This window comes from Nomascus leucogenys, chromosome 7b, assembly GCF_006542625.1.
Source record: "Nomascus leucogenys isolate Asia chromosome 7b, Asia_NLE_v1, whole genome shotgun sequence".
Taxonomy (NCBI): Eukaryota; Metazoa; Chordata; class Mammalia; order Primates; family Hylobatidae; genus Nomascus; species Nomascus leucogenys.
The window spans coordinates 27531312-27603400 of NC_044387.1; the positions used below are offsets into that span (position 1 = coordinate 27531312).

The 72089-nt window shown below is 40.3% G+C and overlaps 2 long non-coding RNA genes across 2 annotated transcripts; both read right to left on the bottom strand.

The window, feature by feature from the left end:
• Nucleotides 1-1671: 1671 nt before the first annotated feature.
• On the bottom strand, nt 1672-54897 carry LOC105740008. The gene is made up of 8 exons (XR_001116010.2): nt 54734-54897; nt 51279-51445; nt 50946-51143; nt 39663-39740; nt 37948-38105; nt 9321-9555; nt 5096-5237; nt 1672-2309 (listed from the first exon to the last, which is right to left on the bottom strand). It is a non-coding gene; the product is annotated as an uncharacterized LOC105740008 (long non-coding RNA).
• Nucleotides 6493-8130, bottom strand: LOC115835960. The gene is made up of 3 exons (XR_004030937.1): nt 8057-8130; nt 7432-7497; nt 6493-7332 (listed from the first exon to the last, which is right to left on the bottom strand). It is a non-coding gene; the product is annotated as an uncharacterized LOC115835960 (long non-coding RNA).
• Nucleotides 54898-72089: the final 17192 nt, after the last annotated feature.

Here is a 72089-nt window from a genome sequence, read left to right on the forward strand (position 1 = left end):
TCATTTTATACCAGAAAATAGCAGAGTCCCTGATTCTTTGCTCTAAAACCACTATAACAGGAAACTGGATCTAAAATCCTGTTTCACCCTGAATTGAGAATCCATCTGTGCACTCAGAGCACTCTTCCTCACCCCAACCTTCACCGAACAGAAAAAGGAGGCGGGCAGTCCAGTGCTTTGCACATACCCACCATAGGACCACACTACTGCTAAGGTGTTTAAACCAGGATCCTCATTTTTGCTCATTCTCAAATGGCTGCTTCTTTGGACACAACCTAGCCCATTGCATCCAAAATATTACTGAGTTTTATCAGATCCACTCTGAAGTCTGCCCGCTCTTCCCTACTCTCCTCTCCAACCATTATACTCACTCCACCTAGCACTGTCTCACCAAAGAGAAGCTCTTTCTTGCCGCTGTGCCTTTGCACACATACTGTCCCCTCTCTGATCACACATTTGTTTCACCATGTCTGTGTCCCCAACTTACATGTTTCACAATCATACCCCGGCTGGTCTAGCATCACACCATGGGAAAGGATCACAAGTAGAATATTTTTTAAATTCTCAGCTGGGCAAGGTGGCTAACATCTGTAATCCTAGCACTGTGGGAGGTTGAGGTGGGAAGATCACTTGAGCCCAGGAGTTTGAGATCAGCCTGGGCAAATAGTAAGACCCCCAACTCTACAAAACATTTAAAAACTGAGCTGGGCGTGGTAGCACATGCCTGTAGTCGCAGCTACTAAGAAGGCTGAGGCAGGAGGATTACTTAAGTCCTGAATTTTGAGGCTGCAGTGAGCTAAAATGGTGCCGCTGCACTCCTGTCCAGGTGACAGAGTAAAGACCTCATCTCTAAGAAAATAAAAAGTCAAATATAAAATAACTGGCTGGGTGTCGTGGCTCATGCTGATAATCCCAGCACTTTGGGAGGCTGAGGCAGGAGGATCACTTGAGCCTGGGAGGTCGAGGCTGCAGTGAGTCATGTTCATACTACTGCACTCCAGCCTGGGTGACAGAGTGAAACCCTATCTCAAACAAACAAACAAAAATTATCCCCAATTTAGGTCATTTGGTGGGTTGAGTGTCTTAATGGCTCCAGCACATCCATCACTTTTGCCATGTACCTTGGCAGTGCCCTCTCACTCTGAGGGGCATTCTGCCCCAACTCACTTGACTGTGGCTTTAGCCTGGTGACTGATTTTGTCTCGTGGGATGTTGGCAAACATAATTCAGGCAGAGGTTTCTGAAAGTGCTTGCACATTTCCACTTAGATTCACGTGACTCCACCACTGCTAAGAGAGCATGATCAGGCTGACCTGCTGGCTACTCACACGGCAGAGCCGACGTGCCACAGCCATCCAAGCCAAGGCTACTGTGGATCAGCCAATGGCAAACAATCCCCATACATGTGAATGAGCCCTGGCACCACCAGCAGAGCTGCCTAGCCAACTCACAGCCGACTGCAGATGAGTGCAGCGCAGAGCAGCCGAGCCCAACCCAGAGCAGATTCATGAGCTAAATCAAGGTTTGGCCAACTATGGCCATGGGCCAAGTCTGGCCCACCATCTGTTTTTGTATGACTTGTGAAAAAAACTCACAGATCATTCAACTTCGTGGTTGAAAAAAATCAAAGTATAATATTTCTTAACATATAAAAATTCCATGAAATTCCAATTTTAGTGTCCATAAATAAAGTTTTATTGGAACACAGTCACGCTCCTCCATTTGCATAGCATCTAAGGTTACTGTTGTGCTACAAGGCCAGAGTTCAGAGACTGTATGGCCTGAAACACCTAAAATATTTACTATCTGGCCCTTTTCAAAAAAAAAGATTGTCAATCCCTGAGCTAAATAAATGTTTATTGCTATGTGCCACTGAAAGTCACTGGTGGTTTGTTTTGCAGCATCACTGTAGCAAAAGTTTACTGACACATCTTCTCATCTGAACAGCCATTTCTTTACCTATTTCCCCCACAGAAAGTACTGGTGGAACAGGAGAAGCCCAAGGTCAGAACAAAGCCAGCTTCCTCCTCCTCCCCACCATGGGCACGGACCCCATGTCCTGGATTGATGGCTGGGATGATGGGCTGTAACAATGAATGCCAGCATATCAAAAAATATTAGATTCTTCAGTGGGTTCCTGTCTAGGGAGCAGACAACACCAACCACTCTGCCACAGTGACCAGTGAGGATCCAGAAGTCCCCTCATCCTGCCAACAGTGCCACAAAGCTTATGAACAAGGGTTTCCATCTATCACCAGCTGCATACTCAGAGGTCAAACTGCATAGAAGTAGAGGCATGAAGAGGAAACCTGAAAGATGAAAAGAAACTTTTAGCTCAACCTAGATAATTACATTGGAACTAAGTTTACAAGATTGGGCTAAAATTCAGTTCCCACTCTGGGGGGTCCAGTGGTGGAAATTTGAGAGAAATATTCCACCAGTTAATAAAAAAAGTTAAGTTACATTTTTTATCATCTCTGAGTGTACTGTGAGTGAATTTTGCAAATCTGATATGAATTTTTGTAAAATAAATACACAGATGAATAAATGAATGAATAAATGGGAACTCCTCATCATCCTGCCATGTACTCTTCCCACCATCCGCTGGCATTTCTAGCCAGTGAAGGCATCAATCCAGAAACAACTCATTCCTCATCTTGAAATGCCTTCCAACTTCTAGGAGCAAGCAGCAACTTCTAGGTCTAGCTCCCTCCTTCAGAAATGCCTAAACATTCGCCTACATCCCCTGGTCCCTTGGCTCAGGAATTTTGTAGGTGGTCTCAAAGCCATGGATAAATTTACATGAAACAGGCTGGCATCCTCTATGTTAGAGGAGTTTGGATCTTTCAGTAGACTCTAGCCTTAAACCTGTACCAAAAATCTTTTGAGATTATAATGAGGCAATGTTTTCCCCAAGAGGAGAAAAGGTCAGATTCCCACATCTGGAGTTTGACCTTTGTGCATGTTGTCATTTCACCCACCACAGGAAACCTTTCTAGGCTGGGCTAAAATGTGTAACTTCTCAACAGTGTGGCTGGTAGCAATCCCACCCAGCTGTGTGGAACAGGAAGTGAAAGGGCAATTAATATTCTGTTAAAACTTCAGGGGGCTGCACTGAAGCTGGCCAGATAGCAAGGCTGACTCATCACGTTAAAACCCAATGCAGTATTGTCTGCTCACTTCTGCTGACTCACTTGTCAGTCCTAAGCTATGTGTACCCAGGCAGAGCTGCCAGGTCTCACATCCGCCTTTCCAGAGTGTTACCCTTCTGCACCAGCCATGACCATTCACTCTCTGGAGAAGCATTTATGATCAGCCATGGATGATTTTAAATGTGTGAAGAACTGTTTCATGGAGGGAGATTATCAGCCTGTTTCTTACATTGTTTTACATGAAAACAACATGAACAGCAACACAACTGACACTGGAGAAGAACCATAGTTCTTTCAAGCTGGAGTGGAGCCTTAGAGATCAAGCTAGATCTCATAAGAAACATATAGATCTTTCCTATGAGAGAGTAGGAAGGAGGCTAGCACGTTGAATAAGAGCTTTGAGTCAGGCGACCTGAATTTATGTAGCCTTGGACACAGGTAGTCGAATTATAAGTAGTAGGCTAATATAGCTGTTAAGTAACTTTAAGCAAATTGCTGAGACTCTCTGAGCTTTGGTTTCCTTACCTGTAAAATGAGAAAAAATTATAGCACCCACCTCATGGGGCTATTGTGAAGAAAGGATGAAAAGAGATCAAGTATAAAAGGAATCGAGTGCTGGGCACAAAGTGCTCCATATATTGTAGCTATTAGTAAGGCTGATGAGGCAACTCATGGAAACCTCTTTCCTGGAAACAGGATAGAACCTACATGTGTTTGGCATTAGATTAGTAAAGGGTAAAAGAATATCACTGCAAGCTGGGTATTGATGTGGGTGGGGAGGACAGAGGAGGAAGAATTGCCCAGGGAATGCTGGACCTTCAGTATTTTGAAGGGCCCTGCTTTGGGGCCCAGGTGGGGAAGTGTCCACCTTTCCATCCTGGTTTTAGGTCTGCTGAAGATAGTTAGTCTTTTTTTTTTTTTTTTTTTTTTAAAAAAAAGACCCTTCTGATTATAAGTCTTTGTTTGAAGACATTGCTCAGATTTCCCTTTAAGGGCCTCATTTAAATGTACACACAAGGCAGCACAGTCCAGTTTTTTAAAAAAAGCCTGGCTAGTAATGACATACAGAAACTGATACTTACATGGATACTGTTAAGTGCACTCTTTTGAAACCACTAATTCTTATTTCACAGAAAGTGGTCCTTATGTCAAAGTCCTTAAGAGGTCCAACAGCTTGTATAACCAGCAGACCTCATGGTTAGTTAGCAGCTTTCAGGACTTGAATTCCCAGTGATAAACAAAAGAATTCTGAAGGCCACAATCCATAAATTCTCCATAAAAACATATGGAACTACTTAAAAAGGTTGGCTCAGGGCTGTTGTTTTGAAAACAAGTATCCTCAGCCAGAATCTCTACTGAGTGCTATTTACTGAATGGTCGAAGAAGGGCAAGACCCCATGGATGCTATAGCGCTGTGTTTCAGCAATCACCAACATTTTGCAGATATTGCTCTAAGCCTCCTGATATCCTGGGAAGGATGCAAGAAGTCCGTACCTTTGTATCCATTCCACCCAAGGCATTGGGGCTACTCATGGAGGAGCCTGCACACCTTAAATATCCTTCTACACATGTGATTGCAAGATCTTAGGCCTCCAAAACTCTCGTTTACTACTCTCGGAGCTTTCTGATTACAGTTCCCCCAGCAAGATTCAACTGAGTGCTCCATCCTTTGCACCTCAACAATAATCCATCAAAATTTCACTTACAGGATAGATGATTCCAAGCCAGTCTCCTATTACTGAACTGTGTTATTTGAAAGCAGCAACTTTTATCTGCTTCTCCATATCTCTAGGATTTGGCTTAGTAGGTGCTGGACAATTCTTTTATTCTTGTATTAATAAAATCTAATTAATTACAATTATAAGTCAATGAGTAAATTGATTAGGCCCTGACCTTTTGAATCAGTTAGAGCCACGACTAGAACTCAAAGTTCTGATACTCACTCTGACTTCACAAGGACTTCACTCGTACTTCACAAAGATTTCCAGTGAACCCAATCATTGCTCTTGCTGTCAGATGTCAGATTAACGTGGCCACCAAGATGTAGATATAGGATAGGTTTTGGATCCATTGGCCCTCATACTCCTAAACGTGAACATAATCAACTTACTTGGTTTTTCTATGCTGTTTAAGGATCAAGAGAGAATCTTCTAGAACTTTGTCTTGGTTCCAGAACAACACAGATTGTCTCTCTTTTTCTAAAACTAATAATGAGGCTTTTTTTCTCAGTATTAAAATGTTACTCAAGACTTTCTGTTTTAATAAAATGGGAGAGTAAGATAAATCTCACTATTAAAAAGCTAGAAATACTGAATAAAATATAAAATTTGAAATGTTTTATATTCATGCTTAAGCTCTCAAGAAAGAAAAAGAAATGCCCAGGCATCAGAAACCAAGAGATAATTGAAAACAGAACAAAGTTTTAAGATGTCAGTTCATGACGTAGCTGTGCTATGGAGGTGGAGGGGTGATTATTATTATTATTTATTAATTTTTTTTGAGATGGAGTCTCGCTCTGTCACCTAGGCTGGAGTGCAGTGGGGTGATCTTGGCTCATTGCAATCTCCACCTGCTGGGTTCAAGCGATTCTCTTGCCTCAGCCTCCCAAGTAGCTGGGATTACAGGTGCGTGCCACCATGCTCAGCTAATTTTGTTTAATTTTTTTTGTATTTTTAATAGAGACAGGATTTCACCATGTTGGCCAAGCTGGTCTCAAACTCCTGACCTCGTGATCCGTCTGCCTAAGCCTCCCAAAGTGCTGGGATTATAGGCATGAACCACTGCACCCGACCGGTGATTACTAATTCTGTTCACCCAAGGACTTGGGATTTCATGCTCATGTGGAAACATGAGGTAAGCACTGGGCCCAAGTGGACAGGAAATTGGAATTGAGAACCTTGCATAGAAGCTAGGTTCTAAATGAAAAGGTAGTCTAAGTAAAAACCCACCCATTCACATAGGTATATGTCAAGGAAATTAAAAACTTAAATGAGTAGGTTAAATAGCAGATTCGATACAGCAAGATAATTTATAAACTGGGCAACAGATTTTAGACATTACTTAATAGGCACAGAGATATAAAGATCTGGAAAATATGGAAGATTAAGGGACATGGAAGCCGGAATGAGGAGAACCAACAGATTTAATTCCAAGAATGTGAAATAGAGGAAAATAAGACAGGCAATACTTGAAGAGATAATGGTTGAAATGTTTTCATCAATGATTAAAACACTTGAATCCTGAAGTTCGAAAATTGTAATGAATTCCAGGAAGGATACATAAAGCTTAAATGTAACAAATCCAAAGCAAGCCACAATATAATGCAACTGCAGAACTTCAAAGACACACATCTCAAAATACTATAAAAATACTATAAAAGCAAAATCATCAACCTAGAATTCTATACCCAGCTGTATTTGGTTTTCTAGGGCCGCCATAACAAAATACCTCAAACTAGGTGGCTTAAATAACAGAAGCTTATTTTTGACAGTTATGGAGCCCAGAAGTCAAAGATCAAAGTGTTAGTAGGTTTGGTTTCTCCTTCACTTGAAGAGCACCCTCTTCTTGCAGTGTCTTCCTGGGGCCTTTTCTCTGTGCAAACGCATCCCAGGTGTCTCTTCTTATAAGGACAGTGATATTGGGTTAGGCCCCATCCTTATGACCTTAGTTAACCTTAATTACCTCTTTAAAGGCCCTGCCTCCAAATACAGTCACATTTGCCATTAGAGCTTCAACATACAAATTCTGGAGGAACACAATTCAGTCCATTGCATCAGCTAAGTCTCATTCAAAAGTGAAAGTAAAATAGATACATTTCCCAAATAAAAGACTAAGAAAGTTTACTGCTCATTGACAGTGATGAAATCAGCCCCTCCATAACTGGCCAAACTCTATGCTATCACTTTTAAAAATTAAGATTGAACAGACAAAAATGTTTTAATGTTCTACTCCCTTAAACAACTATCATAACCTCTTCAGAGACTTTCAACGTCATATTCCCCTACTTCTTCAAAGAATCTCCTCCTCCTTTTAAGATGTACATTTGAATCTCTTTTTGTGTGTTTATTTCAATGTTTTTCAGTACTCTTGTTTTGAAAATGTACATTTGACTCTCCTTTGAAGTTTGTTGCCTTATGAGTACTGGACCACCTCAACTTCTTTGTGGATCCCAAGGCAACTCCTAGAAGAGGTAGATGTGTGAGTCAGGGAGGGAAGAACCTTATATTCATACAGAAAAGAGAATTTATGGAATTAATTAAATCATAAAATTAATATTGACCTGAGTTGTGGTAGGTAGTCCTGGCCTTTGCCTGTTCATCTTTTTCATTTCTTCTTGCATACAGATCTTAAGTAAATGACAAAAAGCCATATTTTAAAATTTTGAATCTGTAAGTTATCTAAAACACAGACCCTTATAGAAATAAATACTAGGGATATGTTGCAAAAAGAAGAAAACTTTAACCAAAAGTATAGAAGTGGAATGCAAAATGCAAGGTGATTAAAGTAATTTGAAAAGACATGGGTAAATTTAAACAGGCATTGACAGTATAAAATAATAAAAACAATAACAACGATAATAGTTACAATGGTAATAACAATATCAGTCAGCATCCAGTCATGAAACAGCAACCTAAGTCTTTTTGACAGAGGGAATTTAATGACTTATGTGGGTCATGGAAGCACAGAGAGGTCAAACAGGAAAAAGAGTGGGCAACCCAGACACTAAAAGCAGCAGGGCTGTAGAAGCAGGGCTCAGAAGCCAGGCCACTGGGAAAGCACCAAAACCACAAAGTGAGTGACACCCAGTGGGAGCTGGAGTCAGGAAGGAGACACAGCCACCACCAGAGATGCTAGAAGAAGAAGCATCCAACCTTCCACCAATGTCTTCCACTGACAAAACTCACCTAGATAGCAGAGGACAAGGGAGCCTGGAAATGTGGTTGGCTGTAATATAGAGTAGAATAAAAGAAGGGCAGGAAATGGATCTGAAAGCAAAGGCAGCTGATTAGCACAACCATGATGACTAAGTTAGGGTTTCAAAAAAAGGATAGGATTAAATAGATAATAAAAGACAAGATAGAAAGGGGGTGATCTAGCAAATAAAAAATTAGTAAGAATTTTAAAAATTTGAGCCGGCCGGGCGTGGTGCCTCATGCCTGTAATCCCAGCACTTTGGGAGGCTGAGGCGGGCGGATCACAGAGTCAGGAGATCGAGACCATGCTGAAACCCCGTCTCTACTAAAAATACAAAAAATTAGCCGGGCGTGGTGGCGGGCACCTGTAGTCCCAGCTACTCGGGAGGCTGAGGCAGGAGAATGGCGTGAACCCAGGAGGCAGAGCTTGCAGTGAGCCGAGATCGCGCTACTGCACTCCGGCCTGGGCGACAGAGCGAGACTCCCTTTCAAAAAAAAAATTGAGCTGCACAAATTAAGAAGCTTGATTTAATTCAGAGCTTCTCACAGTTGTGCCAGACTCCCTGGAATGCCAAGAATCAGTTACAGATGTGCTGTGAGATATTAATCCCCTTGGCCCTCAGGGCAGTCTGGCAGGGCCTGGCTGCCTGGAGCCTCCAGGCTGTTAGAAGCCTTATCCAAGGCTCCTTGGAGGGAGGATGGAGCAGAGCAAGGTCTGACAGGGAACCCCACAGTCCCTGGAGATGTTGAGTGCAATGAGCAAAATGGAGCCCTCACTGCTCTGCCAGATGCACTGTGCATGGCCAAGGTGCTCTACTACCTGGAGATGTACTTCAGCAGGCACTGCAGGGCAAACCCCTGCCCTCTGAGTCCAAAGGGCTCATGGAGCTCCAGGGGAATGGATGCTCCAGGTGACTGAGGAGCAAGGAATACAACCCAAACTGCAGCATGGGGTGGAGAGATGGGGAAAGGGGACTCCTGGTAAGTGCTAATCCAGGCATTGGTCCCAAATACCTGTCTTTACATATATATATTAAATACTATTCTGTTATCCATTGCTGTGTAATAAACTACCTCAAAACACAGTGGCTTAAAACAACAATCATTTCATTATCTGTCATTATGTTCTGAGTCAGGACATTGGGCAGGACTTAGCTGAGCAGTTCTTTTGCTCCATTTGAGGTACATATACTTGGTATTATTCAGTTGGTGGCTGGGCTGGACTGGAGGAATCAAGACAGCTTTTCTCACATACCTGCTATTTTGACAGGATGGCTATATGGCTGGACTAACTAGGGCCCCTCTACCTCTGCATATAAGGTCAAGTCTTCTCCACAAGTTCTCTCCAGCAAGGTAGTCAGATTCTTATACAGCAACTCAGGCACAAAGAGGCCAAGGCAGAAGCTTCCAAGTCCTTTTAAAGAACAGGCCTGGAAACAGCACAGCATCACTCTTCCCTATTCAGTTGGCTGAAGCAGTCACAGGCCAGCCTAGATTCAAGAAAAGGGAAAGTAGACCCCACCTCTAAATGGGAAAAATATCAAAGAATTTGCAGTTGTCTTTAATCCACCATTGATGCTTTTGTCTGTTTGTGACTAATATGCACTTGAATGGCCTGCAAGCTAGAGGTAACTGTTCTAACCGTAGATTTTCACAGTAAAACTTCACTAGAATTTAAAAATACTTGGCATGTGAAATTTTATTTGGATTTGAAATTTATTTGTCCTATGTATAAGTCAGGTTTCAGACACAGAAGCAGAACTTTTCGGGGATAAGATGGCCAGACATCCAAATAGCTAGATAGAGAAAAAGACAGACGATTAATAGATGATAGATAAAGAGATAGACAAGGATTTCACCTTATGCAACTGTGGGAGCTGATTAAATAATCTTTTTTTTTTTTTTTTTTGGAGACAGAGTTTTGCTCTTGTTGCCCAGGCTAAATAGAGTGCAATGGTGCAATCTCTGCTCATTGCAACCTCTGCCTCCCAGGTTCAAGTGATTATCCTGCCTCAGCCTCCTGAGTAGCTGGGACGATAGGCGCCCACCACCATGCCTGGCTAGTTTTTTGTATTTTTAGTAAAGAGACGGGGTTTCGCCATGTTAGCCAGGCTGGTCTCGAACTCTTGACCACCTCGGTCAAGATCCACCCACCTCGGCCTCCCAAAGTGCTGAGATTACAGGCGTGAGCCACTGTGCTTTGCTGTGGTTGAACAGTTTCTATTACACTATTATTTTTGTGTCTAATGCTGGATTTGAAACCCAAAAGCAGGCAAGGTGCATATAAATAGGAGAGATTAAGGTCAAGATGTAACCTACAAGGATGGCCTGGAACCAGTGTCAGTTCTTGCTGTCTCCAGCCTTGATAAAGTGAGTGTCCTGCAGGAGACACTAATGCCCTTTGTCCCAGAGCTAAACACATAAACACACACCTGGCTCAGGAACTGGAGAAGCCAAAGGAAGATTCAAGGGAAGGTGCAGCAGTTCCAGGCCCAGATGCTACCCTAAGCAAATGAGATGAGCTGACAGATAAAGCAATACATGTGAGCCTTAAAACGCCCTTGCTCCAACCTTCCCAGCATACAAAACAGAATGACTTCTGCTTCACTTCTGCCCTCCAAATCTCATGCAAAAGTGCCTCCTGAAGCCCATCCTGACTGAAAACACATAGAGAAAGGGCTTCTGGGAGACACAGTCCAACTAGCCAAGTGGACACATTACAAAGCTACCATGCCCTATCACAAGAAATTTCAAATTACATTTTTTCAGTGAAATTAAGGAAGAACTTTAGATGCTTCCTATATAATAACAACGGTTTGAATTGTTTTTAAAATGTTGTAAAATTATTTTGGTAATTTATTTGGACAAATATTTTCATTGGGTTTTCAACAACATGAATTTGAGGAGATTAGAAAAAGTCATTATTAAAACATCTTAATCAGGAATGATCTAAGCTACTTCAAACATAAAATCTGATTAAAATAGTTATGTTCATGAAAGCAAACTCAAGTTTCTCAAGTAAAATTCTGAAAATGTTATATTTAGGCTTATAAAAATTTAACAATATCTTATCTAATACTTTGTATTTTTCCTTATAATTATATAACATTTTAAAAGGTACAATAAATATTTTAGTAAGCCCTGCAAGACATTTTCAAATCAACTCCAACTTATGCTACTGTGCTGTACAAATATTAGAATTTTCTATATATGCGATGGCATTAAAATGATTGGAACCACTTACATAAATTGACATACATGGATTTCCGTACCTAACAAAAAGAGAATGTATGTTCTGTTTAAGTGCACATTGTACATTTGCAGAAACTGACCACATTTTAGGTCACAAAACACATCTCAGCACATGGCAAAGAACTGATATCATATATACCAAGTTATCAACCATAATGCTATTAAGTTATAAATCAATAATCTTTTAAAAAGCAAAAAGAACTCTATAAATTTGGGGATTTAAAAACATGCTTTTTTCCAGGCAAGATCTTATTCAACTTCTAGTTTCAAGCTATTAGCCAAAGAAAAAGACTGGATACATTTATGGCAATAAGTTTTTGAAAATGCTTTTAGGTAAATCATTAATTAAACAGGAAATAAATGCTAACAGACATTAAAAAATATCTAGTACTGAGTTATAACTAAAACTGTAAAAATGTGTGAGGTGCAGCTATAGTTACAGTTAAAGGAAAATTTATTGCCTTAAATACATGCATTTGACATAAAGGAGTTGAAAATTAATGAGCCAAACATACAACCCAAGAAATCAGAAGGAAAAAAAAAAAACGTATCCACGATAAGCAAGTTGAATAGAGGGAAGAAAATGATAAAGATATGACTGAAAATTAATGAACTAAAGACAATGAAACAATAGGAAGTATCACAATCCTAAATTTGTTTCATTGAAAATTGACAAACTTTTAGCAAGATTTTTAATGAAACAGTAAGAATAAAAGGTTCTGTGAACAGCTACTCAGGAGGCTGAGGCGAGAGAATCACTTGAACCCAGGAGGTGGAGCTTGCAGTGAGCCGAGATTGTGCCACTGCACTCCAGCATGGGCGACAGGGTAGAACTCAGACAAAAAAAAAAAAAGGTGCTGTGAACAAAAGAAGACATAGCTACAAATATGGTTGATATTTAACAATCATAAAATAATGCTTTGAACAACTATATTACAAATTAATTAGAAAATAAGTAAAACAGGCAACTTCTTCAAAACAAATGTAGAACAAAAACTAACTCAAAAAAGAAACAGAATATCTGAATAAACTATTGAACAACCAAAGAAACTGAATCAGTAATTAAAATCTACCCATTAAAAAACACCAGCCCAAAAGTTTTTTAGGATTGTTCTACCATACGCTAAAGGAATAGATAATCCAAAAATCTTTCAGAGAATAGAAAGGAAAAACAAACAAACACATACCTTTCATAAGGCAGATATACCTTGATTCTAATAAACAGATAAAACTGAAAGGCCAATCACATTCCCAAGCAAAGACAAAAAACTTTAAATAAAATATTAGTAAATGGATTCCAGCATTGTATTTAATTACATTAACATATATTAATATATTTAAAATTATTAATAACACACAATTATAATATAATTATTTAAAAACACAATTTTATATAAAGAGAGAAAATATATACACATTTCAATACATGCAGAACAAATATTTTGTAGACTTCAATAACCTTTTCATGATTAAACTGATAGCTAACAAAAAAAGGGAACTTTCTTAAATTAATAAAGGTTATCAACCAAAACTGTACAGCAAATATTATACTGCATGATGAAATTCAGAAATACTCCTGTTTAAGTTCTGAACAAAGGAAGAATACCCATTATAATCACTTCTATTTAATTTTGTTCTAGAGGATATTAAACAGCACAATAAGACAAGGCATAAAAGGAGTAAAGGATTGGGAAGAAAGAAACAGGACTGTAATTATTCATAGATGACATGAGTTCAGCAATGCTGATGGGTTAAAATATCAACATGCATATATAAATAACATTCTTATACATCAGCCACAATTAGGAAAATGTAATTTTAAAATAGATTCCATTTACAATAGCAACAACAAAAAACAAATGCAAATAAGGACCTAGGAATAATCTAACAATAGATATACAAGACTCTATGAAGGAAAATTATAAAAATATATTTTTATTATTATGAAAATTATAAAAATATATTTTTATTATTATGAAAATTATAAAAATATATTTTTATTATTATGAAAATTATAAAAATATATTTTTATTATTATGAAAATTATAAAAATATATTTTTATTATTATGAAAATTATAAAAATATATTTAAGACTGAAAGAAAAGTGAAATAAATGAAGATATATATTTATTCATGATTTAGAAAGTTTAAAATCATAAAGATCTCAGTTATCATCAAGTTAATCTATAAATTTAATGTAATTTCAATCAAGTTTTTCACAGAACTTGACAAGTTAATTCTAATGCATATGGAAGAGAAAGAGTCAAGAATAGACAAGAAGCATTTTTGAAAGACATGAAGTATCAAGAATAGACAGGTAGACTTGAACAAATGGAAAGACATCTTCTGTTCTTGAATAATGCAATTCAATATTATAAATATGTCAGCTCTCCCTAAATTAATTTATATATTTAGGACAATCTCAATGAAAATACCAAAAAGCTTCTTCATGAAGTTAGACAAGCTAATATTATGGTTCATATAGAAAAACAAACATGTAACAATAGCCAGGACACACTCAAAAGAAAAATCAGTTTGGGGATGAGTCATATATCAGGAATTAAAACATACTATAAATTCTCTAGAATTAAAAGTGTGGTGCTAGTACAAGAATAGACAAATAGACCAGTGGAATAGAATAGAAAGCTTAGAAATGGATACAAGTTCGTCTGGAAATGTAATATGTGATAAAGGTGGGATCTCAAATGACTGGTACAAAGATGGCCTTTATTTTATTTTATTATTATTTTTTATTTTGAGACAGAGTATCACTCTGTCGCCCAGGCTGGAGTGCAGTGGCACCATCTCAGCTCACTGCAACCTCTGCCTCCCAGGTTCAAGCAATTCTTGTGGCTCCACCTCCTGAGTAGCTGGGATTACAGGCCTGCACCAGGATGCCCACCTAATTTTTGTATTTTTAGTAGAGACGGGGTTTCACCATGTTGCCCAGGCTAGTCTTGAACTCCTGGACTCAAGCAATCCTCAAACCTTGGCCTCCCAAAATTCTGAGATTACAGGTGTGAGCCACTGCATCTGGCCTCAAAGATGGACTTTATAATAATAAATGGTGCTCAAACAATTGGGCATCCACTAGGGAAAAAAGATAAAATTAGATCTGTAACTTATACCATAAACAAAAATGTGCTCCAAGAGGATTAGGAATCTAAATAGAAAACAAGGGAAGGAACCATAAAAATCCTAGAAAAAAGCATGGGAGGATTCCTTTTCAACCTAAGTAGGAGAAAGGCTTTCTAACTATAATTCAAAATCCAGAAGCAATAAAATAAAAAAAATTGACTACAAAAATGTTTTTAAAATTACATACCAAGAATAAATAGTGTCAAATGACAACGGACAAACCGGGAGAAAATATATCAAAGTGTTATGAGACAAAGGACAAAAACCTCATAGCAAGGTGGCAAAATACATGAACAGAAATGTTTTCAAAAGGTTAGAACGTTCGAATTCACTTATAATTACAGAAATAAAATCAAAACAATACTGTGATACCACATTGTACTTCTTATATCAGAAAAAAAAAAGCATGAGGATATATTCTGTCAGGAGGCTATAAGGAAATAGATAATTTCACACAATGAAAAATGGTAGAAGCTTTCTGGAGGGAATTTTGGCAAAACCTAACAAAACTACACATGCACTTACCTTTTGGGCCTGCAATCTCACTTCTAGGAATCTACCCTGCAGATACACCCCCAATCATACACACACACACACACACACACACATGCACACACACACAAATATGTCCAAGGTTAGTCATTGCAGCATTGTTTGTAATTGCAAAAAAATTGGAAACAACCAAAATTATTATACAAAGGACAGTTGTTGGATAAATGAAGTTACCTTCATACAATGGAGCACTATGAAGCAGTAAAAAAGAATATGGAAAATGTCTGTGATTTCCAGCATATACTGTTATTATTATTTTTTTATACAAAAAAGCAAAGTAAAAAAGAGTATCTATAGTGCTAACCTTTGTGTATAAAAGGAGAAAGAAAATATACACATATCTGCTCATTTGTACAAATGCAAAATAAATATAGGAAAGATAAACCAGAAGTTAATGAGATTGGTTACCTAGAGGGGGTAAGTGAGAACAGGGTGGAAAGAACAATAGGACAAGGCTGAATGGGGAAGCAATGTTTCTCTGAGAATACTTTTTTTTCATAGTTCTGATTCTTAGAACCATGGTAATGGTTCAGACACACACACACAAAAAATAAACAATTAAAAATAAACCAGGATGTGATGGGAACCTCAAATGGAAGACAAACAGTGACAAATGAACCTAACTATATCACAGATAACTAACATAGTCAAAGTGAAGAGAGTGGTGAAGAAAGAACTAATCTAAATATCTTTGGAAAAGAGTATTTTGCATGAATACTGTAAGGCTAATGACAAAAAAAAAATTGAACCCAAATTCTGTATTCTCGGCTAATGTAGGTTGATTGTTCCAAAACTAGTTTGTGTATATACTAGGATCAAAACTTAAGTAAATATAATGGGCTAGTTCCTCACTATCAGCAAAAGAAGTTACAAAGAAGAGAAAGGCTAGAATGAAACCAGTGGTGTTGGGTTGGAATCAGAGGTATAAATGTATAATTTTTAGTATGCATACTTACGGATAGATGTAGAAATAAATATGGATGTATATATATACTACTTCTGTTGACTGAGCAGGACTAGAGACAATAATGATATGGACAGGAGGCAGGGAAAATACTGGGTAGAAAAGGGTGGGGTCCCTGGCGAAGCCCCACCCTCAAGCCTGGACCCTCAGCCCAAAGTGAGAACATGCATTCCTGTTTTCCCTCTTGAATGTTGCCTTTTCCAAAACTACCCTGGCCCCACCCCCATCATGTGCCCATAAAAACCCCAGGCTCCACTGGCAACGGCAAAGGAAAGAAGAGAAAAAGCAGCTTGATGTTGAGGAGAAGCAGCTTGATTTCAGAGGGATGGCTTGATGGTGGGACCTCAGAGAAGAGTTCGGCCCAGGATGGCTGAACTCCAGGGAAAACCACCTTCCCACTCCATCCCCTTTCCAGCTCTCCATTACACTGAGAGCCACTTTCATCGGCAGCAAAATCCCCTGCATTTACCATCCTCAATTCGTTCATGTGACCTGATTCTTCCTGGACACCAAACAAGAGCTCAGGATACAGAGGGCTGTCACACTGAGCTGTTAAACACTTAAGCCATCAGCAGAGGGCAAAGCTAAAAAAGCACAATTGTAATACACACCTTCTAAGGCTCCATGGGTCACAGGTACCCCCCGCAGATGCTGCTGTGGGGCCACACGAAGTTCTGTTCCTGCCAGCGCCCAGAAGCACTCATGCCAGCCCCTGTACCCACTCACCTGCGTGCTCCCCATCCCATGAGGGATTGAGAGCTGTGGGCTCAGTTAATGAACTACCCCCTTCACAAGTCCTGTGAAGGGGTCAGGGAAGATTTCCTGTTTCAATAACACCCTATAGCAATACCATATCTGCCCAGATCTTAGCTGTAAATACCATTCCTGAATAAAAGAAATCAAGGCTACAGAATTAACTCCAGGGAAATGGTGATTCCAGAGCTAGGGCAAGGGAAATAAAAGACAACCTAGGAAAACTTGTGTTGCCAAGTGAGAATGTACTAAAAAAAAAAAATCTGGGGACATGCTGAAAAGACAGAGAAGCAACATGAAGGATCTCCCAAAGACCAGAGCTAGTTAAATTTGAGGAACAAAGTAAGTTATCATAGTATCAAATGATGACCCATGAGTTCATGCTAATGTAAACAAATAATTGAATAAATAAGTAAATGAGGGAGAAGGGACAACTTCTTTTTTTTTTTTTTTTTTTTTGAGATGGAGCGTCACTCTGTCGCCCAGGCTGGAGTGCAGTGGCGCAATCTCGGCTCACTGCAAGCTCCGCCTCCCGGGTTCACACCATTCTCCTGCCTCAGCCTCCCATGTAGCTGGGACTACAGGCGCCCACCACCATGCCTGGCTAATTTTTTGTATTTTTAGTAGAGACAGGGTTTCACCGTGTTAGCCAGGATGGTCTCAATCTCCTGACCTCGTGATCCGCCCACCTCGGCCTCCCAAAGTGCTGGGATTACATGCATGAGCCACTGCGCCCGGCCGACAACTTCTTGCAATGGATTACCAATGAATAAATTTAGAAGAAATTAGGGAAAATAAAAAATAACCATTAGGCAACAACACAGTAATAACTGTTGCAGGCAAGAACAATCAAAGGCTGCTCAAATTAGTGTGCAAAAGTATGGCAAGAAATGAAATATTTGCATAGTCTTCAAGTATCTCCCCAGAAGATATTCAGTGATTGTTAAGGGAAAAGTAGTGGCTTCATAATTGAGAAACCTGGCAGACATCACCTTAACTGAGTGATACAGGCTAACATCACCAGTAATAAGGCGTATCGACATCATGTGCCCACTGATATGATGAGCTAAGATGGGCACATCGCTTCAGTGGCATTCTTGCCAAAATGGCACAACCTCAATGTAATAATTAAAAGAAAGACCATTCCAAATTAAGGGACATTCTATAAATAACTGACCAGTTCTCTTTAGGTGTGTTAGCCATGAAATTTAAAAAAGAGAAAAGAAAGAAAAGAAAGACTCAAGGTAGGTCTAATATTGGACAAAACCAAGGAGACAATACAACCAAATGCAATGCAGGAGCCTGGATTGGATCCTAGACAAGAAAAACACTTTAATAGGAAATCTGGTGAAACTGGATAAAGATTCATAGATAAGGTGACAGTTTTATATCACTGTTAATTTCCTGGTTTTCATACTCTTACTATGGTAATGTAAAATGTTAACACTGGGGGAAACTGTTAAAGGGTATGCAGGAACTCTGATTTCTGCAACTTTCCTTTGAGTCTAAAATTATTTCTAAATAGAAAAATTTTAAAAAATAGATTTGGAAAAAAATAAAACAATGAAAAGAAATTTCTCTTTCCACGAAGCTGCCTTTCAAGACTATTATCTCACTAGAGAGGTCAAGAAAGTGAACTCTGACTCAGAATCTATCATTTTTTTTTGTTTGTGGTAATTCTCATTTTCTCCTTCCCAGTATATAGTCTTGTGGCATAGATTTGAAAATGGACAACTGCAAGGAAACATGACTTATATGAAGTGAAGTGAAAGCTACTGGTTTAATATATGCAAAAATTCCCTATTTACAAAATAAGTGATCATCTGAATATTAATGTGTCTTCATGACACTTTTCTAGGGTGAAAATGCCATCAGTTCCAAAAGTCAAAAGTCAGCATGCAGTGTGATATTAGAAATGGAAAAATGTAGTGACAGAAGTGGAAATTGGAGGGTCAGAAAAGGTATAAAAAATGTAGCCAGTGGCTGCATGACAAGCAGTCAAATGGCATTTTTGGCCAGAAGGACCACTCTCCCACTTTCTTTATGCTAGCAATATTTTTTAAAATGTTAAAAGTATTTTCGTAATTATTTTTCATGTTTCTAAAAATACATCAAATTTACCTTGGCTTTTTAAAAATCACATTTGTCAATATAATGAGCAGAAGACTATTCCTACTATTCTTTATGCATAGCTTTGTAAACTGCAGACAAAAATGAAAACACCACACCTATGTTCTTTCGTATCTGTAATATCCCACAACTTATTGTCAGTTTTACCTCCCTCTGCCCAGTGTCTAAGTCTTATTTCCCTATAGCTATACAAGCTCTTTGGAGACAAACATTATATCTGGTCCATGATGTTATTATGCACCAACACCATATACAGATTAAATGTTAAATAAGTAAAATGATGATGGCTTACTGGCACTCAAACCCCTTACACGACAAGGAGCATGCAGATGGGCAGGTGCAGAAGCTGGTGTGAGCGCTTTTGGGCTCTGGCCCCACAATAGCATCTAGGGGTGGGTGTCTGCGACTCCTGAAGTCTCAGTGAGCATGTGTTACAGTGCACTCTTTTAGCTTTGCTGTCCATGGACAGCTTAAGTGTTAAACAGCTCAGTGAACCCTCTGCCTTTTTGCAAGGGCTTTCTGTATCCTGAGCTCTTGTCCAGCATCCAGGAAAAATCAGGTCACACAAGGACTTCAAGGATGGTGAATGTGAGGGTTTTATTGATTGGTGGAGGTGGCTCTCAACAGGATGGATGGGGAGCTGGAAAGGGGATGGAGTGGGAAGATGATCTTCCCCTGGAGTTTGGCCATCCAGCAGCCGATCTCATCTCCAATCATCCCCAGCTGAACTCCTCTCAATGTTCAGATGCTCCTTCTCTTCTCTCCTTCTCTGCTGCTCTTCTGCTCTTCTGTTCATCTGCTCATGGAGCCTGGGATTTGGGGTTTATATGGGTTCAGGATGCAGAGTGTGGTGGGCCAAAAGGGAACTTTTGTGTGCAAAAATAGGAATGCCTGTTCCCATTTAGGGCCATGGGTTTCCAGGCTTGAGGGTGGGGCCTTTGCCAGGGAACCACCCTCTTCTACCCAGTATTTTGCTGTCTCCTGTCCATATCATTAGGGCCACTGGGCAGACCAGGGGTGTGTCTGCTGGGGGCAGCGGCACTGCTACATTGTTTCTCAGGTTCTGAGTATGGCCTATAGTCATTCCACTGACCCAGGGATATATCAGCTACATGGAAGCTTGAAAGTTTCTCCTGTTTGAAGGATGGCATGTAGTGTTTTCGCCAGCTTAAGTGGGGGTTCACCCTGGATGAGACAATCAGACTGTTCCTTCAGCCAGAGGTAAGGCAGCAGGAGTTGGTTTCCCCATAGTGCAGGAGTCATAGCTGATTTTGGGCCCAGGCTCTGCACGGATGAGGTTGTGGGGTTCAATGACCTATGGGCTTGGTGGGATGAAGATGGAGTCCCAGTGCTTGTGAGGCACAGTGGCTAGTGGCTCCCAGAGCAGGGTGCACACCAGAAGTGACTCTGGTCTCAAGATGGCACCATGCTGCAGCAGCCTGGCTCATAGGGAGTGGGCAGGGGGTGGAGAGTGCCCACCTTGTACTGCTAATTTAGTATAATCCCCACAGTTCTCCCAATTGGGCTCATGGCTTGAAAGGATTGTGGAATTCTCTTGTTATAAGGACTGTAGGTATTGGCAGTGGCAATGGAAGCTGGCAAGGGTCTTCTACTTAGATTTTTGCCAGAACAGGAAGTGTCTCTTGACTTCAGGCATATCCAATCTGGGTGGGGCAGACAGAGCTTCAGAGGCTGAGTGCTTGCATGCTGCCCTCCTGGACTTCCATTTACCACAGGTGCATCTCCACTCCTTTGCTGCCTTCCAATGTGCTCCTTCCCACACTCCAGTCAAATCTTAGCTGTGTATTCATTGCCTTGGTCTTTTCTTGTAAGGGGAATGAACACTAGGCAAACATTATGCTGTTGTTACTCCCCAAACTTTTAAACAACAACTAACACCAATTCATCTCAAACTATTCCAAAAAATGGAGGTGGGGAGTGGAATTCTTCCAAACCTAATCTATGAGGCCAGAATTAGTTTCACACCGAAACCAGAAAAGAACACAACAAAGAAGGAAAACTACAGACCAATATATTTGATGAACATAGATGCAAAAATCCACAGCAAAATACTAGCAAAAGAAATTCAATAGCACATCAAAAGAATTATACACCATGATCAAGTGGGGTTTATCTCAAGGATGCAAGGATGGTTCAAATATGCAAATCAATATACATCATACATCACATCGACAGAATGAAGAATAAAAACTAATATAATCCTCTCAGTATTCACAGAAAAAGCATGTGCTACAATTCAAAATCTTTTCATGACAAGAACTCTCAATAAATTATGTACAGAAATAATATACCTCAACACAATAGAGGCCATATATGACAAACCCACAGCTAACATCATATTGAATGGCGGTTGGGGGGAGTTCTTCTTCTAAGAACTGGAATAAGACATGAAGCCCACTTTCACCACTCTTATTCAACATAATACTAAAAGTCCTAGCCAGAGCACAATTAGGCAACAGAAAAAAATAAAGGGCATCCAAATTGGAAAGATGGAAGTAAAATTGTCCCTGTTGCTGAGGACATATTCTTATATACGGAAAAACCTCCATCAAAAGACTCCATCAAAAAACTCTTAGAAAAGAAACAAATTCAGTGAAATTGCAAGTTATAAAATCAACATACCAAAATCAATAGTGTTTCTATACTGCAATTAACTAGCTGAAAAAGAAATCAAGAAGTCATATGGTTTGGCTCTTTGTCCTCTCCCAAATTTCATCTTGAACTGTAATCCCCACATGTTGAAGGAGGGACCTGGCGGAGGGGGTGATTGGATCATGGGGGCGGTTCCCCCATGCTATTTTCATGATAGTGAGGGAGTTCTCATGAGATCTGATGGTTTAAAAGTGGCAGTTTCCCCTACACACTCTCTCCTGCCACCATGTAAGATGTGCCTTGCTTCTCCTCACCTTCTGCCATGATTGTATTCCTGAGGTCTCCCTAGCCATGTAGAACTGTAAGTCAGTTAAACTTATTTTCTTTATAAATTACCCAGTCTCAGGTAGCTATTTTTAGCCATGTGAAAACAAACTAATACAAGAAGGCAATCCCATTTATAATAACTATAAAAAAATTGAACAAATTTAACCAAGAAGGTGAAATATCTCTGCATTGAAAACTATAAAACTATAAAACACTTAAGAAATTGAAGAAGACACAAAAAAAATGGAAAGACATCCCAAGATTATGGATTGGAAAACTAGTATTGTTAAAATGATCATACTACTTAAAGCAATCTATTTATTCAATGCAATTCCTATCAAAATACCTTTAACATTCTTCACTGAAGTAGGAAAAAAAAAATCCTAAAATGTGTATGGAACTACAAAAGACCTCAACTAGCGAAAGTAATCCCAAGGAAAAAGAATGAAGGCAGAAGTATCACACTACCTGGCTTCAAAATACACTACAAAGCTATAGTAACCAAAACAACAGGGTACTGGCATAAAAGGACACAGACGAATGGCACCAGAAATAAATTCATGTATTAACAGCCAATTGATTTTCGACAAAGGCACTGAAAACATCCACTGAAGAAAAAACACCCTTTTCCATAAATGGTGCTGGGAAAATTGGATATTCATACTCAGAAGAATAAAACTAGACCCCTATCTCTCATCATATATAAAATCAACCCAAAATTTATTAAAGACGTAAAAGTAAGGGTAAAAACCATGAAACTACTCGAAGAAAACATAGGGGAACAACTTTAGGACATTGTTCTGGGCAAAGATTTTATGGATAAGGCCTCAAAGCACAGGCAACAAAAGCAAAAATAGGCAAATGGGATTATATCAAACTATGAAGCTTCTGCACAGCAAAGAAAACAATCAACAGAGTGAAGAGACAACTTGTAGAACAGGAGAAAATAATTCCAAACCATTTATCCGACAAGGGATTAAGATCCAGAATACACAAAGAACTCAAACAGCAAACAGCAAAAAAACCATATAATCCAATTTTAAAATGGGCAAATGATCTGAATAGACATTTCTTAAAGGAAGACATACAAATGACCAACAAGTGTGTGAAAAATGCTCAACATTGCTAACCATCAGGGAAATTCAAATGAAAACTACAATGAGATACCATCTCACCTCAGTTAGAATGGTTATTATAAAAAGACAAAAAAATAACAAATGCTGGTGAAGATGTGGAGAAAAGGGAATTCTTATACCCTGTTGGTTGAAATGTAAATTAGTACAGCCATTATGGGAAGCAGTATGGAGATTCTTCAAAAAAACCTAAAAATAGAACTACCATATGATCCAGTAATCCCACTAGTGGGTATATATCCAAAGGAAAGGAAATCAGTATGTTGAAGAGATATCTGCACTCCCATGTTTATTGCAGCACTATTCACACTAGACAAAATATAGAATCAGCCTTAGTGTCCATCAACAGATGAATGGATAAAGAAAATGTGGTATATGTACACAATGAAATACTAATCGGCCATAAAAAAGAACAAAATCTTGTCATTCATAGCAACATGGATGAGCTGGGAAGACGTTATGTTAAGTGAAAAAAGCCAGGCACAGAAAGAAAAATACCACATGTTCTTACTCATTTGTGAGAGCTGAAAAAGTTGATCCTATATAAATAGACAGTAGAATAGTAGTTACTAGAGACTGGGAAGTGTAGGGGGAAGTAAGGAAGAGGGAGAGTTTGGTTAACAGATACAAAATTACAGCTAAATGGGAGGAAAAAGTTTTAGTGTTCTATTAGCACTGTAGGATGACTATAGTTAACGTTAATTTATTATGTATTTTCAAGTAGCTAGAAGAGAGGTTTTGAATGTTCCCAACACAAAGAAATTGTAAATGTTGGAAGTGATGGATATGCTAATTACCCTGATTTGATTATTACACATGTATACATAAATTGGAATATCACATTGTACCCCATAAAGATGTACAATTATTAGGTATTAATTAATTTTTTAAAAAAATCACTAGTGGCTGTGATTTAATCAATCATGCTTATGTAATAAAGCCTCCATAACTGGGTTGCCAAACAAGAGGAGGTACCTGGAGACTGGTGGTCCCAGAGAGGGCACAGAAGTTCACACCCCTTCCCACATACCTTCACTTGTGCATCTCTTCCTCTGACTGTTCCTGACTTATATCATCTTGTAATCAATGGCTAATAATAAGTAAAGCACCTTCCTCATTCTGTGAGCTGTTCTAACAAGTGATCAAACCAGAGAAGGGGGCTTTGGGACCCTCCAGTTTACAGCCAAAGTCTGACACAAGTCATGTGTAACATGCGAAACTACCACTAGTGACTGACATCTGAAGCTGGGGACAGTCTTGTGGGGCTGAGCCCTTAACACGTGGAGTCTGTGCCAACTTCAGTTAGCACAGAATTGAACTGAATTGTAGGATATCCAGCTGGTGTCAGAGAATTGCTTTGTGTGGGAGAAACCCACACGTTTTGGTGACCAGAAGTGTTTTGTGCTGAGTGTGAGGAAAACAGTTAATCTTTTTCCATACAAGAGGGTAGGCAGCATGTAGAGTAGGAAGAGGACCTACCACCAGAGCCTGACACCAGTTCACAAGGGAAGAGGTTCTATAACGCAGTTAAAGTGCTTATATACAAGAAAATCTACAAGGACTGGAGAGTTAAGGACTAAAGACACATGGACCCAGGCTTTCCAATACAGTCAAATTTATATCTAAAGAATCTGGTACCTCACTAAGAAAGTGAAGGCTTCAAGTTTATGGATAAAATTAAGTAAAGGAATATTTGGAAATGTAACGGAGGCCATAACAAAAATAGAAAGTTAAACTTTTAGCAGTGATGAGTACTTTCTCTTCAAGAGGCATATAAATCTTAGAAGTTAACCCACGAATAGTATAGAAGTTTTAGCTATCCAACCCAGTGTGGTGAGGTTTTAGATGTATGGTAGTTTATTTTACAACAGCCACCAAGGTCAGCATAAATATTAATTAGGTCCCTGTTCCACTTCTGGTTCATGGTTGATACAGGGACTTCCTACCACACAGCAGTTCAGGCTGAGCCAAGTGATACATGTTTTCACTTCATATCAGCTATGATAAGAGAAAAAAGTTTGTGAATAAAATAGACATTCAAAGAAACAGAAATATAATACCTCCCCATCAAAATCTACCAGCAGGGAGGAAAACAAAACCCAGGAAGTGCCAGGAGAGGAAAGCAAGTCTAAGGCCTGTTCTCAGTTTTAAGTTCTGCAGGCCTTCCTAGAAGGTGACCCACTTTTTTTAATTGTCATGTATTCACACTACTCAGAAACCCTCAATTCTCCTATTTTAAGGATTAAAAAAATTAATTACAGGTATTCCAACAATAACCTTGAGACATGACATCTTCTATTAATAGAAAAAAGACTTCTACTATGACATGACTTATGCTTAGTATAAAATTTAAACTATGACATATTTTCCTACTACCTCCTTCAAAAACATATAAAATTGTGATATATATGACTACAGAACTGATATTAGTAATGGTAAGTTAGGAGGTTATAAACAAGGCTCTGTGTCATAAAATTTGAGTCAACAGGAACCCAATTACTGAGAAATATTTTGAAAGACGAGGGACTATGTTGAAAAGAAGAGAATAAGAACTAAAAGATAACAATAAAATATTAAAGATCTTTACAAAAACAAATATATCATTATATATAGCCTTCTTTAATAGTGATAATAGATGTAGCTGTCACATTGCTTTTATTTCCTAGTCTTCCCTCAGCTTTGCTAAGTGGGCAGCACCAAAGCAGGACACCTGATGCAAAGGCAGCCAATCCATGAGCTTGTAGCAGTCAGTGACCTGGGATCTGACTAGAATAGATGAGCTGGGCCAGTAAGAATTCTCCTTCAGGAATCTGAATCACAAGACCTAGAGAATTTCCAGTAAGCAACAGGGCAAAAGCTAAATGGACAGATCAAGAGATACTATGCTATAGGGAGGTGTAGAGTCCCTACTATAGTCTGTATTAGTCCATTCTCACATTGCTATAGAGAAATACCTGACACTGGGTAATTTACAAAGAAAAGAGGTTTAATTGGCTCATGGTTCTGCAGGCTTTACAGGAGCTTCTGGGGAGGTCTCAAGGAACTTCCAATCATGGCAGAAGGCAAAAGGGAAGCAAGGCACTTCACATGGCTGGGGCAGGAGGAAGAGAGAGACAGGGGAGCTGCCACATACTTTAAAACAACCAGATCTCATGATAACTCACTCACTGTCACAAGAACAGCACCAAGAGAATGGTGCTAAACCATTCATGAAGGAACATCCCCATGATCCAATCACCTCCCACCAGGCTCCTCTTCCAACATGGGGGATTACAACTGAACATGAGATTTGGGTGGGGACACAGACCCAAACCATATGATGAACCATATGCAAGCTACAGTTATGAGGAAGCCAGTGAATAGACAAAAGAGAGTGAAGGCCACACATGTAAGGAAGATTTTGCCTGTGTGGACAAAGAGAGAGTGAGAAGAAAGAAGGAGAGGAGAAGAAAGAAGAGAGGCAAGAGTAGGCTTGATTCATGACAGCTTCCTTAACACCCAATTATAATTCAATTTCTGTCACTGGGTTTCTCTGAAATCCCTCTGAAACCTAACATCTCTGTTCCTTATAACTGAAAGAACCGTAAGCAAAACAATGCATCCTAAGGTCAGTATGCTTCTAGGCAATCTTCTATACTCTCTTTATCCACAAGAAATGGTACTTAGAATAAAGACTTTTGATTAATCAAGGTATCAATTTGCTGTAAAGAAATTTAGTTCCACTGTTATTTACATAATCTTGGGCAAGTTGCTTATCTCCTAAGCCTTACTTTTCTCATCTATATACATCTATCTATCTATCTATCTCTCTATATATATATTAGGCTTATTGTGGAAATAACAATAATGTGTGTGGAGCACCTGGCCCCTAGGCACTCAGAAGTTGGTAGTTGTCATAATTCATTAAAATAAAACTTAAGACTTGAACAAAGCAAATCCCTTGTCTTTATATAATTTGATACACTAAACAGCCCACATGACATAGGTAGGACAAGTGTTGCTATCTCCATTTTTCAAATGGCTCAGTGTCATAACTTCCCCAAACCATAGAGCTGGTAAGTGGAAGAATGTGGACTTAAACATAGGGCTCATGATTGCTAGTCAATCAGATAACCTCCCATTTCAGTAAAGCCCAGAAAGTACACTCACGGATTAGGGAAAAAAATTGCAACCAATAAATCTGAAAAGGGGTGGAGAGAAGAGTCCTGATTAACCTTCAGTTCAAGAGAAAAATCCATTCCATTAAAAGCCCCTTTCCCTGGGCATTCCTGATAATTGAGATTTTACAGTTCTTTGAAATACCACAAGGTCAACAAATTGCACACACTTACAGTTCCATGAAAGAATGGAAATAATGGCACTCTCTAGGGTAGAGAAAGAGAAATTCATTACATTAGAAAATCCTGAAAGAATGACATGAGAGACCAAGAGCAATACAGGTAAATGCAGAAAAGAAAGAAGGAAGAGGGGGAGGAGGGTAAAAAATTATTTTTGGCATACCTAATTACTACAGAACCTCACCTCCTAATCCCCAGGGTAATTCACACTTTTATAGATAGTATGTCAAATTACCTTTTCAGATCTTAGTAAAATAATCCTGAATGTTTCAAATTCAGATTGTAAGAAAACTTTATGTTAGATCATATGGCAGTTCTAAATAAAAGTTAGTTGCTAAATCTAAGTTTTTAAAGTTCCCTTTCTTATTTGAAAATAAGAAAAGTTTCAAAGATTGTACATATTTATCTTCTAATAACTTTAATAAATAAAGCATTAAAACCATGGTCATGCCCTAGTATAGAAAACCCCAGCCAGGCAAAAATACCATGTCATAAGACTCTTGTTTGGCACCCCAAACATTATGAATACATCATACAAACTAAGCTCTGCTCCTTGTTCATTTTTGTTGGCAGCTTTGACATTGAGATACAGGTCAGGAGGAAATGATGTACAGAGGACTTATCTGACCTCTTGAGGGTCTCATAGTCCTTGGTGACATGACCTTTAAGGTCTCACCTAGAACCAAATTTCTAAGCTCTACCAACTTTCTCTGTCATTTCTTCAAATCAGATTTAATGAGGATGTCAGATGACTGAACTGCCTCATAAGTTCACTCAGTGTTCATTAAGCCTTGTACATCTCCTACAACTCCAAAGGCTGGAGTGAGCATAAGCTCAAGGTCAACAGCTTGGGCTTTAGAATTTACCAGCCATGTGGCCCTGGGAAAGTAACATAACCTCTCAGTGCTTTATTTTCTTCATCCATAAAATGGGATAATAATGACCTTATAGTATTGTTGCAAGGATTAAATGCATATAAAAATGCTTAAAAGAGAGCCTACAACATCACGTGTTCTCAATAATTTTTAGCTGCTCTTATTATTACCTTTCGACAATGCAATGTTCCTTAATATATGCAAGCACAAAGTCTATGGGAACGTCTGCCACTAGGAAGAAAAGATGAAACTCAAATGTGCACACAGAACAAAGACAGGAATGTATGAAACAACAACACATGCTTGCTGCAGGCTGCATCCGGTCAGCTAAACTGAGATGGGCTTCACGTTCTTCCACGGTTGGCCTATACCATTAGCCCCTGCTGGCAAATGGGAAGTGCTCATGATAAAGCAGACTGAATGGCAGCATGCAGGTGGACCAGCACACTCCATCCCCACTACTGGACCAGGAGCCTGAACTGCATTCTCTGCTGTCCCTGCATTAGAGCACATAGGATGTCATACACTGTTAACACGTTCTAAGAGTTCCAGGGGTTTAAGAGAAAGAATGAAGGGCATAATGGAAGAGCTAGCATTGAGGGAACCTCTGTGAAGTGGTCTTTTAGCTGCATTTCAAAGGCAGGTGGGAAGCGGACTTGGGAAGAAGTGAGCAGAGCTTTCCAGATGGGAGAAATAGGATTTGTGTGCCCCTGGGTGTGAAGTTTGGAGAAGCCCACATTGGAGAGGGCCAATAGTGCTGCCAGGAAGAAAGAGCATGAAATCAGGTGTAGCAGCAGGTACAGCCAGTAATGGCCAGGGAAGATTTTTGTCTCTTTTTGCCAATTTCCGGAGAAATAATCTCTGCAACCGGGTGTTCTTTGTTGTTAGGTTAGCTCCCTTTTAGGATTATATTTAGACTTTTTTTTTCTTTTCTTAGAAAACCTCAAATGATTACAACTTTCACAGAATGTTTAAGTAGGTCACAAAAAAACAAGGAATGCTTTTTCCCACTCAAATAGATCCCTGAAACTCTAGGTTCTAGAGAACTGGATGCTAATTTCCTCATTCTCCCAGGGGGACAGAATGACAAATTCTACCTGCCTCACTTCCATCTTCCTCCACCTCTACTCCATTTAAAGGGTCCCAGTTCACTGTTCAGTAAGAGGAAGGAGCATTTTCTCAGAAACCAATTCTCTAGGTGAAAGAAAACTAGGTGAGGATTTCCAAAAGCTAAAGACTTCTCACAGAAGTCAGGGCGTTTTATATTGCTCTAGAAAGATAACCAAGGGGATTGAAGGGATATTACTATAGAGAAAAACAAAAACATTTAAAACCTCAAACCCTACTACATTCCTTATATGACAACAAATAGTGATGCTTAATATTTTTGCCATGGCTCAATAGTTAGATGCAAACCTCAACTCAGTCACAGAACTCTTTCATCCATGCTACTCATACAGAAAAGAGAAAAATGATGGAAAATTTTCTAGCAAAGATTTTGTTTTCCTTTTTAAAGTTTATCCTGGAGTTGAGGGAGAACTTGGAAACAAGATTCTGATTAAGAAGAAGTCATCCTCATTGGGACAGGCACCTCCTAAGACACCCTTCCACAAGCTATCAGCACATGCTTTACACATTGTGAAGTCATGGCTTTCTCACGTCTTCATCTGATTCCTAATTCTTTTTCTCTTCTAGGAAAATGTTGCCAGGGATTTTCACTGAATGTCATTTTCACTGAAGAGGTCCCAATTAAGAATTTTTGGATCTCGGACTGAAAAACTTTCCAAGATAATTATTATAATCCAGGGCTTCAAAGGAGCAGAAATTCAAAGGAATGGAAAGAATTTCAGTAGATAATCCACAGGATGGCTGCCATTGATCCTCCCCTCGTCCTGCACTCCTGGCTTTGCCCTTTCCCTGTGAGCTTACTGCTGAGAATCTGTTAGGCATTTCAGCAAAGGTCATGGCATTTATGACAGCTTAATATAGAGCATAAAGTGGAAAAATGGTTGACTCCAAGGCCGCAAGCCCAAGAGAAACAGAGAATACAGTAGAGATATAGGTAAGGGAAGGGAAGACGATGAGTGGCAGTTGGGAATTTGAGACTAAAGAGAAGGTGTGAAATGCAGTTTCAATGATAGAGTAACAGTCAAAGCCTTGAGATAAAAAAGTTGGCATGTGCGTCTATGTACACACACAGATATATCCCTATGTTCAAGGCCTGGGTTTTGGGGGTAATCAGGAGTAGGAGGAAAAAAAGAAGAAATAGAAGGACACAGTGAAGATAGGTTAGAAAGGCAGGAGGAAAAATTCCAAGATGTTCCAAAAGCCAAGATAATATTTTACTGTGGGGCAAACATTAACCAAAAGAAAGCTGGTGATAAAGTATTAATATCATACAAAGTAGACCTAAAGGCAAAATGCATTGTCCCAGGTAAGAAAGTAATTATATGATGACAAAAGTCAATTCACGAGGAAGATATAAAAATCCTCAACTTGTATGCAATGAATAACACAGTCTCGAAAATAAATACAGTAATAATTGAAATAACTTCAAGGAAAATAAACATTCTATTATCAATCATAGTGGGAGATTTTTACACACTTTTCTCAGTAAATGACAATCCCAATATCAGTAATGTCATAAAAATATCTAATAGTGGTGTTTAACTATTGAATTCCAAATTTTTAATAGTAGTCTTTAATATTTTTACCTTAGTTATCTTCCTATTTGAACATTTCCAACTTGAAACATGAGTTCTGGTCAAACCAGTTCACCAAACATGTCTTCTTGGTCTCACTTTTATTTCTCACCTTAAGTTATATCCCCTAGCTGAAATGTTCTCTTCCTTCAATAGATTATTTCCCCTGCAATTGTGAGAGAGGTTGAAGCAAGACTGGCATAAATAGACTTCTGGATCACAGGACGGAAGGAGTACAAAGATATGTGTGCCTCAAACACAATGCCTCAGCTTCCCCAGGAAAATTGTGTTTGTTTCTAGATCTCCCTTCTGGTCAAGGGCCACTCATTTCAAGCAGTGTCCAAGAACTCAGCCTGGACCAAGCTTTGGAATAACAATCTATGTAGTATGGAGAGCAAGAAAGACCAGAAGTCAATTGTGTCTTCTCTTTTCAGGAGAAAGCCAGTGGTCTGGGAAGACAAATCACCTGGGGCTGGCTGAATGAAGCAAGGAGAAAAAAAGGTGTCTGAGATATCATGCCAAAACCTGACAAACAAAGGAGAAAACAGAGAATAAGCTGAAGGTACCAGTGAGTGAATGAGAAAAAGGAGATTAGTGAGAAGCTGAGATACAAGTTGAGTCTGGTGCAAATTAACTATAACAACTTATATTGTCAAGTTTTAGGTCTGGTGTTTTGATCCTACCTCTTTGGCATTTAAGGATACAGGAATGACTCAGTATCTTGGGATAGACCCCTGGCATTCTGCCTTTTCTGTCAGGCAAGCCTTTATCAGAATCTAGGCATGCTTTAAACACAAGGCATGCAGAAAGAGGTATACCGCTTCCCTTTCTGTCTCCTGTAGTTGTGATACACCTGCAAATAGTCAATACATATAAAGGAAAAAGTCATGATAAAGATAATGCTCTGGGCTGGGCATGGTGGCTCACACCTGTAATCCCAGCATTTTGGGAGGCCAAGTCAGATGGATCACCTGAGGTCAGGAGTTTGAGACCAGCCTGGCCAATATGGTGAAACCCCGTCTCAACTGAAAATACAAAAATTAGCCAGGCGTGGTCCCAGGAGGCAGAGGTTGCAGTGAGCAGAGATTGCGCCACTGCACTCCAGGCTGGGCAACAGAGCAAGACTTTGTCTCAAAAAAAAAAAAAGATAATACTCTCTCTGCAACTCCTCCTAAGGGCAAGAAAGTCAGATGAGTAAATCACCTTCCCATATGAACCTATGGTTCTGGTCCTGTTATGATTGTCGACAGTTTATAGAAAAATATAAATAATTCAAAGCTAAGTGTCAATTGATAGCTTTAATGAATGCATAATTTCACAGCATGAAAGCTTTGTTGTTTGCTCATATCACTTGCTGTCTAAAACTAAAACAGCAATAATAATATATCTGACATGTAAGATATACCCTTAAATAGAAATAGCAAAAACCCACATGATGTCAAAGGAGGCTCTTTTTCAAACAGCCAAAAAGCCATGAAAATTAATGAGCCCTGGAGTAGCTCCACCCTTGAGATCCTGTCTAAGAATCAGAAGATATTTAATAAATTGTGCTGTTTTATCTCACATAAAAGAAACACACATAGACAGTCTTGCCCTTAACAGTCTCAGCAAAGCTCAGGCCAGAAAAACAAATTCACTCAGGTTCAGGTTGAGGCTGCCACCAGCATAGGCAGCCAGGAAAGGGTTATTGAAAAGGGTATTCCGTTTTCTAAGGAAACTTTTAATGTTAAGAGCCTCTACTTTTTAGAGTACTGTGAAAGCTCTGCTGAAAAGAAACAAACACAGCAAGAGCAAGTAGTAGTGATATCAATAATATTAGGGATAACAGCAGCTGCTGAGGAGTTTTCCCATATTGTGACTGACCAAGAGGGGTCTTACTGCTGTTAAAAAGACAGGGGATGAGATTCAACAGTGAGTACAATAATCTTCATTTGGGTTCACCTGAAAGTAAGACTTAGCACCAGACTCTACCTTATAAAGAATTTCCGGATCCATCAGGGTTTCCATGTAAATAAAAAAAAAAAATTCTGTTTTAATACTTGGATGTCTCCTGAGGTCAAAGACTGAAGTTCAGGTTCTTTCTTGGTGTAATGCCAGTTTTCCATCCTCTTTACGCCAGACTCTCTGTTGTTTTTCTAATTTACACAATAAAATGCTGTTTGTTGAAAGAAGATCACTAGAGGGTTTGTGGGAGCCCCTCAAATACTTCATTCATTTTTAATGGGGTACTTGACATCCCACAAAGTTCACACACATGAGGAAGAGATTGCACAGTGCGAACTGGTGAAAAAATCCATTGCCTATTCCTCCAGGAGCATGCTGATAACATGAGGTGACTAGTACATGATACATTTCATAGGACAGCTTTGTAAATGGTCATGCCTTTCCGCACAAAACAAATTGAAATATAATCATAACCCCAGTACCACTGTTATCACTGGGTGGCATTCTTTGTGATTAAATGTATATCACATTCTTTGTAGGCATGCCAGGGTAAAAGCTGCCAAATTCACAATGGCAATTTATTTCAAGTTTTCAAAATAAAAGTGATGTACCAAAAAAAATTTTTTAATGTGTCAACTTTTTATTTATTCCCACGCACTTATTTGATGCACTGTTTATTAGCAAAATTGACATTGTCCTTGGATGTCCACAACACTGGCTATAAAATGGGGTAATTATATCTAGTTGACAACATATCTAAAAGGTTTAATATTTTAGCTACACTTTGAAAATTTACATGGTTTGAATGTGCTAATTTTTATAATATTGTCTCAGAGGTTTATTTTGTTTTTTTGGATTTTTTGTTTTTCTTTCCAACTTTTATTTTAGGTTCAGAGGGTACACATACAGGTTTGTTACATGGGTAAATTGTGTGTCGTGGGGGTTTGGTGTACAGATTATTTCATTACCCAGGCAATGAGCACAGTACCCAATAGGTAGTTTTTCAGTCCTCACTCACTCCTGCCCTCCATCCTCAAACATGCTCCAGTGTTTATTGTTTACTTCTTGTGTCCATGTGTATTCATCATGTAGCTCCCACTTATAAGTTAGAACATTCAGTATTTATGTTTCTATTCCTGCATTAATTCATTTATGATACTGGCCTCCAACTCCACCCATGTTGCTACAAAGAACAGGATTTCATTCTCTTTTATGGCTGCATAGTATTCCTTAATGTATATGTAACACATTTTCTTTATCCAGTCTACCATTGATGGACATTTAGATTGATTCCATGTCTTTGCTGTTGTGAATAGTGTTGCAATGTGCAGATGTCTTTATAGGAAAACAATTTATATTCCTTTGGATATATACCCAGTAATGGGATTGCTGGGTCAAATGGTAGTTCTATTGTAAGTTCTTTGAGATATCTCCAAACTGCTTTCCACAGTAACTGAACTAATTTACATTCCCAAGAGCAGTGTATAAGCATTCCCTTTTCTCCACAACTTCACCACCATCTGTTATTTCTTTGCTTTTTTTTTTTTTTTTTTCTGAGACGGAGTCTTGCTCTGTCGCCCTGGCTGGAGTGCAATGGCACAATCTCGGCTCACTGCAAGCTCTGCCTCCCAGGTTCATGCCATTCTCCTGCCTCAGCCTCCCGAGTAGCTGGGATTATAGGTGCCCCCCACCACACCCGGCTAATTTTTTGTATTTTTAGTAGAGATGGGGTTTCACTGTGTTAGCCAGGATGGTCTCGATCTCCTGACTTCGTGATCCACCTGCCTCGGCCTCCCAAAGTGCTGGGATTACAGGTGTGAGCCACCGTGCCCAGCCTTCTTTGTTTTTTAATAATAGCCATTCTGGCTGGTGTGAGATGGTGTCTCACTGTGGTTGTGATTTGTATTTTTCTAATGATTAGTGATGTTGAGCATTTTTTCATAGGCTTATTGACCACGTGTATGCCTTCCTTTGAAAAGTGTCTATTCATGTCCTTTGCCCATTTTTTTATTGGGGTTGTTTGTTTTTTGCTTGTTAATTTATTTAAGTTCCCTATAGATTCTGGATAGTAGACCTTTGTTGGGCGCATAGTTTGCAAATATTTTCTCCCATTCTGTAGGTTGTCTGTTTACTCTGTTGATAATTTCTTTTGCTGTGCAGAAGCTCTTTAGTTTAATTAGGTCCTATTTATCTACTTTTGTTGTTGTTGTTGCAACTGCTTTTGGAGTCTTTGTCATGAAATCTTTGCCAGGGCCTATGTCCAGAATGGTATTTCCTAGGTTTTCTTCTAGGGTTTTTATAGTTTTAGGTTTTACATTTAAGTCTTTAATCCATCTTGGTTTAATTTTTGCTTATGGTAAAAGGGAGGGATCCAGTTTCAATCTTCTGTATGTGACTAGCCAGTTATCCCAGCATCATATATTGAATAGAAAGTCCTTTCCCCATTGGTTGTTTTCATTGACTTTGTTGAAGATCAATTAGTTGTAGGTGTATGGTTTTATTTCTAGATTCTTTAACCTGTTGGTCTATGTGTCTATGTACCAGTACCATGCTGTTTTGGGTACTGTAGCCTTGTAGTACAGTCTGAAGTTGGGTAGTGTGCCTCTGGTTTTTGTTGTTGTTGTTTGAGTTTTTTGTTTTTGTCTGTTTTGCTTAGAAATGCTTTGGTTGTTCAGCCTCCTTTTGCTTCCACATGAATTTTAGAATAGTTTTTCTTTAATTCTATAAAAAATGTTACTGGTAGTTTGATAGAAATAGCACTGAATCTGTAAATTGCTTTGGGCAGTGTGGCCATTTAACAATATTGATTCTTCCTATCCACAAGCATGAAATGTTTTTCCATTTGTTTGTCTTCTCTCGATTTCTTTCACCAGTGTTTTGTAATTCTCATAGAGATCTTTTACCTCTCTGGTTAGCTGTATTCCTAGGTATTTTATTCTTTTTGTGGCTATGGTGAATGAGATTGTGTTCCTGACTTGGTTCTCACCTGGGACATTGTTGGTGTATAGAAATGCAGCTGATTTTTGTGCATTGATTTTGTATCCTGAAACTTTGCTGAAGTTGTTTATAGGTCTAGGAACCTTTGGGCAGAGACTATGGAGTTTTCTAGGTATCAAATCATGTCATCTTCACAGAAGGAGTTAAATTTCCTCTCTTCCTATTTAGATGCCTTTTCTTTCTCTTACCTGATTGCTCTGGCTAGGACTTCCAGTACTATGTTGAATAGGACACATTCTTATCTTGTTCTAGTTCTAAAGGGGAATACTTCCAGCTTTTGCCCATTCAGTGTGATGTTGGCTGTGGGTTTGTCAGAGATGGCTCTTATTATTTTGAGGTATGTTTCTGTGATGTCTTGTTTGTCAAGGGTTTTTAACATGAAGGGATGCTGAATTGTATCAAAAGCCTTTTCTGCATCTATTGAGGTGATCATGTGGTTTTTGTTTTTAGTTCTGTTATATTCAGTTACAAGTCAAATCGTTACGGAATGTCCAAATATTCTCCCAACACTCTAGTTTAATGGTGTTGAATACCATTCAAAATAAATAGGCCATTTCCTAAATATTTTGAAATCTATTCTTAAGGTTTCAATTTACTGTAAAGAAACCTAATATATGAAAAGCCAGATTTACAGAAAAGATAAATTGGAGAGGGGATGTTATTTACATTTTCTTATGGAGTTTACCACAGGATTCCTTCACAGCAAATCCCTGTGATGAAATGGAGAACCCACAACTCTCAAGTGGGGTTCCTACCCCTAGGTGCTTTGAGGAGTTTTCTTCTGTCAGCTTTTGAGGGATCAAAGAGAAGGATTTATTACTTTGGCAAAGAGTGAACTTTTCTCAGCCTTTCCTCTCTGACTGCCAGGATCTGCATTTAAGAGCACGTCCAAGAGTCTTAAGCAGGTAAGCCACCAATCTTTGCACTCTGTGTGAGGAAGGGCACCATTGTCAGTTTTCCACAACCTTGGGTCTTCTGTTCACAGCCTTAGGTAAGAGCTATTCTTTTCTCAGCCACTGACCTCACCAGCATTACCAGGGCCAAGACTTTCTCACGGTGTTAGGCACACACCTTCTTCTCAATGGAGTCTACACCCCATGGAAAGAATATGAGTGTTGGATTCTGAATCCCAGTCCTGGCTCCACCACTTAATAACCAAGTGACTTCAATATTCTAGAGCTCCCATTTTTCCATTAATAATGGGGGTGACAATATCCAATCCATTGAAAAGTGGGAGGATAGGTTAAATGTTGGTAAACCATCCAGTGTTGGGCCTCATATGTAACAGATTAACAAATGGCAGCTTTAATGATGACAGCAATTATCCTGGATGTTTCCTAATGGTCTCTTCTTTCTCTTGTGGAGTTTGGTTTGCTTCCTTGCTTTCTTATCTGCTTTTAATGTTCTTTTAGTAGGCTTTCAGTTGATCTAGAGGTCCTTTCTCTTAACCTGCATTTACCCACGTCTTACTCTCCTTCTTCACCAGCTAGCTCAGTGGGTCAGAATTCCCATCCTCCTCAACAGAAATCATCACTACTTTCTCCTAAACCCCATCTGGAGCCAGACACTATTTTCATAGAACAATAGTACATCTGCTTGTCATTACAGTTCAGCTCCCCTGGCCCCAGCCAGGCTGAACAGGATGCCAAACCCACAATGACTTCTCAGGAAAAGGGACTCTGTCAAAGAGCTCCTCTATACACTGAAAATAAAATTTCATTTATAAAATCCTCACTACACAGGTAACTTTCAGGAACAAATCTGCAGTTCTTGAAAGGTAAGGCTCATAGGTTTAAAAAGAAGTTCTAAACAATATTTGTCCTTATACTGAGCCTTTGCCTGGATAGGAAAGGGGACAGGAATAAGGGTAACTAACATTTATTGTCTATTTTGTGTCTTAGTGCTGTGCTAAGTGTTTTGCAACCATTATGTTATTTAATTTCCATAACTATCCTCATAAAATAAAGATAATTATCCTCACTTTACAGTGAGAAAACTGAGATTCCAACAGGTTAGCCTAAGGAATAAAGCTAGTCAGTGGCAGAGCCAAGACAGAAATTCAAGCCTGTCTCACCGATACAGAGTGATATCTCATGATAGAGAACGCTTTATGACATGTAAAACACAATAAAACACGTTCTTTCTGTTGGCTTAACTATTTTACCTGGTACTTTGGATCACTGGAGGCTGAAGACTCTCCTATAGGCAGCAGTGAGAACACTCTGACACCTTTGGCATGCAGGTGGCTGCAATACTCTGGGGTTGCATAAAGTCTTAAGGATCAGTCTGATCCCTTTCTCATTGCAGAAAGCTCCTAATCACCTGGTGGGGAGATTTTTGATTTAGCTCTTATAGTTATACAGAAAGCACTAAACCTGCTGACTATAAATTAATCCTCTTTTCCTGGAACTGTGCATGGACAAAGGCATGGAAAGACAGTGGCTTCCACCATTCAGAGGTGAACAAGCAACAGACCAGCTGGGCAGTGGCCCAGGACTTCAGCCTTTTGTGAGTACTATAGCATGATTGGAAGCTCAAATTCCACTGGAAATATAACTTGAGAGTGCAGAAAATTATATTTATCAGGCCTCCTCTCAGGGAGTGTATGTGGTGGAAAGGGATGCTTTAATAATCTGCTTGGGGTAAGAGAAAGAGACTGCTAAAGGGTGTGATAATGTTATGGCTGATGAGCCCTCAACTGTGTTCTAAGGAGGTAAGGTCGGGATGACAACAACGCTCTTATTTGGTAGGGTGAGGTCTGTATATTTGGATCCAGAGCTGGACTACACAGGACAGGCTGAACACTGTCACCCAGCATTTGTTCATTCATTCATTCATTCAGTCAGTCAATACATATGTTTTGAGTGATTATTATTAATATATGTTCTGTTTGAGGTACTGGGATAAAACGAAAAAAAAAAGACCTCAGCCTTTTTTTTTTCTTTTGAGGTTTTCCCATTTTTTTCCAGCTTTATTGAGATCTTTCTGCTAAATAAACATTGAAAAATACTTAAACTTATCTCATACCCCCAAAGTAGCTAACTAAGCAAAATGCACAATGCCCTTCATGTTATAGACTAAAAATGACCCACATAATATAACCAGCAATGTTTTCAAAATGGTTGAAATTGAAAGACAGGCTATCCCAGGTATCAGAAATGCAAAGGAAACATAAAACTGAAGTGGTAACAGTGGCCCGGGGAGGAGACTGGAATAACTACAGAGCCTCATCTGTTAAGTGGTAGGTTTTTAGTATGATGAGTATCAAGAGACATGGCCTTGGGCTCATGTGAAATAGAGAGCCAGAACTGAAACTCCTAAATAAAGCTGATATGTCAAATGTACACACCCACAATGAAAGGAATTAAAACACCTGTGCATCAGACCAGGGAAGTGACACATAAGCAAAGGAGTGTGTCTCTTCCTAGAGATTTTTGGTGAAAAATAAAAAATTCAGGCCTGTGCTTTGTTCAGGTTGGGAGTCCAAATTTATGCCAAAAGATGCTAGAAATTAATACAAAAACTGGTTCCAGACTGGCACATAGCAGAAGCAAATCCAAACCATTCTCTAGGGCACACAGACTTTATAGAAAACAACCCTGCTGAAGATGAGCTCACAAAGCACATGCAGAAATAATCTACCTTGAGAGAGAATAGTCAGCAGACTTAAAAATGGGGAGAATTAGCAGGCCCAAAGAGTTGAGATAGTAAAATAATGTGCAACCGTCTATAAAATAAGAATGTTTTTAAAAATTAAAGAGAGGAATGAGTTAAAACTGGAAGAAAAATACTGAATATTTATGGGGAGAAAGTTAAGATTATCAGTTTGTTGATGTGTCAAATGACTAACCTGTCATGAATACCAGAATATTTACATACCTTGAGTGCCCACATGTCTGAGTTTAACTCTGCTTCTATTTTATGATTCTGTAATTCCTTATCACATTTAGAAAAGAACTACTGGGCAACACAAAGAGCAGAATTAGGAGTATTTTATTAATGTTTAAAAAAACTGAATTCAATGTATTCATCTTTCCTTTGAATAACAGAGGACACTAAGAAACAAAGACATCGATGGTATTTATCTATTGTGAGTCGGAATGAAGGTTAAGTTTTTAAAACAAAGAACTCCCAAAATACAGAGGTTTAAATAAGATACATATTTCTTTCACTCCTAAATAATAGTCGGGCAACCCTATCTTGGCAAGGCAGCTCTGCTCCACCAGGTCATTCAAGGATCCAGGTTCCTTCCAACTCATTTCTCTACTATGCCCCAAGGCATTTTACTTAATCTTCATGTCAAAGCTGGGTCTCAAAAGGGTCTGTTTCACTTCAGACCAGATCAAATGCGAGCACAGTCCTGTTTTTTTAGGCTAAGGTGTGGAAATGGCACATATTGCTTCCACTATCATTGCTTGGCCTGACCTCAGTGACATGGCCTCATCCAATTAAAAGCATACCTGGAAAATATAGTTTTTAGCTGAGTAATCATGTGTCCAGATAAAATTCCATTACTCTGGAAGAAGGGGAAAATGAATTTGTAAATCATCAAGCAGTGTGTCAAATCTGTAATTCTAGGAAGTAGTTAACTCAGTTTTAAAAAATATATGTTTTAGCCTATCAGTCAATCACAACTCTTTTTCAAAGTCCTGCTATTAGCTCAGCATTGTGAGTAGAAGAAACAAAAAAATGAGGTGGCAATCTAAATAGAAAAGACTATTCACATACATTAATTGAAATAGAATTTTTTAAAGCATGCAATTAAGTGCTTAATTGTAAAGATCCATTTCTAATTCCAGGTCTATATTTTCTTCCACACTCTTCCAACATGATACTTTCACATGTGACTTTTCCTAAAACTTGTTTCATATGACACCCCCAAGCCAGAAACCTGAAAGTCACACTGACTTCTCTCTCTCTCTTCCTCCCACCCCATAATCAGAATGTCATCCATTTCTATTGGTTCTACCAACAAAATACCCACTCATCTCTCTTCTTGCTTCTTTTCTAGCTCAAGCTCTCATAATTATTTCTTGCAAGGATTATTGCACAGATCTTAAAAGCTTCCATTCTCTCTCCCCTTCAAACTATCCTGTATATTGTTTTCTGAGTGATCTTTCTAAAACAGGTTTATCCATCTGTCTATCTATTGTCACTTTGTGCCAGGCACTGTCCTAGGTGTTTGAGATTCAGCAATAAACAAAACAGATAAAGATGCCCTCATGAAGCTTACGTTTTAGTAGAGGGAGATGAAGAATAAATGATATACAAAGTAAATGAGTACATTATGAAATATGTCAGAAAGTGATAAACATCATGGAAAAAGGAAAACGTAGAGCAGAGTAAGAGGGATTGAGAGTGTTGATGGGAGGAGGGGGATGGCTGGCCAGGACTCAGACTTATTGATCAGAATGTTCATTAGCTGAGAAGATAACACTGAAGCCAAGACAAAGAAGGGAGTTGGCCATGAAGATCTGAGCACAGAGAATTTTAAGAGGTATGGCTGAACTGAAGATCTGTGGTGGGAGCTCTGCCATAATGTTCCAGAAACAGAAAGGAGGTCAGTGAGGCTGGAACAAAATGAGCCACTGTAGACAGTAATGGGATCAGAGAGGATTGCAAGATACTTTGGTGTTCACTTTGTACCATGAGACAACATTGGAACTTTTGGAACAGAGCAGTGACATAATCTGACTTAAGTGTTTAAAAAGACCACCCTGTTGTACTGAGAGTAGATTATTGGCCAGGTGTGGTGGCTCATTCCTGTAATTCCAGCACTTTGGGAGGCCAAGGGGGAGGATCACTTGAGGCCAGGAGTTTGAGAATAAATTATTGGAGAGGGGATGGAAAGGAAGAGGGAAGGGCAGGAGTAGGTGGCCCAGTTAGGAAGCTATATTGGAGGCAAGAGGTGATGGAGGTTTCTACAAGGGTAATAATGGTGAATGGCTCTGTTATAATATATTTTGAAAGCAGATCCAACAGGATTTGACGTAGGATATGAGAGAAAGAGAGAAGTCAAGGATAACATCATGGAATTTGGGGCTAAGGAAAGGAAAGATGGAATGCACTGCCATTAGCTGAAATGGGAGACTGAGAGAAGAGCTATGTGGAGCTTGCGGGGGAGATCAGGAGTTTGGTTTTAGAATAATAAGCTTGAGATGTCTATTTGGCATCTAAGTGAGAATGCCAAGTAAGCAATTGGATATATAGGCCTGCAGTTCAGGCAGGTCTGGCCTAAAGATATGATTAAAAAAAAATGCAATAATTGCATATATGCAGGCACTGTGCTAAGCATTCTACATATGTAACTTATTTAATCCTCACAATGACCCCAAGACATAGCAGGAAATATTATCATCTCTTATTTCACAGGTTGGGAAACTGAACCACACAGAGGTTAAGGAACTTACCTGAGGTCACAAGAGTAGTTTGTGGAAGAGCCACGATTTGAATGCAGGAATATAAGTACCAGAATTCATGCTTTGAGCCACAATGCTACAGCACAGGTAATATTAATAAACTTAGGAGTCTTTGCATGTGAACGATATTTAGTTATGAGTCCAGGTGAGATCACCAAGGGAATATAACAGAGAAGACAGTGTCTGAGGAATTTGTTTAAAAGTAATATGGAGAGGGTGGAGGGAAGCAGGTAGGAGCGTAGATGAAATAAGGTTGGCTCTGAGTAGATAAATACTGAAGCTGGGTAATGGGCACAAGGAGTTTCATTATACTTTGCTGTCTAATATGTATATGGCTAAAATTTTGCATAATGACAGGAGAAAAACAAAGACAGAGGGATGAAGAAGAATGATCAAAGGAGGCCAACAAAGAGTGCCAGTGAAACAGGAAGAAAACCAGGAGCATGCTATCCTGGAAATCAAGCGTCCCGACTGTCTATTGCTGCATAACACACCCCCAAAACTCTATGGCTTAAAAATATAACAATTATACACAGTATAGAGATTCCTCAAAAAACTAAAAGTAGAACTGCCATATGATCCAGCAATCCAACTTCTGGGTATATATCCAAAGGGATTGAAATCGGTATGTCAAAGAGATACCTGCACTCTCATGTTCATCACGGCACTATTCACAATAACCACGTTATGGAATCAACCTAAATGTCTATCAGTAGATGAATAGATAAAGAAAATGTGGTACATAGACACAACGGAATACTATTCAGCCTTTAAAAAGAAGGAAATCCTGTCATTTGCAGCAACATGGATGAAACCAGAGGACATTATGCTAGATGAAATAAGCCAGGCACAGAAAGACAAATGCTGCATGATGTCATATATGTGTGGAATCTAAAAAAATCAAACTCATAGAAATAGAAGAGCAGAATGGTGGTTACCAGAGGCAGGGGGTGGAGAGAGGGGAAATGGAGCTGCCAGTCAAAGGGTACAAAGTATCAGTTATACAGAAGGAATAAGTTCTGGAGGTCTGTTGTGCAGCATGACCACTATAGCTAATAATAATGTATTGTATTCTTGAAAATTGCTGAGAGAATAGATTTTAAATGTCCATACCACCAAAAAAAAAAATGTGAGATGATAGATATGTTAATTAGCTTTATTTAATCTATAATGTATACACATACCAAAACGTTATAGTTGTGCTCCCTAAATATTGTCAATTAAAATTTTTATCTAAAAATAACCATTTATTTTATTCAGAAATCTGCAATTTAAGCAAGGCTCAGCAGGGACCTGTCATCTCTGCTCCTGTGTCATTGACCATCAGCTGGGGTGACTCTCCTGGGCCTAAGGACGCCTCTCTAAGGTGGTTCATGTACATGGCTGGCATCCATCAGCTGGGAGCTCAGCCAGGGCAGGCGTATCTCTAATCTTCGGTTAATCCCCAGATTGACTAAACATAAGTAGTGCAAACGAGAATTACTTGAAACTTCTTCAAGCATGTGCCTTACTCCCAACTGACAAATGACCCTTCAGAGAACACTAAGAAAGGTTCCTCTGATGCTGGGACTGTTTCCTTTACAGCAATGACAGGAAGTGAGGAGAAAACATTTGTTATTTAGGTCTTTGTCAACGCCAGGAGAGCCCCCTGGACTTTACAGCAAAAAAAAAAAAAAAAAAAAAAAAAAAAAAAAAAAAAAAAAAAAACTCTGAATGTGTTGTTTCTTTTCTAATAAATTTCATTATGTATATTTGAGCCTTTGGATATATTATGGGACACATATAGATAGTAAAATTGTTACTATAGTGAAACCAATACACATCTATCATCTCACGTAGTTACTTCGCGTGTGTGTGACAAGAGCAGCTAAAATCTACTTATTTAACAAAAATCCCTAATACAATTTTATTATCTATAGTCCTCATGTACCACATGATCTCTAGACTTGTTCATCCTATGTATCTGCTATTTTGTATCCTTTGACCTGTATCTCTCCATTCTCCCCACCCCTCACCCATGGTAACTGCTGTTTCATTCTCTATCTCTGTGTATTTGAGCTTGAGCTTCTCTTTTTTTTATTCCACACATAAAAGAGAGCATGCAATATTTTTCTTTCTGTGTCTGGCTTATTTTACTTAGCATGATGCCCTCAAGCTTCAACCATATTGTGGCAAATGGCAAGATCTCTTTTTAAAGACTGAATAATATTTCAACAATAAATAATATTCCATTGTATACATATACACATATACATACACACAATGCAATATTACTTATTTACACACATACTAAAGTTTATATTATGGTGTGTATATATATATATGCTTCTGTTATGGTATATATAAATTTATATTGTGGTACATCTGTGGTGTGTGTGTGTATATATGTGTGTTTGTATATATACGTATATACACTGTAATTCCTTTATCCTTTCATCCATCGTTAGGTGTTTGGGTTGTTTCTACATTTTGGCTACTGTGAATAATGCTGCAATGAACATGAGAGTACAGATATCTTTACAAGGTGGTGATTTTATCTCCTTTGGGTATATACCCAGAAGAGGAATTGCTGGATCATATGGTAGTTCTATTTTTAATTTCTTTAGAAACCTCCATACTGTTTTCAGTAATGGCTGTACCAAAAGACATCTGAATTTTATGGATACCTTTTAGTCACAGCTCCTTCTTGGAATGTCTCCTTTGTAAAATACTTTAAATAGCTGCAAGAAGATGGGGGAGAGGGTGAAAAGATGCATACAAATTCTTGTGTCTCTGACAGAGAATAAGCAAATAGCAGAGATTAGTTTTTCCCTAATCTTCTTCTTTTTTTTTTTTTTTTTTTTTTTTTGAGACAGAGTTTCACTCTGTCGCCCAGGCTGGAGTGCAGTGGCACAATCTCGGCTCACTGCAAGCTCCACCTCCAGGGTTCACGCCATTCTCCTGCCTCAGCCTCCCAAGTAGCTGGGACTATAGGCACCCGCCACCACGCCCGGCTAATTTTTTGTATTTTTAGTAGAGACGGGGTTTCACCGTGTTAGCCAGGATGGTCTTGATCTCCTGACCTCGTGATCCGCCTGCCTCAGCCTCCCAAAGTGCTGGGATTACAGGCATGAGCCACTGCTCCCAGCCTTTCCCTAATCTTCTTACTCATGATTCAAAATAGTTCTGTTCATGGGCTCTTCAAAGATCATCACCATGGGCAGGCTAGCAGTTGTTCCTCATCAGTATCCTAAGGTAGTGACTACCACTGAAGCCTATCAGAGTTCATGGAGAGTTTTTAACACCAAGACCTGAATTCCACAATGCTTTGACACTTTAAATCACGGAAGAGGTTGGAGTGCCAGGGCTATGTCTCCCCCACCGTATGCCTGACAAGTACAGAAAGCTGGGGGCAGCTGTTCTCAACTCCCCTGAAGATGCTGAGACAAGTATGGGTCACCCCACATGCCACTGAACATGCAGACAGAGACCGCAGGGCTGTTGCAGAGGAACCAAGGAGGAAACAATTAAAAAACACATAAGGAGAACTGAAAGGCAAGTTTCATCTTTATTTGCCCTTTTTTGCTAACTCAAAAGTTCAAGAGGGGCCTGAAGTCATTAGATGTGACAGAGTACATGTTTTGATCATGGTGCAGTAGTTCTGCATGTTGTACCTTTGCCTGTGTTTTACCATTTGAGAACGGATTTGAACAAGTCGGCTTGTCTCTGTGGCGAAAGCCCTCAGGGCATCATCCTCAACATGAGGCACCCATTGTTGACCAAAACCATTGGCTAAGACTTGAAGTGTTTCTCAAACACTCAAAGAACTGAAGTTGGTCTCGGAGGCCGGCACCCTTTCATCCTGTGCCTCCCACTGATGTAACTTAGTCAGATCACAGGTGTGCTAACAAGGCAATTGAAAGCAAACTCTTTTTGCCAGCAATATAAACACACTCCAAGTTCTTTTTTTTGTTTTTTTTTTTTTTTTGAGACGGAGTCTTGCTCTGTCACCCACGCCGGAGTGCAGTGGCACGATCTCGGCTCACTGCATGCTCCGCCTCCCAGGTTCACGCCATTCTCCTGCCTCAGCCTCCCGAGTAGCTGGGACTACAGGCGCATGCCACCATGCCCGGCTAATTTTTTTTATTTTTAGTAGAGATGGGGTTTCACCATGTTAGCCAGGATTGTCTCGATCTTCTGACCTCATGATCTGCCCTCCTCGGCCTCCCAAAGTGCTGGGATTACAGGTGTGAGCCACCGTGCCTGGCCCTCCGACTTCTTTTTTTCCTTCACTGCTCCCATCACTTATTAGTTTATCACCATCTTCTTGGCTTCTAGGAGATTTGTCTCCTGATTGTTCTTGATTTCTTGGGTTGCCCTTCCTTATTCTCCTCACAGACTCTTTGTCACTTCTCACACCTCTACCTCCTCATCAGGCCACTTCTCTCTTCATTCTTCCAGTTCTCAGCATCTCATCCTACCTCATGGTCTAAGATGATCCTGCTCCCCGCTGACCGTCCCTGTGGTAATAGAAGCACTGATCATAGCAGCAGCAGCTACACAGAGTGACAGCACCCACTCAGCAACACAGTCTTTCACCCCAGTTACTGTAGTGGCCTTCTACAACGTTCCCAGGTCCATGATCTTGCCCCTTCCTATTGCATCTTTCACACTGTTGCCAGCATAATTGTTCCAAAACAGAAATTCCATCATGCCACTCCCTACTTTCAATCTTTTAATGGCCCCAGTGGCTTTGGGGCCATTAAAATCTAAATTGGGGATAAAAATCTAAATTCTTTATATGGTATAAAAGCCTGTTCCACCTGGACCTGTCTACCTCAGCCCTCACAGGTGACCTTTACCATCCCCATCCCAAACAACTTGCATTTTAGCACATACACCATGCTATTTCTCATCTCTGTCCTGGAACCCCTTCTCCTTGCCTCCTACAGGATGCCCAACTCTCATGTGTCTTTCCAAAAGCAGCTGATGTTTCCTCTTCAGAAAGAAAACTCTCATTCTTCAGGCTACAGCAGGTGCCTTTCATGTGTGCTTCCTCTATCAAAGCACATTACAACAATAATTCTTATTTTGCTGTTTGTTAATTTCTTCATATCCCTCTTCCTGTGTGCCTAGTTCTCAACTGCAAGCATGTCTGAGATACTCAATAAGTATTGCATGAATCAATTATAGCTCAACCATGGATCAATATGTACACTGCTTTTCTTTTGTCAGTTCTGACTTGTTTCACTTCCTCAAGTTGCTCCTATTCTAGCAAGAGAGACAGAAAAGTAAGTAGATACTCCTAGTATAATAATCTCAGAGGATTCATGGGCCCTCTAGGCTAATCCAGAAATCCCATATTAACAACCATAAACAATGAGGAAATGGACACACACAGGACAAATCAGAGAACATCATTCTTTAGTAACATATAGTGTCAGAGCCTTGTCAGAGCATTTGCATTTATTTATTTATTTTGAGAGAGACAGTGTCTCACTCTATCGCCCATGCTAGAGTGCAGTGGCACAATCACAGCTTATTGCGGCCTCGAACTCCTGGACTCAGAGATCTTCCCACTTCAGCCTCCCGAGTAGCTGGGACTACATGTGTACGACCCTAGGTCTGACTAATTTTTAAAATTTTTTGTAGAGATGGGGGTCTCCCTATGTTGTCCAGGCTGACCTTAAATTCGTGGGCTCAAGCAATCCTCCCACCTTGGCTTTCCAAAGCACTGGGATTACAGGCATGAGCCACTGTGCCAGCCCTAGAGCATTTGCTTTAAAAAATAAAGCTGAAGAGTGCAGAGCCATACCTGCCCTCCAAGATGGTCTGTCGCCCAGTAGGCAGCACCTCTGGATAAAGTTCACTTAGCCAGTTTTGAATCCACCTAATCAAGGTGATTCAAAACTGGGTGAGGTACTTGGTAAAATGCTTTGTGGTAATCCTTTGTTTTACTCTGATATACCAATCTCACAAACTTTAACAAAAAAATTACTGCCTAGCTTTTTATTTCTCTTCACCCAAGAGTCTCTTTCCTGGGGTCCTCTGTGGTCTGCAATTTCCTTGGGAAGTTTCCATCCTGTCTTTCTCATCTTGCCACCTTCAATCTGTTTCTCTTCTGCTGCTCCCAGCCCTACTTTCAACAATCTAATTCACAGAGTATGGACCCTCATTTCAGCACCTGCCCTTGGCTCTGTTCACCACTTTTTTTAATCTCATGCCTTTCCTACCATGTTGAGCATTTTTGCCTCATCTCTCCTACCCCTCCCTAGACCAGGCCTCTAGCATTGGCTGGGCTTTTTCATCTTCTACTCTGAAAGCACCTGATCTGGTCACCACCGTGGGGTACCTAGGCAGCAGCCTCTAGTTTACCCTGAAATGTCATCGCCAAAATGCACACTGACTTCACAACTATGATATTGACTATAGTAAGAAAGAGTATGACAGCAACACACAGCACTGGGGTCAGGGTTTCTACATCTCATTTCTCTTTGCAACTGGTACGACCCCTGTATGAGTTAACTGGCTTGAATGTTTAGAGCTATAGTTCTTAAGCTTCTTGTGAGCTGCAGAGCCCCCTACTCAGATAAACTCTTAGTGCTAGCAAGTAACATTTAAAACGCTGACTGGTTCTGGCTGATGTGGGCGTAGAAGTCCAGAGCCTCCTTTGCCTCTTGTTCCCATGACGCTTAGGGATTCTGCAGAGCCCCAAGGTTTGAAAAGCACTGGGGGAGGGTACTTTTTTTTTTTTTTTTTTTTTTGAGACGGAGTTTCTCTCGTTGCCCAGGCTGGAGTGCAGTGGCATGATCTCCGCTCACTGCAACCGGGATAGGGTACATTCTAATGAACCCCGTGTGGCAAGCTCCACACTATTCAGGTTTCGCCATAGGCTATGCAATATCCCAGAAAGCAATGTGACTTCATGGTTATGTGGTAGATCCTAGGAAAGACTGTCAGGTTCAAAGCCCCACTTCCCCAGTCACTAGCTGAGGCTGATTGGATAATTTACTTAACCTCTCTGTGCCTGAGTTTTCTCATCTCTTGAACAGTGATTATAATGGTTCCTGCCCCTTTGTTTGTTAAGAAGATTAAATGAGTTCACAGCAGAAAGGGCTTAGAAGAATACCCGGCCAGGCGTAGTGGCTCACGCCTGTAATCCCAGCACTTTGGGAGGCCGAGGTGGGCAGATTACCTGAGGTCAGGTGTTTGAGACCAGCCTGGCCAACATGGTGAAACCCCATCTCTATTAAAATACAAAAATTAGCCGGGCATGGTGGCACACGCCTGTAATCCCAGCTACTCGGGAAGCTAAGGCAGGAGAAGTGCTTGAGCCCAGGAGACAGAGGCTGCAGTGAGCTGAGTTCATCGTGCCACTGCAATCCAGCCTGGCCAGCAGAGTGAGACTGTGTCAAAAAAAAAAAAAAAAAAGAATGCCTAGCTGATCTAGAGAGGTGGTAGATAAATGTTTGCTACTATTATCTTCTAAAACCATACACTGTCCTTAAGGAAGACCCAGGGACACAGTGTAAGCGACTCAGAATAGCCTTCCATTACCACAGAACACACCCTGTGGTGGGAGCCAACACAGTCCTCCTCCTACATGGGGTATGGCAGACTGGTCCTTTGCAAACTGTGTCTTAGAGTACATAAAGTGGTAGCTCAAGTTCCTAAAAAGGGACATTGACTTCATCCAACAGAATGACTGGCTCCACATAAGAGTTTATTTCCCAAAGTCTACTACAGATTTAGGTCAAGTGAAAGATTATACACAGTGCACAGCTTTTCAATGGAAATGGACTGGGCCATTTGATCAGACTTGTAAATCTAAGGTTAATTGGGAGTTGAGCATTGCAATTCCAGGAAATAGGTTACCAGGCATGTTTGTGTATTTCTGAATTTGTCCTGTTTATAGCTGCAAATATATGCCATTAATTTATGATTTTCTTTCTACGGGCTTCGCCAGGGTAAACACAAATAAAGAGATTAGTCATTAAACACAGAAGGAATTTAAGAGCAGGGCATAAAATTTAAAGAAGGTTATACCCTGAAAAAAAAATGATGTGAGAACTAAAGGCAACAGAAAATTAGCTGCTAAATCTTTGGGATAATGCAGTTTTACAGGTTGTTTTTAATAATACTTGCTATATTGTACTTTAATCTGTGATCTTCCAAGCTAAGCTAAGAAACTCCCAAGGGAAGAAGGGTAGAGGCCTAAGTAGTGTAAATAGATTTTTCCGAGAAAAATCTTTTCTTTCCTGAGTTTGTGTTTCCTTTATTACTTTTTGCCCATCAAAGCTACAGGGAATGTATAAAGTATAGATATGGACTCTACTTCCAGAATGCCTACTTTCCCGACTAAAATCTGGAATGAGAAGAAAGCTTGGAACTGTGATTCTTAAGGCTCAGCCCAAATCAGATCCCTTCCCAGCCAGCACAGGAAGTGTAGGAACAGCTTTGTCAGCATCTTCACGCTCATGCCCTTGATGAAAGAGGAAGGAACTGGTAATGATATGGTCCACAATACCTTATCCTCAGTTCCAAAATCCCAAAAGCCCTGCAACCAAAAGTTTTTCACATATTTGACATAAAAACTCCATAGGTGGAAAAAATCTGACCTTTTTGACATGAGGTTCTACATAGTCACTACTGACCTGAGGATGACAATGCATATATGTTGTGGTCAAAATATTAATATATTTGCTTATGAGGTGCTGACCCAGACTCTACTGGAAATACTACATATGCAATATATACCATTTACCTTTCTAACATCTGAAAAGCTCTGAAATCCCAAACCTGTCTGGTGGCCGTGTCCTAAGTGATTTGACGTGAGAAGAGGTCTGAGAAGACAGGGCACCACTGTGGCTCTGCAGAAGGAAAGTGACAGCATATCTAGAAGGGTGGTGTACTTCAGATGAACAGGAACTCAAAGGGAGCTGTCAGGGGTATCCATTTCAGCCTGAGGAGCAGAAAACCAGCGCAATGCATGACACACCAGTCGACAGCCACACTCCTTAACTGATTGCCCATCCCTGTCTGCTGGTACCAGCTGAGGCCCAGGTAAGCACAGAACGGGAGATATTGCCACACCTACCCTCCCAGAATCCTCATCTCAGGACCCACAGCAGTATTTTTGCAAGCATCTTTCTTCATTTTTTCTTCTCTTTCACCATCTCTCTACTTCAGTTTCTCTTCCATTCTTCCAAATTCCACACTATTGTCACTCAGAATTCACTGGTGGTGATGGAAAGTCTAGGAAACCTGAAAAGAGCAAAATAAGTTTCCACCCTGGTTATACCCTTTTTTATTATTATTATTCTGGATGCAGACTACCTGGGTTCAACTTGTGGACTCTACCACTTCCTAGCTATGTGACTGTAAACAAATTATTTCATCTCTTTTTGACTTAATTTTCTTATCCTTATAAAATAGGGATAATAGTAACTACCCTAGACAGTTGTCGAGAGGATTAAATGAGCTAATAATATTAATATTATTATGTGAGCTAATATTAAATGAGCAAATATTATTATTAGCTAATAGAAAGTGCTTGGTATATAGTGAGTGCTCCATAAACATAAGCTGCTATCATTTTTATATGTGTCTGTAACTGTCTTCTAAATAAATTTCATACACTGACAATGTGCTTTTTTTCCCTGTAGAATTCTTTACATCCATTTCTTAAGATGGTACCATAATGGCATTTGATGGTCAATAATTACTTGGTAAAGATGAAGATAGAGGATAAGACAACAAAGAGATAGATGCAGAATCAAAACCTGAGTATAAAGTTCCAACACTGCTTTCATGATATTGCCTACTATAACATTCTGGTGGTGTGCACAGTTTCTCCCTCTCCTCTTTCCTCCTCTTGCTAATTTGTTTTGAAAGCTAAAAAATGAAATGAAAAAAGGGTAATGAAACATTTGATATATAAATTTGAAATAAAACTATCAAGCAGAGACAAATCTTTGAGATAGTTCATATTATATTCACATTTTTGTTTTTAGATTACCTATAAACACTAATGCAAATAATGTAATAATCCAATTGTCCAACTAATAACACACTGAGAACAGTTAATTCTGCATTAAACTGAAGCCCAATTATTTGTGTATGGCAACTAGAAATCTTTCCAATGATATATCCTTTCCTGATACCCCACAAACTGTCCTAGAGGTTATGCCTTGGAGTAGATGTCTCCTGACCTTCCCCACCACGTTTAGAGTAATGCCTGTCCAAATTGGCATTGTGGGCCATCTCTACCAGTGAAATCATAAACTTCATGCATATTTTTAGTGTCCCTAACTCTGAGTCCATGGTTGTACTGGGAAGGCTGGGAACTCCTCTCTCACCTACTCTGACTACGGAATTAATGTCAAGACTGATATGACTTTTTTTTTCCCCAGGGTCAGCCCTAAATGGACCAACCCATATCTGTCTCAGTCAAATTCACCTTCACCCCACTTTATTTATCAAAAAAGTATTCTCTAAAAAAATGTCCAACTTAAGGAGAAAAAAAGAATCACAGCTAAATGTGGGTTTAAAGCTGGAGAGACTTAAGATTGAAAAACTGCCAGTTCTTACTGCTCACTTACTCACATGAGGGTTTACAGCTCCTGAAATCACGCCAGGGCTTTGAAAATGAAAGCTTGCAGTTAGAAAACGATGGCTCATGACAGCAAGGATCAGTCATGTGACAGGCCAAGCGTTTTCCGTCATTGCTTCCCTCAATCAGATAGAGCTCAGAAATGGAGGTTAATCGGTCAGATAGCATCCACAGAGGCTGAGGGCAGCAGAATCCAGCTGCAGCAATTAATCATTTAATTGCTTTCTGATTCACTTTAAATGTCTTTTAAAAAGATATTAAAGAAAAACATTATTGAAAGGACATTTTAGACTATTTAATAAAGATCCAATATGCCCTTTATGAACCAGAAAATAAATGGATCTCTAGCCTAACTCTGTTCAATGTTTTCTTGGGCAACATTTACTTATACAGAGGAAAGCATGACAGTCTCTGCTCCCGGCAGGAGAAATAGCACATATAAAAGCACTTAGGAAAGAAAGCACGGGTATAAATAAAAATGTTTTTTTTTTGTTTTTGGGGTTTTTGTCTGTTTTTTTGGCTAAAGAGTAGGATGTGTGAGGGGTGGAGAGGAAAGCCTGGAAACCTAGCAGACTACATTTTAGAGGACCCAGAAGCCAAGATAAGGAGCCCAGACTTGATCTATTAGGCAATGGGAGCCACTAAAGGATTCTGAGTGGAGAAAGCAGTATGGTTAGGAAATAGCATAAACTGAGGGACCCAGCAGCCCTGGGTTCTCATTCCAGTTTTGCCCTTCATTAGCTTGCATGAATGTGGGCACATTATGTGCCTTTTTTGGTGCCTTCCAAACTGTACAATGGAGGTAATAATACCATTTCCAGGGCTATTGCAAACATTACAAGTAATATATGTGACATAGCAACCCCAGGGCCTGGCATAGAAAGGATGCCTATTAAACGGTGTTAGCTGTTACTACTGCTGTGCTCTGGGTAGGAAGGTTGAAAGGGAAGAGATGGGAGGAGGGAGAGCTTGGAGGTCCAGGCAAGAGGTCCAGAGGGCCTGGACTGGAAAGAGTACAGGCAAGGAGGGCGGCAAAGAGAAACGAGATCGAACAAAGGCAGGATCCAAAAAAATGGAGGCCGAGAAAGAGTAACTTGCACAAAGCCATTTGACAATGACTGGATGTGAGCAAGGGAGGAAGAGAAGCCGCAGAGACTCCAAGGAAAGGCTGAAGTATCATGCAAGTCAGAAAGATACAAACTTCTACACGGATCCGAAATAAACAGTTATGTCAATAAATGCCAAACTGAGCCTGGATTTCTGGAATGACTATGGAAATAACCCAAACCATATTTCTTTTCCCATCTGAATTCTTAATAATAACAGCAGCTTTCAAATCTGCAGAGTCAGATGATTTGGGTTGTATCATTACTCAGCATCGTACACCAGGCAGCTTCTTCTCCCCACACACCTTTGCCAGGACTCACTTCTTCACCTCACCTCCACTATGGAAGTCTGGCCATTTCCTGGGGCCCTTCAACCAGCTTCATTGTCCTCACTCATTTTACAGGCCTGACAGCACACACGACTGCTGATGCTTTCCTCAGACTGTGACTGCCTTCCCCACAAAACTCATGTTCATGGATAACAGGTAGAGAAATAGCTGGGACTTCAGAACAGCAGTGCAGCAACTAATAACTCGTTGCACCTGACATTTTCATTAGGTACTGCATTAGAAGTGTCTTCGAGAAGCAGCTTTAGTAATTTTGTACCACTCTGCTCAGAGGAGATTAATATGACTTACACAGAAGGGCCTCAGCCCCTTGCCCAGCACAAGCTTCCACCCTCCTCCGAGTCAGCTGTGGGTTTCAGCCCTGTCAGCTCCAGGTAATTCACAAAGGAATCAGTCCACAGATACTGCCCAGCCATGCATGTGCCTGCCAGGACACTCAGGGGAAACTTTACAGTGTCTATAAATAAGCTTTAATATTGTAGTATACCTTTTGGGATGCATGTCTAATTTGTTAGAACATGCAGAAGAGCTGACAAACCACTTTGCACCTTTTTGGCAGCATCTGCTTTGCACGGCTGTCTTGGTGAAACACAGGACCTGGGCTCCTATCTTCTTCTTCCACTGAAGTTGTTGTTTTTCTTGAACATCTCTGATAAAACATTGAATATGGTTTGACTTTGTTTCATCATTCATTCCAGGCCAAATGTCCTGCTGACTTATCTTTAATGAATATGATTGTACTCGCAGTGCAACCTGCCCAACTCCAGAGTAACAACACAAAATATAGTGTCTTGTAGGTATTAAAATGTTTTATGCTTTACAAAGGGAAGTGGGAATTGGGGAGGTGATGACAACATGAGGCCAAAGGTGGTTCACAAGTCACCTCTTCCTAGATGAGAAAGTGCTCCTTCTGAATTCTGCACAAGAAATATTATACTCCTTATCCAGCAGCACTGGGCACAGGGAAGTAAAGACCCAGCTCCTGCATGGCCAATTCGCCAGTGGTGTGCCAGTCTTTTTTTTTTTTTTTTGAGACAGAGTCTCGCCCTGTCGCCAGGCTAGAGTGCAGTGGCACGATCCCGGCTCATTGCAACCTCCGCCTCCCAGGTGCAAGCAATTCTCCTGCTTCAGCCTCTGGAGTAGCTGGAACTACAGGCACACACTACCATGCCCAGCTATTTTTTTTTTTTTTTTTTTTTTTTTTTTTGTATTTTTAGTAGAGACTGGGTTTCACCATGCTGGCCAGGATGGTCTCGATCTCTTGACCTTGTGATCTGCCCGCCTCGGCCTCCCAAAGTGCTGGGATTACAGGCGTGAGCAATCGCACATGGCCACCGGTCTTACTCTTTACCCTTGGTTCAGATGAATGGAGACTGACAGCCACGGGTAAGGTTTCTACTTTTTGATCTCTGTATGTCACAATAATATTAATGATAAAAATCTAATATTCATTGAGTGCTACTATTTCTATTTTACTCCTCTGCCACCACCTTATATGGTGTTATTATTACTCACACTTAACAGATGAAGATACTGGGCTTTAGAGAGTACATTAGTCAAAGTTCTCCAGAGAAACAGAACTAATAGAATGGATGATAGATAGATAGATAGATAGATAGATAGACAGACAGACAGACAGACAAAGAGCAGAGTTATTATGGAAACTGGCTCATGTGATTATGGAGGCTGAGAAGCCCCATGACAGGTAGTCTGCAAGCTGGAGAACAGAAGAGTCAGTGGTATAGCTCAGCCCAAGTTCCAAGGCCTCAGAATCAGTGAAGACAATGATGTAACTCTTGGTCAGAGGCCAAAGGCCTGAGAACCTGGGGGCTGCTGGTTCAAAAGTCCCAGAGTCTGAAGGCCAGAGACCCTGAAGTCCTCAAGTACAAGGCAGGAGAAGCTCCGGAAGAGAGAGCAAATTCGCCTTTTCCCTGCCTTTTGGTTCTCTCCAGGCCCTCAGCTGATTTGACAGTGCCCACCCACGCTGGGTGAGAGCAGATCTTCCTTTCTCAGTCCACTGACTCAAATGTCAATCTCTCCCAGAAATAATGCTTTACCAACTGTCTGGGAATCCCTTAACCTAGTTGACACCTAAAATTAACCATCACAGAGAGGTAGTAATTTACCCAAGGTCAGACAGCTGATAACCAAGAAAACTAGAACTCCACCCAGGTCTCTTTTACACCAGAGTTAGATTTAAAAATTACTGTAACTCACTGGAACAACGGCACCCCCAGATTACATTCCAGGAGCATTTACTAGAGAATTACAGCTTGATATCTACAATTAAAAAAGAAAAAGCCTCAGTCCTTACTGCTGTAAGTTTGACTAGACACACACTTATTAACATAAAATGATCTTAACCATTTCAGGAAAAAGCAGATCAACTCTGTGATATTCATTGACTTCCTACTCTATAAAAGGCACACAGCTAATTATCACTAAACGGGGGAGGAGTGTCAAAGAGTAAGATGAGGTCCCTTTCTCAGGGTACCTGCAGCTTAAAAAGATAGACAAGCCCTAAAACCATGCAATTCAAGGTCATATCATGAAAGTCATTGCAAAGGTGGATGAGATTAATTGGCAAATTAACAATACAGAGTAAAAGTGCTAGAGTGATTCAGGTGAGGAAGATTTCTTTCCAAGCAGGAGTAGTCAGGGAAGACAAGAACAGAGATGGGACTCCAGGCAGGAACTGGAGGAGGGATAGCCCTTGATGAGGTTGGAGATTGCTAGAAAGTGGAAGGGGCATCCAACAGAAGTGAGAATGCCCGGAGTGGGTGAGAGGGAAAATCAATGCCAGGCAGTAAAAGCATCTTGGCAAGATCTTATGCAGCAAAAGCCTATGCATCTCTTTTTCTGATCACCAAAATTTGAATTATCCAAAAGAATACTGAACCAGGTATAATATACTTAATTTTTCATCTAAGAATCTTATTTTTGTGTTTTTAATTAAAAGCTTTTCATCTTCAAATTAATACACCAGGAGATTTTTTTTTAAACATATCAGTTTCCTCATGTATAAAATTACCCATTTTGTCTTCAAAGTCTAACAATTTGACTACGTGATTTTTCTTGATAATATTGTTTAAACAAACTTCTTCTAGTGGGTAAAAGTCAAATAAATTCACCTAGGTGGATTTTTCAGAAGTAGAGGTTATAAATATGATCAGATATTTGTTTACATAATTTATTTACACACTTGGAAAATTAGCCCCTTCAAGGGAGCTGGTTTTCTTCCCAGTGCATTGATTCTCAGTTCCTATGTGTTTTCTGATGCCTCTCACCCCACTGCAGGCCAGGCCACTGGGAAATTGGTTAATAAGTGATGCCTTTGGATTCTTTGGCATTATTGATCTTCAGGAAATCATGGCTCTCCACTCAAAGTCAGCCTTAGAAAGTTCAGAGTGAATGTGTAAAATGGGGGGTGTCAGAAAAACCTTGGCCTTTTCTTACCCATGATACTGGAGATGAGGACGATAGACTGGGGATCTAAAAATGAGATAGAAGACTCTTTGCATCAGCTCTCCACACCTAGGCCTCCTCTGAGACCTAAAAATATACTGCATATGAAATGCACAGCAATAGAGCAAAACCATAAATTAAAAGTATACATTTATTAAGCACCTATCATGGGCCAGACACTGTGCTAAAAGCTTACCTCCATGACTTCACTTGATCTTCATAACTACACTGTGAGGGAAGCCCTTGTATTATATTCATCTTACAGATGAATAATGCAGGATAAGATTAGGGTGCCCAAAGCCACACAGCCAATGGGAAGGTAGACCTAGGAGTCAGGTCAAGCCTCCTTAGCTCCAGTCTTGTGACCCACTACACCATGCTTGATTGGAATGCAGAGTGAGCCCCGACAGGTAAAGCACAGTGACACACTGACACAGACTGGGTTGTGTCCTCCCAAATTTTGTATAAAGTCCCAACCCCCAAGGTGACTGTATTTCAAGACAGAGCCTTTAAGGGATCATTGTAGTCAAATGAGGTAATAAAGGTGGGGCCCTAATCCTATAGGATTGGTGTCCTTGTAAGAAGAGGAGGAGACACCAGGGTTTCTCTATTTGCATGCAAATAGAGAAAAGACCATGTGAGGACACAGCAAGAAGGCGGCCATCTGCAGGGCAAGGAGAGTGGCCTCAGGAGAAACTAAGTCTGCCAACATCTTGATCTTGGACTTACAGCCTCCAGAGCTGTGAAAAAAAAAATTTCTGTTGTTTATGCCACCAATTCTTTGGTATTTTTCATGGCAGTCCTAATAGACTAATACACATACCTTCTGCTATTTCACATTTGGCTTCTCTGCCCCAGCTGGGTCTGCCACAGCTACCCTTGATCCTAACTGTCTTATAGGACTCAAAATCTGGAGTAGAAGGTTTCTAAACCAGTGGGCTATTCCATTTGGTTATCATGAAGACCTCTGTTGAAATACTCTGTTGGATCTCAGAACAAGCTGAAGGTGATCAAGGGCAGTGCATTTCAAACTCCCTATGGTGAAGGACCAATTTCCTCTATTCCTTTGTTGACAAGATAGGTGATCCTACCAAGCATGTCTGGGTAGGCAGCTCCAGTCACAAGTAACTCACCAAGAAAGTGGAACAACATGCCGTTCCATAGTATTTCCTCATCAGATGCTTGGACTTCTCAGCCAAGCAGTGGCGTGCCGCAAATGTTTAGCACCCGGTTCTTAAGGGTGGGAGGAGTCCTGATTTGTAGCATTTGTCAATTTGCATGATAAAAATACCTCCCATTATGGCTGATTTCAAGCTACCACAGTGAAGTTACTGAGCTGCAAAAATGGGAAGAAATGCCCACGATCTTTCTGGCTCTGGCTCTCTCGACTGGTACCACCCACCTCCTGCACATCATTGTAGCAATGTGCAATGCTATAAAGTTTCTAAATACAGACTGTGGATTTCTGTACTTACCTCCTTGCAGAAGGCAATTCACACTTTGCATAACACTGACCTAAATTGCTTAAGCTCAAGAGTCCCCAGAGAGGCCCCCTAAAGTCCATTAGCTCACTGTTTTATTAGGTAAAATTCTGGACTGATAAAGTTCATGCAATGCCCATGCATTGCATAGCAATAGAGCAAAACCTTAAGGTAATAGTGCACATTTATTGGGCATTTTCAGAAACGGCCCATTTAATCATAATTACCTATGAAAAATGGCAGGAGCTCAGCTCTGGTCTTCTCTCCTTTTTTTCTTCCTTCCCTCTAGAATTATTATCTTAATGGCCTTCTCCTATCTCCTCTTTTACATTTTCCCTTCTCTTGTTCTCCCTTCTCTAAAGGATTGCTCTTCCATTTCCTTTGCCTCTTTTCAACAACATAGTCAAGCACAAGCTTCCCATTGGTCCGCTTTCTTTCCCTACAATTTAACTTTATTGTGAGAATGGATCCTACTCTTTGTTATAAGGAGCAATGAGGGGATAAGCCCACTCAAGCAACTCAAGGGTAAAACCCAAAGCAGGCAACAGCTTTAAGGGCCTGTGGGATTAAAGGCAGATAATGGAGTGTTACTTTAGCCCTCTTTATCCTTGCTTTCCCAGAACCAATTCTGCTTTGTTCTGTTTTCTTTTTTTCAAACACAGCCAGTCATCAGTAGCATAGCCAAGGCCGTGGCTTACAGAAAAGGGATCAACAGCGACCAGAGTGGGGAGTGACCAATGCTGACATCCAGACAAGAGGTAATTAGAGCTGACCTTGGGAGGTGGCCATGAGAATAGAAACAAAAACACAAATACGAGCCATAAAGCCACACGTGGAAGTAAAATCAACAAGATTGGGCCACTGATTAGAGATGGAACATCAAGGGCAAGGGAGGAAGATGGCACAAGGTTTCAATGCTGACGGCAGCCAGATGAGTCATCCTGGAGCTCAGCTTCAATTGAGTTACTCAAATGAGAAAAAGCTTTGCATGGCTGCAAGCCTACTGCACATACAGTAAAGCCTAAATTCCTATATAAGGACTGCCACAGTTTTGCATCAATTTATCATCGACCTTGGACTCATTCATTCATTCAGCAAACATTTATTGAACAGCTACTATGTATTATGCTGGATCAGGAAATTAAAAATGAGGAAAAGGCACAGTTCCTGAGTTTGAGGAGTTCAGGAGCCTGAAAGGGGTATCCACCAAATAAATCAATACATATATGCACAGCCTCTGTTCACAATGTTCTTTTCATCTGAAATCCCTACTATTTATTGAGTACCCACTACATGCCAGAGAATGCTCTTGGTCCTGGGGACATGGTTGAGTTACTTCTGCTCATTTCCTAACTAGAGCTGTAGATATATTCATATATTTGTCTGCATAGAGTGCTGAGGTCATGGGGACGACAAGAAGAAGAAGAGAACCAACACCAGACTCTTGGAGTAATGCTTCTATTTCATGGTTGGGAAAGGGAGAAGAGCCAGAAGTGATCAGAAGAATAACCAGAGAGGGAAGAGAAAAATCAATCACAGAAGCTGGGAAGTAGAGAGTTTCAAGAATAAAGGAGAATGTGTTCTGTGTTCAGTATAACACAGAGGCTAAGAGAGAAGGCTAAGAAAGTCCCCACACAGTCACTCATTTCTGTTAATAGATGGCAAAAATTAATGAATAAACTGACAGAAGAAAGGCTAAAGATGCACAACAGAGCAATGGGGTGCTTTACAAAGACTCTGGAGCAGGAATTAGGAAGGTACAGGATTTATGGGCAGGAGTGGAAAGGTTGACCTTGGAAAGAAGAGAGAGACTTCTTCCCCCCAAATTAGAAGAAAATAAATGAATATGCAGACATGAATTCAGGTTGGTCACAGAGGCCCCATGAAGGGTTTGCCGTCAGCCCCATGTGTGAATCCCAGCTCTGCCACTTACTTTCTGTGATATTGGGCAAATTATTCGGACCCTCCAAGCCTCAGTTTCTTCACCTACAAAGAGGATATGATAATGGCTTTTTCATAAGGGTGTTGTGAGGATAAGTTGAGAAAATGTATGTGCAACCAGCTTCCCCTTTGCCTTACCAGTACATATGGGGTCATCAAAAGAAATTCTACTATCCCTTTCCCCTTCTTTGTTCACACTGTGGTCCCCCACAAGTGCTCTTGCAAAAGAGCTTGCAAGGGAGCCCACCCCACTGCACTCTGTGGGTCAGCCAAGCCTCTGCTGTCCCAAAACTACTGCAGCTGAGGTCCTGGAACAAACAAGATGTCAAATCCAAACAATGCCATCTTGTCCTACAGAGTTTTCCCAAAGCAGCCTTTTCTGTTTTTACTTAAAGCTTTCCCCAACCCACCCTCTACAAATCTCAGCTAGGGCCTGGCTTGAAACCTGAGTGACAAGTACCATGTTATACCTAGCATTATTCCCTCTCTCCCATGACCAGCTTGTCAAGCTCCTAGGAGGCTCTCTGTCCTTCATATGAATACACTTTTGGTAGGCCCCATTAATTTGCTAGGTACCTCCTGATATATGTCAGTTTCAATCTAGGCTAGCATAGAACCTAGCACACAGCAGGGACTCAAGAAAAGTGAGTCCTGCATCATGGTTTTATTTATACTTCTGATTTGGGATGCCCCTTCTCCCATTCTCAGTCACATCTGTGTTTTACCCAGGTGCTCAAAGATTTGGTTATACTGTAGAGTGCTGAGCTGGTAAATGTTTAGCAACCAGCCCTCTGGGAGAAAATGCCTAATTTTGTAGTGTTTGCTCATTTCCATGGTGTAAACAGTGTACCAGCATGATTTCAACCACCTTGCAAAATTCCTGAAAATGTAACAATCAGTTCCTCCAAGCACGTATGAGCTGTCTCTAGCACACCGCTCAACAGGTTACCTGAAAATCCTGACTAGTAGCTTATTGAAGCAGCTCTGAAGTTTGTGTCCATTTAATAAAGCCCTGTGCACATGCAGCTACTGCTTTGTAAAGATAACATCCCACCCCAACTGCACTGCAATGGGGATGAACTACAAGGGCATCAAGTCTCATTTAGAGACCTTCACTATTTTCATGTGGTTTGAGAAAGGATTCTATTTAAATGGCATTTTGGCATTTTGAGAGAAACAGACACACCCTGACGAGTAAAATCTCAGGGATGATCACTGAACAAAAACACTGTCACCAAGTAAGTAAATAGTGACAAGTTTATAAGATGCTGTTGGCAGTAGCTGGATTTCTCAGTGCTGAACACTTGAGTTGGGCATAGTGGGAGCGGCTGGTTAGCCATTTGTCAGGCTAAGTCAAAACAGCCCTCCAGCTACAGCACAGACGGCAGACTGCAGCTCATCAGCATTTTATTTATGACTCTTAATTAGCAAGCAAAAAAGGAGGGAAGAAGTTACCAGCTTAGGATATACATACTTATACATATATATTTTTCCCATAAATTATCTTTGTCAAAATAATTTAAATTCCCACGACCCCAAGAGGTAGGCATTATAATTTACATTCTATCAGTAGGAAACTCCATCCTAGAAGGTAAGTGTAATTATCCTAATTTTACCAATGAAGGTTTAGAGAGGCCAAGTGATTTTTCCTAGGTAACACAGCTAGAACATGGCAGAGCTGGGAGTTGAACCAGTCTTTAGATTCTAATGCAAAAGCTCTTTCAATCATATCATGGTTGGCTCTTACTTGGCATGCTGGAGTAATAGTCCATTGACTTGGGTTAAAAGAGCATTGACTACCAAACTCATTACACTTGTGAATAAACTCCTGGTTCTTATGGTTAGAATTGTATCTTTGTTTTTGGTTTTTTGTGTGTTTGTTTTTGACAGAGTCTTACTCTGTCACCCAGTGGCACGGTCTTGGCTCACTACAACCACCACCTCCTGGGTTCAAGCGATTCTCGTGCCTCAGCCTCCCAAGTAGCTGGGACCACAGACGTGCACCACCATGTCTGGCTAATTTTTATATTTTTAGTAGAGATGGGTATCACCACGTGGGCCAGGCTGGTCTCAAATTCCTGATCTCAAGTGACTCCCCTGCCCTGGCTGGGATCACAGTCATGAACCACTGAGCCTGACCTAGAATTGTATCTTTGGAAGGAGGGAAGTTATCGAATGAGTGTGGAACACAGGACCACTGAGTGAGGCAGGATGACTCCCTGTTTGCTTTTGAAGAACCTGGAGCCTTGCTTTGTGACTGACAGAGTCAATCACAGGGCAGGGAATAAAGATCAGACCCCCAGAGCTCAGGAGTCTGAAGTGACTCTGATGATGGAGAAGGGCTCTGAGCTGCTGGGCCTTTGAGTGACTGTGAGGTATAAGAGGCATCAGAAGCATGAAAAAGGCTGGCAACTCTAAACACGTCCAATCACTTCCATCAGCCATCTGCTTCTATGGCATTTAGAGAGTGCTACAACTGATTACTGCTGATCACTGATTTGGTGGAAAATAACCTGATATTTACATAATATTTAAAAATCTAATTTTTAATTATTAATACATAAATCATCTTTAATACAGGTTTGTTTCTTAACTCCTGTGAACCTCAAAGGATAAAGTATTTATATTATTCCCAAGGGTCGCCCCATGCCTTATTAAAGAATGAACTGAAAGACAGCAACTTCTGGGCTCTCTGAGGAGGTATGGTCAGTTCTACAGAGGTCACCAGTATTTTTGACTCTTGGTTCTTTCCAGAGCCAGGAAAGGACTGTACTTCTCCATCCTCTTGAAGTTAAGCATGGCCATGTGGCTTACTTTGGCTAATGAACTATCTGTTGTAATGTGTGTCACTTCAGGGTGGAAGAGTTAGCTAAGAGTTGGTAAACGATTATCCATGCCAGCTTCCCCTGCCACAGTGATCCCAGCAGCACACACTGAGATGACAGACTGTCTGTCAATTGGGTCCCCGAGCCACTCTGTCAAACAGAATCTCGACTAAGTTTTGGAAGCTGTTGTTACCACTGCATAACTTCACCTATTCTTCTAGGAAAGGAGATTAATTTGGCAGAGAAGGTTAACACACATTACATCTGATATTTCATTAGCCGAAGTAATTCACATGACCATGCTTAACTTCAAGAGGACAGAGATGAAAAGTAAAAAATAGGAAGTCAAACTCCCAGATGCCTTGAATCCCAGGGGAAATCTGGAATTCCAAGTCCCTGAAAAAGTCACATCTGGGGTGCTATTCTTCCTGAAGTGCACAAGAGAATATTAAAGTTGGAAAATTGGTCACAATGAATTTACACCTTCAGGTATAGATGACCAGAAAGGATCTAGACTCCTTAGAACTTAATAAGAAATCTCCTGAGCTGAACATGAAATTGAGATTGGGTCAAATCAATTTAACAAACACCCATTGAGTGCCAATTCCTTGTATAATGACAGTGCTGTGTTACACATTGCAGGAAATGCTTAGGAGTATAGAAGCCCTGTCTTTCTTTCAAGGAACTTAACGATCTAATTAGTGAGCTCAAACTCAACACCAGAGAGAACCACATAATAAAATTGTTAAATAAAAGCTTCAAATACTGGTAAATAGGATGCCACAAAGCCAAGCACTTAGTGACAAAATTCACCATATATGGAAATCCCTATCTATGTGTTGAAGGGGCTCAGTTGCCTCTGAAAACTAACCATAGTTTGCCCTTGCTTCATCCTCACATCTGCAGTTAATACACTCTTGTCAGTGGCTCATGGCTGAGCCTGACTACAAGTGCTACAAGTGGAAGAGATGGAGGGGATGTTCAGGCTCTCAAGAAAAATAGCTGAAGAAGAAAAAGCTCCTCAAGTTCTTGGTGGCTCAACTGGAAGTAGCCAAAAGCAAATAAGCTGCCCGTGGGGCCTGCCTTGTTTTGCCACATGCCCTCAGCATAATAGTGAAAGGACTAGAGTAAGGCCAAGGCCACAGCCAAGAAACTGCAGCATCTGGCAGCTATCTGGCTGTTATACCCCATGTGCCCCCCTTGCCCTGCTCCAGATGGCTTGGCTGCATCAACCAGGGATGCTGCCAATGCACTGGGCAACAGGTGAGGAGCTCATTGCTGAATATGTCATGGTGCCTAGAAGTAGCACCAAGAGGTAGCACTCGAGAATCTGTCTTTGGATTAAAATGCAAGCTTGAGACCTTATTAAGGAAGACTTAACTATAACAAGGAGACTGGTATCTAATTCAGCCACTCCCCTCCTTCAGCCTAGTCCAAACCAAGCTGTGCTATACAAGATACATGGCATCATGGTTCAAATGAAGGATCTGTACCTCTTTCCTCAAGTTTCTGGAATCATTGAAGACTGAGTGTAAATTATCACCTTTACATGTATTCTCCAAGCTTCATGACTGCTTTCTTGTAAAGAAGAAAAGAGGTTCCTTTCTCTCTTCCTAAAGTCTGAGCAACTCACCAGGGTAGTACCCTGACACCAGGATATCCAGCATCGTTGATCCTTCCTTTGTATGGGAAAAGGGGCAATATGTCAAAATTGGTGTCCACCACATCCACAGTCCTCCTGAAGGGAACAACCATGCCCATAGCCCAGGCTGGGGGACAGCCCTGCACAGGTCTAAAAGTGACTCAAAGGTGGCCAAGCAGAGCCTAACTCATCCCCTGGGAGGTGGCCTGGCCTCCAAAGCTCTGTCCAGACAGGAAGAATGCAATTAACTCAGTCAATGAGTCTCTCTTCCCTTCCTCCTTCCCTTCCCCCTCCATGCTTCCCTCAAAATTAACCAGGAAATACAGGGAAAATAGTCACTGAATTGTTAGTGGGACCAGAAGCTAAAAAGATGTACCCAGAGAGCAGATGCCATGTAGGACAGCTGCAGGACAGAGGGTATGAGGGTGTCAAGATCAAGACTAAGCTGAAGAAATGAGTTAAGGAAAAGGTACACAGAGTTAAAGGTGAGGCCAAGCAGCCATAGTGGTGTACACAGAGGCCAAGTCCCTATGCTGGATAGGATGGGGGTAGGCCCACAGCTGAGCTGTGCTGGACCCCAGACTGTTGCTGGGCCCAGCTCCAGCCTCCTGTGGCATTTTGCACACTACTTTCCCATGAGAGTCCTGTCTCTAACCCCTAACAGCTGCCAATAACCCCCAACAGCAAGTTTGCCTCAGTGTATTCCAGCTCTTACCCTCACACTTCCTAGCATGACGAGGGCCAGTTTCCACAGATAGTTGGACAGTGGCCAGGCTAGGCCAGCCCTGACACTCCTTCACCCATGTCACCAGATGCTTTTCATATCAGGTACATGACACCTAGCACATAAGGTTATATTGCTCCTTATTGTTCAGGGTTTGATGCGATCTCAACAGCTATTTGTTGTGTAAAATATTTTTAGCATGAGGTTTCTATGTGTATAGGGGACCTGGAGGAACAGTTAGGGAAGAAGAGAATTATCCTAGCAGGCGACTGTGTCACATTCTTGATGACGTGGTCAGTGCCCTGCACACATACATGCTCAAAAAATAATTGTCAATAATGCCATCTTCATCCCACCTTCCTGTGTTTACAAAAGACAAGTGCAGAGAATTGAAAATGAGGTCTCAGGGGATCCCAGGCAATTGAAACTCTTCCTTCCTCCCTCAGGGAGTGAACCAGAGAACACGTAAGTGCACTCATGTGGTCTTCATAGAGAGATACTGCACAGGGCAGTAGATTTCAGGGAGGAAAAGAAAAGAAAAACCTTTTCAAGTCCATTTAAAACAATCCATGCAGCTGTTTCCTGAACTCTTCCAGAAGAACTGAAATACAAAATGCTACCTCTTCCTTCCATCACCTCCCCCCCACCTCCACCCTCCAAACCGGCTTTCAGGTGACGCAATGATGACCTCTGCGGTGAGCTCTCATCTGGAGGGATGCAGAAAGCCAGCGGAGCATGGGGTGCTGCCACCTCTTGGATGTTCATAGCCAAAGCAAGTCTCTGTCCCAGAAAGGATGTATTTCGGTGATATTATGAAATGTTAACGGGCAATCTGTTCTGAAATAATTGCTCAGTGTGTTGGCCTCCTTTTCCGTTTTAGAATTTCAAAGGCATTGCAGGCCGAAAGCAGTGCCAGCCTGTTAGTGGTACCTACACTCATTAAATCCAGCCCATCATAACCACAGCTACACAAAAGCTCTTTTTCCCAATTAATGAAATGCAATTAATGGTATCATTGAAAAACTCCTGCCACTTCAATTTAAAGCTATTTAGAGCTTCAATTTAGAACTGTGTGCATATTTTAGAACATGCTTTTTTTTTTTTTTTTTTTTTTTTTTTTTTTTAGCTGACACGATTAACATCACCTAATTTCTGGGATACGCCCAAGTTTTGGTAGGGGAAAAAAAGAATGTTTACCGGAAACATACACAATAATAATGGCCTCCTTTCCCTTCCTTTCCTAAACACACAAACACACACACACACACACACAGAGGCTCACACACGTGCAACCCAGTTCAGTTCCAGTTATTCAACTGTTACAATGTCTCCCTCCCTTGTGGAAAATCTGATAGGTCTATGTTGGAAATATCTAGGGTGCTCTGATGTAGGATACAAATTCCAAGGCCTTTATTGCATGACGGTCCTTTTGAAATATTTATATTGATCGGCCCAGTTCCTGAGAGGAAATAGGTTGTTTCTCTTATTCTCCCAGGTATAGGTCATTTGAACAGTTGGGCTGTCATTTTTTTAATCTCCACATTTCCCTAAGGATAGTGAGAGGATGATTTAAATGGCAACATTAGCTGCTTTAGGCTAGATTTTCAAAGCTACACCAGGGGAGTTAAAAGCCCAAATCCTGTTATTGTTACAGGATTAATGCACAGAAATCCCAGAATACCACTTTGGAAATGTAGCCAAGGAATATTATTTCAATGTACTATGTGTTATTTTTAGACTCAGATATAGCCCAATTATCAGCTGGTGTATCAAAAATGAGACTAGACAGATAGCTGTCTTGTCTTTAATCCAAAATTCCAATGATGTTTTTGGTGTTTGTGTTTTCTCACCCCTTAGAAATCTGGATATTTGGAGGAAAAAGGTAAAGGATAGAAACTACAGCAGCTACCTCCTACCTGCTTGGTTGCTATAGAGGCTGCTTCTTAGAGTACTGGTTCTATAGAATATTTTAGCACAGTTTTCCCCTCCCCCACCCAGGGGAGGCAGGTGGTAGGAAAAGGAGGTATTGAATCAGGGGTCATCTTGACCATACTGCAAAAAGCTACAAATCAACCACAGCACACTCATGATTTCAAGGCAGCAAGTCAGGGCTCCTTTCTTCAGTTATTTTTATTTCTGCTTTTACACATCTTAGATTGTTGTTCAAAAATAACCAGCTGCAAAAGGTCTTCCAGTTGCTTCCAAGCTGCCCTGTGGACATCAACCAACGTTTATTGATTCTCTACATCCCTGCTGTTGGGTTTTATTAAACTGGGCTTGTCTTTCCTTTTGGCCCCTGAGTAATTGCATAGGTTGGAGATGGCCAAATCACTGTCTCTTGGCTACACCTAGTCTGTGAGAACTCCTGCCTTTCTGTTAGTCAAGAACTACTATGCCAGTAGTTCCTCTCACTGACTTCCAAGATTCCAGAGTATCTTCCATTATCTCAAAAGTTATTGTATCCACCTAAAAAGGACAAGCATGTTTGCACAGATCTGTTTCTGTGTGGGGTAAGTTAGGAGGGGGCGTATTCCCACTTCAATAAACTCACAGTTTCACTATGTCATCAACGAGGGTTTCACTTGGAAGTCTCCCAGTGTTTGGCCACCACAGACTCACAGATCGCAGAGCCCTCTCAGTGGACAGAAATGAACCCTTTTTGAACCACCAGCAACCAGGAGCTCTGACCTTGCTTTTCAGAGCACTTGTGAGAAGGATTAAGTAACATTTTAAGAAGCACTTACCACAGCACTTGGCACCTTGTAGGCTTCCCTGAGTTAAGGAAGCAGCACAAACAATTTTAAAAATGCTTTTATATTTATGTGTATTTTTCAATTTGCAAAATTATTTTTGTACATGATCTCACCAGCAATACAATGATGAGCCTTGCTAATGCCTATGGCAGGTACTCAATGTGTATTTAACGTGGAGCTGACTCGTTACATGTCAGCTTTTCCCATGTAGTTTGTACATGGAGTTTGGGCTATAAATAGGACTGGAATGAAATTCTCCATTTCAGTTTCTGGGGCATCGTCTATATCATAACCACTATTCATCTATATTTATTCATCTCTGAAACAGAAGTTATTGAATCCTAGACCCTCAAAAACCAGAAGAGTACTCCCAGTTATATATTTTAAAATTATAAAAATAGATTAACAACTCATGAGAATTATTATATTCTTATAATACATAAAATATAATTTTTCTATTTAATATAAATACCAATTACTACTACCATCTACTATTGGTATAACACAATAAATTAGGCACTACTATACACATATATATACACATATATAATGAACAGTTCTTCCTCTCAATAAATACTCATTGAAGAACTACTAGGATGCTGTATACACCTATAGTTTACCAAGAATAAAACTTACTGGCACCTAGCAGAGTAGCATACCTAATATTTTGTACTTTCACATCATAGTCATGGAATAAATGCATACATGAATGAACACTATGAGTCACTAAAGATAAATGTCAGTGTCAGTAGGTGCAAGTACTAAAGTCTGAGAACTTGCCCCATCTGTGAAATGAGAGGACTAACACTGCATTGGAGGATCATTATAAGGACAAGTGTGACAATGTACATTGGACGGTGGTAGGCAGCTTCTGAAGTGGCTCCCAGTGATTCTTACCTTCTGGTTTTCATGCCCTGGGTAAGCCCCTGCCCTTAAATGTGAACTGGTGACGTGCTTCTACAAATAGAATATGGCAAAGGTGATGAGATGTCACTTCTGTGATTAGGTTACAAAAGACTGTGACTTCATTCGTGCTGGTGCTCTCTCTTGGGACGGAAGGAGACCTCCAACCAACAGCCTGTGAGAAACTGGGGCCTTAGTCTCATAGCCCTCAAAGAATTGAATCATGCCAAATACCTCATGATTGGAAGCAAGTCCTCCCCTAGTCTAGCCCGGAGATGACTACAGCCCTGGGTAAGAACTTGAGAGAGGCCTTGAAGCAGAAGACTCAGTCAAGCCATGTCAGGATTCCTGACCCACAGACACTGGGACATAATAAACATTTTAAGGCACTAAGTTCTGGATAATTTGTTACGCAGAGATAGGTAACTAATACAAGGACCTACTGCAGCATGTGCATTTTAAAGTGTGCGATAGAGAGAAGCCATAGTATTTTATAGTGGGGTTATAAATTATAGTGGGCTTATCTACAAGACTAGAGTTTTTTCATGCTAGCACAGTTAATCATTAAGGCTCTCCCTTACTAAGAAGAAGAGCCAACCAGTTAGTCAGTGGAAAGGAATGATGGGATCCATTCTGCTGGTGATCTCCTCAGCTAATACCAGGGGCTACTCCTATGCAGCAACCAGCACTAAACCGCAGGGATGAAAGAATGTCTTCATATACAACTGGTGGGCAAAGATGCAGTTGAATTCATCCCTGTTGAGCAGGGGTTGAAATGGCACTGGTCTCCTGGAACCATTTCTGTGAAACACTGGGACACATGGTTGTTTAGTGTGAACCCTGGCCTTGCAGAAATTAAATGATTCTCTCAGCAGTCCTTTTTTGAACCGTTCCCATTGCCTGCTGTAGACAGTTGGCTCTTAATCCATTTTATAGAAGCACTTTCTGTTCCTTGGATAAAAGGAAGTACATAAATTTCAAGTGCCATATTACCATACATGCATGGTTCTGTTTGGGCACAAGCACGTTGTTCTTGTCATAAATTCTGACTCAGAATGAGAGCTCAGGATTTACCATCTCACTCTTTATAGTTACAAGATCGACTAAACTGATTACAAGAAGAAATATATAAGCTTTGAAACTGTTCACACCAGTGATGTAGCTCAGTAGCTTATAAAAGTGGCAAATAACAGCAAGCCAAAAGAAGGATATTTCAGGAAAGACAGAGCTCTTAAAAACACACGGTTGGTCGTGTTCATAACCCAGACGCTGATGTTGCTCTTTGGAGCCTGGGATACTCTTTCCACTGCCTATTGTTGGAGTATGGTCCTTGGAAACATGGGTTTACTCCACTGTAAGTCCTTCCTCCATCACACCACAATTTCTAAGACCTCTCTCAGGGAGCTGACACGGCAGTAAGTGAGGGGCAGTCAGCCTGAAGGATGGAATGTTCTTATATCTTCTAAGGCTTCAGCTCTTGATTGTGTGTGCACATGTGTGTGTGTGTGTGTGTGTGTGTGTGTGGTGCGTGTGAAAATGTTGGTTTGATGTGGTTGTTCTGGGCAGTCAAGAGGGATCTAGAGCCCCATGACAGGCTTCTTTCTGTCCTCGTCCAGTACTTGAGGCAGGATGGTGTAGCCATTAGAATGGAAGGTAGGGTAGGCAGATCACAAGGATATGAATCCCAGGCTCACTATTTACTAGCTGTGAGACCTTTAACAAAATATTTAAATCCTTTGAGCTTCAGTTTCCTCACATGAAAACTAGAAATGATATTACCCCTCTCACAAGATTGAGATAAGATTAAATGTGATAATCTATATAAAGCAACATTGTGCCTGACACATAGTAAACACAATGTAAACGTTAATGTTTATAATAATCTTGTTTTTTATGTTGTTAATCTTCTTTGCATGTGTCAAACTGTTACCTCTTTGAAGACTTTAGCTGTGGATTTTTACATAGTTGGACATTTTTCAGTAATTTTTCAGTGAGTTTACCTAGGCTGAAAATACCCCTGCCAAACAGTCCTGAGAATGCCCTCTTCTCTCTACATTTCCTCTTCTTGTGATCTCATCCCCTCATGACTTTAAATACCATCTGCTTTCT